The sequence below is a fragment of the Eptesicus fuscus genome, chromosome 1 (genome assembly GCF_027574615.1).
Source record: "Eptesicus fuscus isolate TK198812 chromosome 1, DD_ASM_mEF_20220401, whole genome shotgun sequence".
Taxonomy (NCBI): Eukaryota; Metazoa; Chordata; class Mammalia; order Chiroptera; family Vespertilionidae; genus Eptesicus; species Eptesicus fuscus.
In genome coordinates, this window is record NC_072473.1 from 113634093 (window position 1) to 113706181 (window position 72089).

Here is a 72089-nt window from a genome sequence, read left to right on the forward strand (position 1 = left end):
CGGCCTCACCCAGACCCAGGATCCAGCTTCACCCGGACCTAGGGGCACGTAGCCTCACCTGGACCCAGGGGGGCAACCTCACCCGGACCCAGGACCCAGCCTCACTCGGATCCAGGGGTGCACGGCCTCATCTGGACCCGGGATCCAGCTTCATCTGGACCCAGGGGCGCGCGGCCTCGCCCAGACCCAGCGGCGCGTGGCCTCTCCCAGACCCAGGGGCGTCATTTTTATTCTTTACCCCTGTGTTCCTTCTTAGCTTCTTATTTCTTCTTTTTTATAGCAGACCCTTTAGCATTTCTTCCATTGCTGGCTTGGTGGTAATAAACTCCCTTAGTCCCTTTTTTGTCTGTGAAGCTCCTGATTTCACCCTCAATTTTGATCGATAGCCTTGCTGGGTACAGTATTCTTGGATTCAGACCCTTCCTCTGCATGACTTTGTATATTTCATTCCATTCCCTTCTTGCCTGATGTGTTTCTGTTGAGAAATCAGTCGCTAGTCTGATGGGGGATCCTTTGTAGGTAACTTTCTGTCTGGCAGCTTTTAAGATTTTTACTTTGTTGTTGGTGTTTGCCAATTTAACTATAATGTGCACTGGCTTCAGTCTTTTGGGATTCATTTTGTTTCGGACTCTGTGAGCTTCTTGGACTTGTGTGAGTTTTTTCTTCCCTATATCAGGGAAGTTTTCTGTCATTATTTCTTCAAACAGGTTTTCTATTTTTTGCTCAGTTTCCTCTCCTTCTGGCGCCCCTATCATGCGGATATTGTTTCATTTTGTGTTGTCCCAAAGTTCCCTTAAGCTCTCCTCCTGCTTTTTAATTTTTTTTTTCTAGAAGCTGCTCTGATTGGGTATTTTTTCCTACCTTGTCTTCTAGCTCACTGATGTGGCCCTCTGCTTCTTCTAGTCTACTGTTGATGCTTTCTATTGAGTTTTTTATAGCAGTGATGTCATTTTTTGTTTCTTCTTGATTCTTCTTCATTTCCTCTTGGTTCTTACACATATTGTTGAATTTGTCTTTCATTCGTTTCAGCCACCTTATGACCATTTCTCTGCATTCTTTCTCTGACAGGTTGCTTGCTTCCATTTCGTTTACTTCCTTTTCTGGTGATGCCTCCTTTTCTTTCATATGTGGGCTGATTCTTTGTCTCCTCATGGTCTTTCTTCTCCGGATGTCTGGTTATGTAGTTCCCTCTCTCATGTGTTGTTTTAAAGGCACAAAATACAACACAACAAGGCACAATGCACAAGGCACTGAACACAAATGCATTCATGATACTAAGAACCCCAAATAAAGGTGACCACCAGAGAAAAGAGAATTAGGGGATAAGAAAGAAAGAAGAAGAGAAAAATAAAAGAAGAAAAGGGGTGCAAAAATGAAATTGGGAAAAGGAAAGAAAAAGAGAGAAAAGATAGAGAATATAAAAAGAAGAGGGGAAAAAACTGTTTATATAGGGGGAAAACTCCAATAGAACAGCCACTATTCCCAAAAAATGCAAGCAACAAATACCTAGAAGTGAATGCAAACTACAAACAACAACTAATATCAAGCGAGGCGAGGGAAAATAGAAGCAAAAACAAACAAACAAAAAAAGGTAAAGTGAAACAATCTCACTAACAAGCATAAAAAAACAAATATAATCAACAATTAAGCAAACATCAACAAAAGGACAGAGAGAAAAAAAAGTTTGGATAATGAAGAAGGAGAAGAGAGAGGTGTGTATGGACTTAGAGCAGGGGATTGGAAATTAGATATATAAGTAGGGTGAAATTTTAACAGGATGTAAAAAGAAGGAATAGGGAAAATCTAAAGCAGGAATAGGGTAAGAGAAACAGGACAACAAAAGGGGAAAAGTGAGGAAGAGAGTGATGGCATAAAGGTACATTTGAGATAGAGTAAAATGATGCTAAAGGAAAGATGAAAATACAATGTAGAACACTAACCCCCAAATAAAATAAAGAGAAAATAAAATGACACTTAAAAAAAAAGGTAAAATAGTAGTAATAATACTGATTAAAATAAAAATGTTATAATAAAAAAGGTAAAATCAAGTGAGGAAAAAAGAAAAAAAATTAGTTTCTTAAGTAAAAGATGAAAAAAATAAAAATAAATATGTGCAGTAGTGAAGGTCATTCACTTCCTCTACTGTTCTGTGTGGCATGCTTGTTTCCTAGTCAGGATAGTATTGAAGTTCCCTGGGTTCCACTGCTCCACAGTGTTGTAAGCTACAGTCCTGATTTTCAAGCAGGCAGTACTTCTTTGTTTCTTTCTTTTTATTGTTTATTTTTTATTTTATTTTATTTTTAAATATATATTTTTTATTGATTTTTTTTCAGAGAGGAAGGGAGAGAGAGAGAGAGAGTTAAAAAACATCAATGAGGGAGAAACATCAATCAGCTGTCTCCTGCACACCACCTACTGGGGATGTGCCCGCATCCAAGGTACATGCCCTTGACCAGAATCGAACCTGGGACCCTTGAGTCCGAAGGCCGACGCCCTATCCACTGAGCCAAACCAACCAGGGCTCTTTTTATTTTTTAAATTTCTTTATTGATTAAGGTTTTACATATGTGTCCTTATTCCCCCATTACCCCCCAACCCCTCCATTCATGCCCTTACCCCCCTGTTGTCTGTGTCCATTGATTAGGCTTATATGCATGTATATAAGTCCTTTGGTTGATCTCTCCACCTTAACTTCAACATCCCCTACCTTCCCTGAGGTTTGATGTTCAGATTGATGTTTCTCTGTCTCTGGATCTGTTTTTGTTCATCAATTTACATTGTTCATTATATTCTATAAATAAGTGAGATCATGTGATATTTATCTTTCTCTATGTGGCTTATTTCACTTAGCATAATGCTCTCCAGCTTCATCCATTTTGTTGCAAATGGTAAGAACTCCTTCTTTTTTTACCGCAGCATAGTATTCCATTGTGTAGATGTACCACAGTGTTTTAATCCACTCATCTGCTGATGGGCACTTAGGCTGTTTCCAAATCTTAGCTATGGTGAATTGTGCTGCTATGAACATAGGGGTGCATATATCCTTTCTAATTCATGTTTCTAGTTTCTTGGGATATATTCCTAGAAGTGGGATTACTGGGTCAAATGGGAGTTCCATTTTCAGTTTTTTGAGGAAACTCCATACTATTCTCCGCAGTGGCTGCACCAGTCTGCATTCCCACCAGCAGTGCACGAGGGTTCCTTTTTCTCTGCATCCTCTCCAGCACTTGTCGTTTGTTGATTTGTTGACGATAGCCATTCTGACAGGTGTGAGATGGTACCGCATTGTTGTTTTGATTTGCATCTTCTTCCTCTTGAATTTTCTGGAATAGTCTGAGGAGGATAGGTTTTAGTTCTTCCTTGAATGTTTGCTAAAACTCCCCTGAGAAGCCGTCTGGCCCTGGGCTTTTGTTTGCTGGAAGCTTTTTGATGACTGCTTCAATTTCTTCCATAGTTAAAAGCCTATTGAGATTTTTAGAATCGTCTTGAGTGAGTTTTGGAAGATTGTATTTTTCTATGAATGTGTCCATTTCCTCCAGATAGTCTCTTGCTCCTCGGAAAGGGGCGGGCTACTCACACAGCTGCTGCTCCTAGGATGTGGGCAGGCGGCTCACACAGCTGCTGCTCCTTGGATAGGGGCAGGTGGTTCGTGCGGCTGCTGTTCCTTGGAAGGGGATGGTCTACTCACACAGCTGCTGCTCCTCGAATGGGGGCAGGCTGCTTGCACAGCTGCTCCTCCTTGCAAGGGGGCTGGCTACTCCTGTGGCTGCTCATGCGGCTGCTACTCCTTGGATGGGGGCAGGTTGCTTGCACAGTTGCTGCTCTTCGGACAGGTGCAGTGTGCGGGCTGCGCGCAGCTGCTGCTCCTGGGATGGGGGCCAGCTGCTTCGGGCTGCCGCTCCTCAGTCACAGGTGGGCTGCTCGAGCGGCTGCTGCTCCTCAGATGGGGTGAGCTGCTCGCGTGGTTGCTGCTCCTCAGACGGGGGAACTGGCCGCTCACACAGCTGCTGCTCCTTGGACAGGAATGGGCTGCTCATGTGTCTGCTGTTCACGTGGTTGCAGTGCCTGGGCAGCTGAGTCTCCTTCGCCAATTCAGGCTGCATTCCACTCGTTTCAGCCACTCTGTTTACTCCGGGACAAGGCTCAGGACGTGTCAATCTATTCCACCACCATTTTGTCTCTCCCAACAAAATATTTTTAATATTCAACTGTCCCCAAAGAACAACCATAATGCCACATGTGCTTTTTGTCTGTGTTCCATATCAAAATGTTCTTGCCTCTAGTAGCTGAAAGAGTTTTTTTCTGTTTGCATTTCTAGCACCTCTGCTAAACCCGCTAAACTGGGTGTTGTCAGCGACACAAAATTCTGGCTTTCCAGGAGACCATAGGGCAGTGGTTCTCAACCTTTCTAATGCCTCCACCCTTTAATACAGTTCCTCATGTTGTGGTGACCCCCCAACCATAAAATTATTTCCGTTGTTACTTCATAACTGTAATTTTGCTACTGTTAATGAATCGTAATGTAAATATCTGTGTTTTCCAATGGTCTTAGGCTCTACAGCAGCGGTTCTCAACCTATGGGTCGCTGAGAACTGCTACCATCGGAAAACACAGATATTTACATTACGATTCATTAACAGTAGCAAAATTACAGTTATGAAGTAACAACGGAAATAATTTTATGGTTGGGGGTCACCACAACATGAGGAACTATATTAAAGGGTCGCGGCATTAGAAAGGTTGAGAACCACTGCCATAGGGGATGTGCCGGGAAAGAGGGGCCACTTGCAATTCTGGGGAAGTCAAGGACCCCCAGGCCTGCGCTAAGGTCATTCCACTTCTATGTTTCTTATACTCCTTTATTTGTGTTTACACAAGAGTCAACTTGTGATTCAACCCCTGCGTGGCAGTGTTACTGGATTGACTTCCGGGTCTATAGGTCCTCTCTAGCTAGTGTTTAGATTTTGTTTTCCCTGTGGCACTTAATACCGGTTTGGGGGTATGGGCTGCCCCAGAGCTGGTTCTCTGGTCGTTATTCCCCGCTTTGATCCCCAGGTTCCACAAAAACAACTTTTCCCTGTAGTCTCTTAGAATGTCCCCAGTTGGGTGATCCTATGTATTGGGCTTAGTAATCAAAAGCAAGGATTTAAAGAGGGGAAAAAAAAGAGAGAGAGAAAGAAAAAAGAGCCAGAGTAAGTGCGCAAACTCCAGTGCTGCGCACAAGTCTGTGCAGTCTTCCCCCCCTCCACCGCCCCCGCCCACTACCCCTTGGATCTAAGCAGCCAGCACACTGTTAAAATTTTTAGGCTGCCCTTTTGCTCCCAGTTCAACTATGGGTTGCTTTTTAGAGTTCCCTTCTGTTAGCAGCCCTGCGGATCCCCTTCCACATTCGTGGATCACACTAGCCCCAACAGCCATGGATTTTTTTTTTGCGGGGGGGGGGAGGGGGTGGCGCAGACTTCCCCAGATCCTCTAGCTCTCTCCTGCCTGGATCACAGACCTCACCTTATCCTAGGTGAAATCTGACCTTTCCGTGAGAGGGTGCAGAGCTCCTCTGAATCTGCATATTTGCGCTGCTTGGGGACCGGTATTCCTGGGTTCACAGCTGTTCGCTGGGTGTTGTTGTTGTAGATTCCCGGGATTTTTAGGCTTTCAATAACATCCACTCTCCCCTTCAAGATGGTGTGGTCTCTGGGACAGAGCTGGTTGCTCGGGGAGGGATTTCAGCAGCAGTGGAGGCTGCCTGGTCAGGGGAACCCCGTCTGGCAATCCCCTACAGTCCCTTGGAGTATAGCTGTCCCTCAACTCACAAATAAACACTCCCCATGCGACCACACAATCTCCTTTCGTTCTCTCACTCCACACTATCTTGCAGTCTGCCTTCCCGTTGGCAGCCATCTTCCTTCACCCCCTCTCTGAGTATTCTTGCCTAAACTCACTCCTGCTTCTCAGAACTAGTGAACTAGCAATGGTGTCACCACCCAGATATTACTCAAATTAATCCTCTGTGGTCTATTTTTCTCCAATTGGATCTTGTTTGTCTCCTCAATGGCTCAGAGCTCCCCAAGGCCAGGGACCTGCTGCAATTGCTGTTTGCTCAACTTCTTCAGAGTATACCCACCTTGGAAAAATGCCATGGGGCAGGTCAAAGGGGACCCTTTGTCATCAGGTTTACTGTCAACTCAGATATGTAGCATGCTGACTTTTGACAGCCTGTAGAGTTCTTTTTAAGTGTTAGCCTCCTGGGGCATGTACAATCAGATCCAGTTCACCACGATTTAATTTGCACTCAACTTCTCAAGGACACAGCTCTTGGGTAAAGTGAGGTATATCTGGATTTCTTTTATTGAATTAAAATCTATAGTAATAAGAGAGAAATATGGTAATTGACTGTCACTCCACAATGGCCACAGCCAATCAGGAGGGAATATGCAAATTAGCAGGACAAAGATGGCGGCAGCCACGGAGCCAGCTAGAGCGGGCAGGAGGATTGGGTCGCCCCAGCAATGGAGGAAGCAAAGCTTCCTGCCCACCTGGGATGGCCAATGAAGGAGGGGCCTGTGGGCAGCAGCCACGGAGCCGGCCTGAGTGCACTGGAGGCTTGGGTTGCCTGGGCCGACCGCCGAGGGAAGGGCCTGCAAATGGCCCTCAGCTCCTCACCCAGGCTGGCCACGCCACCATTGGGGTGAGGGTCCTTGCTGGGGGGGCGTGGCCAGCCTGAAAACGGCCCTCAGCCCCTTACGCAGACGGGCCATGTCCCCATGGGGTGTGGGTCCCTGATGGGGGGTGTGGCCAGCCTGAAAACAGCCCTCAGCCCCTCACCCAGGCTGGCCATGACCCCCAGCGGGGACCCTCACTCCATGGGGGTGTGGCTGGCCTGCAAACTGCCCCAGCCCCTCGCCCAGGCTGGCACCGTCCCCAGTGGGGACCCCCACCCCAATGGGGGTGTGGCTGGCATGCAAACCACCAAAGGCCCCTAGCCCAGGCTGCCCCACTCCTCAAGGGAACCCCCACTCTGATCTGGGGCACCCTTCAGGGCAAACCAGCTGGCCCCCACCCATGTACCAGGCCTCTATTTATACTAATCCTATCTAATAATCCTATCTAATAATCCTATCTAATAATAGACAAATATGCAAATTGACCATACCTCCAACACACCCACAAGCCACACCCACCATCCAATCAGAGAGAGTATGCAAATTAACCCAAACCAAGATGGCTACAGCCACAGAGAGCAAGGTTTCCTAGGTAACAGAGGTAGCCAAGGTTTCCACCTGCCTTTGCCAGGCCTAAGCCTCCACTCAAGCTACAAAGTTTCAATTACAGAAGGTAAACAAATTCAAACAAATGGCAGCAGAATGGAGCTTGAGAGAGCAGGCCAGGGTTGCCGCCAGCAACAGGGGAAGCAAAGCTTTCCACACACCCTGGCCGGGCCCACCCACTTAAGGCAACAAAGTTTCAATTATAACCCCAACACAAATGGCTGCCAGCCTCGGAGGGAGCCCCAGGCTCGGCTCCACTCCAGGCTACAAAGTTTCAATTGTAGAAGGAAAATAAATTCCAGATACCAGGGCCTCTGCATGGATTGCCAGGGGGCGTGGCCAGCCTGCAAACCATCACAGGCCCCTCGCTCAGGCCGCCCCACACCCCCAAGGGAACCCCCACCTGATCTGGGACGCCCTTCAGGGCAAACCAGCTGGCCCCCACCCCTGTACCAGGCCTCTATCCTATCTAATAAAAGAGTACTATGCAGATTGATCATCACTGCAACACACAATATAGCTACCCCCATGTGGACACAAGATGGCCACCAGAAGATGGCCAGCAGGAGAGGGCAGTTGGGAGGCACCCGGCCTGCAAGGGAGGGCAGTTGAGAGGGACCAGGCCTGCAAGGGAGGGCAGTTGGAGGTGATCAGCCCTGCAGGAGAGGGCAGTTAGGGGTGACCAGGCTGGCAGAGGAGGGAAGTTGGGGGCAAACAGGCTGGCAGCAGAGTGGTTAGGGGGTGATCAGGCTGGCAGGCAGAAGTGGTTAGGGGCAATCAGGAAGGCAGGCAGGTGAGCGGTTGGGAGCCAGCAGTCCTGGATTGTGAGAGGGATGTCCGACTGCCCATTTAGGCCCGATCCTACTGAGATCCTGGGATCGGGCCTAAACGGGCAGTCGGACATCCCTCGAGGGGTCCCAGATTGGAGAGGGTACAGGCTGGGCTGAGGGACAACTCCCCTCCATGCACGAATTTCGTGCACCGGGCCTCTAATAAAAGAGTAAAATGCTAATTGACCATACCTTCGCTACACCCACAGCCAATCAAAGTGAGTATGCAAATTAACCCAACAAAGATGGTGGTTAATTTGCATATGCTGAGGGAGGGAGGAGTGAAGACTGAAGACAGCATAGAAGGAAGAGGGAGGGAAAGGGAAAGCAAGGGGGCTGCCAGAGGGAAAGCGCGGGCGGGGTGGGCCAGGTGGCTGCGGCAGCTGCTTGCAGGAATCTTCCTGCAATGGGCCCCTAGTAAAAGGATAATATGCTAATTAGACTGGGAGACCTTCCAAGAGACCTTCCGGATGTTCTTCTGGACAAAGCCATGGTAGCGGGGCCAAGGTAGAGGCGGTTAGGGGCCAAGAGTGGAGGGCAGTTGTGGGTGATCAGGCCAGGATGGGACGGCAGTTGTGGGTGTTCAGGCTGGTGGGGGTGATCAGGCCGGTGGGAGAAAGCAGTTGGGGGTGAGCAGGCCGGCAGGGAGAGCCAGTTGGGGCGAGCAGGCCATCAGTGGGGGTCAGCTGGGGGCAATCAGGCCGGCGAGGAGGAAGTTGGGGGTGAGAAGGCCGGCAGGGGGAAGTTGGGGGCGTGCAGGCTGGTGGGGAGGGCAGGTGGAGGTGAGCAGGCCAGCACGGGGGGTAGTTGGGGGTGATCAGGCTGGCAGGGGGGCAGTTGGGGGCAAGCAGGCAGAGTGGTTAGGGGCAATCGGGCAGGCAGGAAGGTGAGCAGTTAGGAGCCAGTGGTCCCAGATTGCGAGAGGGATCGGGCCTAAACTGGCAGTTGGACATCCCCCAAGGGGTCCCAGATTGGAGAGGGTGCAGGCCAGTCTGAGGGAAACCCTCCTTCATGCACAAATTTTGTGCACTGGGCCACTAGTGAATAAATATTTTCTTTTCTAAGACTTCTACTTGAGGAAGCCTGAGACCTCTGAACTGAGGAGGGAGAGTTGGTGCAGGTTTTCCTCAGCAGGATGTAAACTGTGTGAGGCTGGGACTCCTAAGCCGTCAGGAAGGAGCCCATGTCAGATCCTCCCCTAGACATGGGAAAACAATACTATCTTGCTAGTGGGTTCTGAACCTTCTTGGCTGCAGGGGGCATATATATCTATTAGGCTATTTGTCCTGACCCACAGGATTGTTGCCTTCTCTCAGTGTGGGTCCTCTGAGAAGCAGACATCAATATGGGGTTAAATGTGCAAGTGATTTATTGGGGGAAAAACGTGAAAGATACAGGCATGGAAGCAGGAGTAGGCAGGAAGAGCCTTCCCACCACAGTGCAGGACTGACACCTGAAAAAGGAGATGTCAAAGGAAGGAGCCCTGGGAAGGAAGAGTCTCAGACAGCAGCACAGTTCTGAGAAAGTCCTGGCCAGATTGAAGGGAAATACCTGAGCAATGTTTGCCTATTGGAGGAATCCCATGTCACAGGAGTGGCTGGGACTGGTGTCTCTGGCAGACTCAGTCATTGGCTGGAAGAAGCCTGGGGGCAACATGGTCTTGATGTGAATACCACTGAGGGTCCAAAAGTGTAGCAGCTGCGGCTGTCAGTGAACTCAGCTCCCTGCAGCTGGTTCTCTCTAAGAATGCTATGAGCAGTGCATCTTTGTGCCCACAGCTCCATCCCTGCAGCCTCCTAGGATCCCCACCCTGCCACCCTGCTTGGGATCAGTCCTCACTGGTTTGTTCCCAAGGCAATTGTTTCTCCCCTTCCAGCAGAACTCCAGGCTAGACAATTTGTCTGGGCCTCTTCAGGCTTCACAGTACGATCCAGGCTCCTAGAACCTGTCTTGCTGGAGTGTCCACTTGGAGTAGGCAGGTTGTGGGGGTTGCTGGGGTGGGGATGTTGGGTTTGGTTTACCAATTGGTCAGATGGTCAGTGCATATGGTAGAGACATTAACAATAGCCCTCAAAGGAAAGCTGCTGCTGCTTCTCCCTCCCGTCTGCACCCTCTGCTCTGAGGCAAACCTGGAAACCATCTTCTCCTTCCCTTTACCTTCAAAGAAACTACTCACTAGTCTGGCTCCTTGTAGCTGTATGAATGAATAGCTCCCTGTGAGTTCTCAGTCACCCTGTGCTGCTTGTGGTGGGGAAAAGGGTAAAGGGATGGAACAGTGAGTAGTGGGCAGCTGACCAGGGCCAATGGAGCCATCTCCAACCAGGATCCTGATAGAAAACATTTCCTCTGGAAGGGTGGCCACAATGCTGGCCTGGCTGGTGGCTCCTCCTGGCCAAGTACCAGGTGTGCTTTGTTATTGTGCCTCCAAGACCTAGTCTAAAGCCTGGGACACAGTGGATGCCCAATTCCTGTTTGTTGAACAAGTGCCTTTGTGTTTCTCCTCCTGGTGACCCCCTTTGCATGCCACTAACATGTGGCTTCATGAGAACAGGAAATTTGTTTTGTTCATTGAGATAGCCTAGCTCACAGCCTAGGACATGATAAGAACTCAACAAAGAGTTTCCATTGGGTGCAAGAGCCCTATTTCCAGGAGCATAAAAAGGAGGAAAGGGTAGGCTCTGCCCATGAGAGCTCCCAGACTGATGGGGATCCACAGCTCCTTAGGCAACAGGTGGGGAGCCAGGATTTACTTGGAAATAGCTAGACAATAAGGACCCATTTTTAAAGCTATGAGCAAGAACTTAGCTGGCTACAGCTGACTGGAGAAGACTTGGCATTGAGGGGGACATTGGAATGATTGAGGTGACAAGATCTGGACGGAGCCAGCTGTTACACACTTTCTAAGCTTATTTATGGAGAACACATGTTCTGACATACTCTGGACACATGGGCTGATCAAGGGCCTGGGTGGAGGAAAGTGAGGCTGGCCTGGAAAATCTGATAGGACATTTCCTAGTCTCATGCTGAAACTGCTCATGGTGAGAAATAGCCCAGATGGGGGCCAGTCTCTCTGCTGGAGAGCTGGGCCAAGATCTCAGGCAGTGGGTCTTACCAGCAGGCTTATCTTTGGCTCTCTTGTTGGAGGTTGGCATCAAGGAAAATGAAAGACTTCTTGGACCTATGAGAGAGCAGTAGTGCACTCTCTGCACCTACTTCAGCCTGGGCACACCTCACAGGCTCATTCTCACCATGGCATCACACGTCTTCAGGGCCTTGAGTCTTGCTCTAACAAGAGAGATCATCATATCCATTTATGTGTTGCTTTTGAACTCCTAGCTGTTGTCACTGCCAGCTTGAACCTGCAAGTGCCCAAAGGGCAGGTTCTAAGGCTTTATCATCCTTTAGGGGAGATTATTCTGTGCAACTTCAAATTTGGAGAGGGCTCATAATTGAGAGAAAAGGAACCAATAAACCAATGTCTGTCCCACGAGATGTCTTTTGATGGTTTTTCCTACATAGGAGCTTTTCACACTCTATATGAAGCTGGAAGACTAGGGGTGGAGGCTCAGGTTGAGGCTAAGGTTAGGGTTTAATTAAGGTTCAGTGCATGGTTAGGGTTAGAATGAAAGAAAGTGGTCTGCACTCAGATGGAATCCACAGTCTTGGCCCCTACTGGGCCACATCAACCAAAGTTAACCTGCCCAGACATTTAAATATTGTCTGCTACACACAAATGATACACCGAGACTTGTTTTATATATCTTTGAGGAAAATCTTAAAGTTCAAAAGTTCTAGCTAAAGGTATGATGGTCTGCATTAATGACAGGAGTTATGGAAGGAGCAAGAAATTCAACCCACGATTGGTCATTAATGTGGCAGTGTCAGTTCTTTCAGCAACTGAGGCTTCATAGAGAGCAGTGTTTGGAGAGAACAGTTATTTTCAAGCTAAGGAGAGACTGGGTGGGTCTGAAGGCCCATAGTGCGTAGGCTCTGAGGAGAAGCAATGTGGAAGAACACTGTGGTGAGGTCTTTAGCAAGTCTTTGGTTTCCTCCTCCTCTTCTTGGCTGACACTATATGTTAAGAACTGTGCTTATTGCTTCAGAAGCATTATCTTATTTTGTCCTCAGGACACTCTATGAGGAAAGTCAAATATCATCCCATTTTGCAGATGAGGAAACAGACTGTAGAAAGTTAGCTAACTAATCTACAACTTCAGAACAGGATTAGGAATGGGAGTTAGGCCTGACTCCAGAGACTTTATCACTGCCATCTTCTGTTGACTCGAGATTTTCCTGGAGTCTAGGCTTGCTAGGAAGCTCCCCAGGGCACAGGTGGCACAGGAGATCTTGGTACTTCTGATGCAAAATTATCCCAAGCATGACCCATCCATAATGCCCTTCTTGTCCAGTGTCCCTAAAATCTGATCCCCTTGGAACTCCTTAGTCCTGCTGGACCTCCTTGGAATTCCTCCAGGCCCACATGGACAGGAGCCTGCTCCCTGGTACTTACGCTGTCTGTAAAGACTCACCCCCAAATAACTGGGGTAGGACCACATACCCCAAGCCCTTGCCACATCCTGCCCCTCTGTGTCCTTTAGCCCTGCTGCTCTCCACAGCCCTCCTGCCCTCTGATAACTGTGGGATAATCTGGCACATGAGGTTAGCTGGACCCTGTCCAGGCTGAATTTCACTTGGTTATTTCCTCACCATATTTATAACCTCCTAGGCCCTCTAGAGACTTAATCTCAGTCCTGTCTGATGCTGAACAGTCCGGTTTTAGCTCATCTGTGGATTTCATTAGTTTGTTGTTTACTGGAATCTTACAAAGTTTCAAATGAAGCTGTTCCTGGAGACTGAGCCTGGGGTTGGACCAAGTTTGGTGTTAATGAAGCTGAGCATGTAGGCCCAGCCTGCATCAGTCTCAGACTGAGGCTGACCCCAGACTCCATTTCACATTGAACCTGAACCTTATCCATGGGCTGACTCTGGGGCCTGAACTATGGGACAAGAGTTGTCATGGACATCATATTGATAAACAAGCCAAGGCACTTACAAATACACTGGCTTAAAAGCTTGTCCTAGGGCCTGGCTGGTGTTGCTCAGTGGTTGAGCATCAACCTATGAAAGTCATCGTTTGATTCCCGGCCAGGGCACATGTCCAGGTTGCAGACTTGATCCTCAGTAGGGGGCATGCAGGAGGCAGTCAATCAATGATTCTCTCTCATCATTGATGTTTCTATCTCTCCATTCCTCTTTGAAATCAATTTTTAAAAAATCCTCTCCCAAGGATATTTTTTCATTAATTTTTAGAGAGAGTGGAAGAGAGAGGGAAAGACAGAAATATCTATGTGAGAGAAACACATCGATTGGTTGCCTCCTGCATGTGCCCTGACCAGGGCCTGGGTCGGGGAGGATCCTGCAACTGAGGTACGTGCCCTTGACTGGAATCAAACCTGGAACCCTTTGGTCTGCAGGCTGACACTCTATCTACTGAGGCAAACCAGCTAGGGCTAAAGTCAATTTTTAAAAAAGTTGTCAATGAAACCAAGAGCTGGTTGTTTGAAAAGGTAAAGAAGATCGATGAACCTCTAGCCAGGCTCACCAAGAAGCAAAGAGAGAGGACTCAAATAAACAAAATCAGAAATGAAAGAGGCAAAATAACAACATACCCCACAGAAATACAAAGGATTGTTAAAAAATACTATGAACAACTCTATTTCAACAAACTAGACAACCTAGAGGAAATGGACATATTCCTAGAAAAATACAACCTTACAAAACTCAATCAGGAAGAATCTAAAAATCTCAACAGGCCGATAACTATGGACGAAATTGAAGCAGTCATCAAAAAGCTTCCAGCAAACAAAAGCCCGGGTCAGACAGCTTCACAGGGGAATTTTACCAAACATTCAAGGAAGAACTAAAACCTATCCTCCTCAGACTATTCCAAAAAATTCAAGACGAAGGAACACTTCCAAGCTCATTCTATGAAGCCAGCATTGCCCTAATACCAAAACCAGATAAAGACAACACAAAGAAAGAGAATTACAGGCCAATATCTTTCATGAACATAGATGCCAAAATCCTCAACAAAATTCTAGCAAATCGGATCCAGCATTACATCAGAAAGATCATATATCATGGCCAAATAGGATTTATCCTGGGGATGCAAGAATGGTACAATATCTGCATATCAATAAACGTGATACATCACATAAACAAATTGAGAGATAAAAATTACATAGTCATATCAATTGATGCAGAAAAAACATTTGACAAAATCCAGCACCCTTTCTTGATAAAAACCCTCAGCAAAGTGGGAATAGAGGGATCATATCTCAACATAATAAAAGCCATATATGACAAACCTACAGCCAACAAAATACTCAATGGGAAAAACCTAAAACCATGTCACCTAAGAACAGGAACAAGACAGGGATGTCCAGTTTCACCACTCCTGTTTGACATAGTTCTGGAAGTGCTAGCTATAGCAATTAGACAAGAAGAAGAAATAAAAGGCATCAAAATTGGAAAAGAAGTAAAACTGTCATTATTTGCAGATGACATGATACTGTACATAGAAAACCCTAAAGACTCCATAAAAATTTTTTTAGACTTAATAAATGAATGCGGCACTGTAGCAGTATACAAAATTAATGCTCAGAAATCTATATCATTTTTATATGCCAATAGTGAATTTACAGAAAGAGAGATTAAAAAAAAACAATCCCGAGAATTGAAGATGGCTGCCGACAGGAAGGCAGGCTGCAAGATAGTGTGTGAGTGAGAGAACGAAAGGAGAGTGTGTGGACGTACAGGCAGTGTCTATTTTTGAGTAAGGGACAGCTATATTCCAAGGGACTGTTGAGGACTGCTGGACCGGGCTCCCCTGACCGGGCAGCCTCCACTGCTGCCGAAATCTCTCCTGGAGTGACCACCTCTGCCATAGAGACCGTGCCATCTTGAAGGGGAGAGTGGCTGTGATCAGAAGCCTAGCCTTACCTTCAACCAGGAAGAATCGGATACCTCCCAGGACCCTACAACCACAACACCCAGGGACCAGCTGCGAATCCACAAACACCGAGTCTCAAGTAGCATAAATACGTGGACTCGGAAAGGTCAGATTTCACCCAGAGAAAGGTGAGGTCTGCAACCAGGCTGGATGGAGAAACACACACAGCAGGGTCTAGAGGTACAGAGGAAGTCCGCACTCCACAAAATCCATGGCTGTTGGGGGCCAGCATAGTCCACGAATGTGGAAGGGGGTCCACAGGGCTGCTGACAGAAAGAAACTCTAGAAATCAACCCATAGCTGGGCTGGGCACAAAAAGGCAGCCTAAAGTTTTACCAGTAAACCAGCTGCGCTGTGCCAGGGGAAAAAGACGTGCACAGAGACTTGTGCAGAGTCGTGCATAGTGGCAGTGCCTGGGCGAAAAAGTTGAGAGTTTGCATGCTTACTCTGGCTCTTTTTTCTCTTTAAATCCTTGCTTTTGATTACTAAGCCCAGTACATAGGCTCACCCAATTAAAAACACTCTCAGAGACTGCAGGGGAAAGTTGTTTTTGTGGAACCTGGGGATCAGAGTGAGAAGAAACGATCAGAAAACCAGCTCTGGGGCAGTCCATTCCCCCAAACCAGTATTAAGTGCAGCAGGGAAAACAAAATCTAAATACTGGGTAGAGAGGACTTATAGCCCCAGATGTCAATACAGAAACACTGCCACCAGGGGTTGAATCACAAATTGACTCTTGTGTAAATACAACTAAAGGCAGGCTGAGAAACAAAGAAATACCGCCTGATTGAAAACAGGATTGTGGTTTACGACACAGAGGAGCGGTGGAACGCAGGGAACTTCAATACTGTCCTGACTACCTGACAGAAAACAGGCGTGCCAAACAGAACAGTAGAGGAAGTGAATGACCCACACTACTGCACATTTTTATTTTTTATCTTTTACTTAAGAAACTAAAATTTTATTATTTTTTTTCTCACTTGATTTTACCTTTTTAATTATTATATTTTTACTAGAGGCCCGGTGCACGAAACTCGTGCATGGAGGGTGGTTGTCCCTCAGCCCAGCCTGTATCCTCTCCAATCTGGGACCCCTCAAGGGATGTCCAACTGCCCGTTTAGGCCCGATCCCAGGATCTCAGTAGGATCGGGCCTAAACGGGCAGTCAGACATCCCTCTCACAATCCAGGACTGCTGGCTCCCCACTGCTTGCCTGCCTGCCTTCCTGATTGCCCCTAACCGCTTCTGCCTGCCAGCCTGATCACCCCCTAACCACTCTGCTGCCAGCTGTTTGCCCCCAACTTCCCTCCTCTGCCGGCCTGGTCACCCCTAACTGCCCTCTCCTGCAGGGCTGATCACCTCCAACTGCCCTCCCTTGCAGGCCGGGTGCCTCCCAACTGCCCTCTCCTGCTGGCCATCTTGTGGTGGCCATCTTGTGTCCACATGGGGGCAGGATCTTTGACCACATGGGGGCAGCTATATTGTGTGTTGCAGTGATGATCAATCTGCATAGTACTCTTTTATTAGATAGGATAGAGGCCTGGTACAGGGGTGGGGGCCAGCTGGTTTGCCCTGAAGGGTGTCCCTGATCAGGGTGGGGTACCCTTGGGGCATGGGGTGGCCTGAGCGAGGGGCCTGTGGTCGTTTTCAGGCGGGCCACGCCCCCTGGCAACCCATGCAGAGGCCCTGGTATCTGGAATTTATTTTCCTTCTACAATTGAAACTTTGTAGCCTGGAGCAAAGCCAAGCCTGGGGCTCCCTCGAGGCCCACAGCCATTTGTGTTGGGGTTATAATTGAAACTTTGTAGCCTTAAGTGAGTGAGCCTGGCCAGGGTGTGCAGAAAGCTTTGCTTCCCCTGTTGCCGGCGGCAACCCTGGCCTGCTCTCTCAAGCTCCATTCTGCTGCCATTTGTTTGAATTTGTTTACCTTCTGTAATTGAAACTTTGTAGCTTGAGTGGAGGCTTAGGCCTGGCAAAGGCAGGTGGAAACCTTGGCTACCTCTGTTACCTAGGAAACCTTGCTCTCTGTGGCTGTAGCCATCTTGGTTTGGGTTAATTTGCATAATTTGGATGGTGGGCGTGGCTTGTGGGTATGTCAGAGGTATGGTCAATTTGCATATTTGTCTATTATAAGATAGGATTTTTAATCAGTATTATTACTAATATTATTTTACATTTTTAAAGTTTCATTTTATTTTCTCTTTATTTTATTTTGGGATTCATGTTCTACATTCTATTTTCATTTTTCCTTTAGCATCATTTTATTCTATTTCAGCTTTACCTTTATGCCAACACTCTCTTTTGTTGTCCTGTTTCTCTTACCCTATTCCTGCTTTAGATTTTCCCTATTCCTTCTTTTTACCCCATTAAAAATTCATCCTACTTATATATCTAATTTCCGATCCCCTGCTCCAAGTCCATGCACACTTCTCAGAGGCAGAAACACTTCCTAACTCATTCTGTGAGGCCAGCATTACCATGGTATCAAAGCTTGAAAAAGACACTATAAGAAAACTAAAAACAATATCCCTTATGAACACCGATGCAAAAATCCTGAATAAAATACTAGCAAGTTGAATTCACCATATATATATATGGTGAAGCCAATCATATATATTATATTATACGGGGGGTGGGGGAATGTTCCCTCAGCCCAGCCTGCACCCTCTGCACCCTCTCCAATTGGGGACCCTTGGGGGATGTCCGACTGTCCCTGTGGGATCGGGCCTAAACCAGTGGTCAGACATCCCTCTTGCAATCTGGATGGCTGGCTCCTAACCACTCACCTGCCTGCCGGTCTGATCGCCCCTCACTGCCTCTGCCTGCCTGCCTGATTACCCTTAACTGCCCTCCCTTGCCAGCCTGATCTCGCCCCCAACTGCTCTCCCCTGGCGTCCTGATCTCACCCCCAACTGCCTCTGCCTGCCTGATCACCCCTAACTGACCTCCCTTACTGGCCTGATCTCACCCCTAACTGCCTTCCCCTGCTGGCCTGATCTCACCTCCAACTGCCCTCCCCTCTGGCCTGGTTGCCCCCAACTGCCCTCTCCTGCTGGCTTGATCTCACCTCCAACTGCTCTCCCCTGCCAGCCTGATTGCCCCTAACTGCCTCTGCCTGCCTGATCACCCCTAACTGCCCTCCCCTGCCGGCCTGATCACCCCTAACTGCCTCTGCCTCCATGGATTTGTCCGGAAGGAAGTTGGACATCCGGAAGATGGCTGGTTGACCCGGTCTAATTAGCATGTTACCATTTTATTAGTATAGATAGATTATATAGGATAGGAATGCTTAAATGATGGGGGGAGCCTTTTTCATCAGGAGGAGATGCTCTTGGCAGACAAAAATACATAATCCCTATATCTGGACTGATAGCCAGCCATATGCACTCTTCTGCCAAACCGGTCATTAAGAAATTGAACCGCTTTCTTACACCTTACACCAAACAGCTGTTGCCCTTAAAACCCCTCCTCAGCCCCCACCTTAGGTTCCACCTTCGCAGTTCACCCAGATTAGGTTTTGATTGGTCAGTTTCTATACCAGTCAGGGTCAAAAGCTCTGCCTCCTAGGCAGTCATTGGCTCCTCACAGTTTACCCAGATTTGGTTCTGATTGGTCTGTTTCTATGCCAGTCAGCATCTCCAGGCCTATCAATGGGCCTGATCAGAGAGGCGGGGCTGATCAGCAGCCCCCATGGAAGCCTGGAGAGAAAGAGAGGTGTGCTGCTGGCCAGGCCAGGAGTGAAAGAGAGAGGCAAGTGCTGATCAACAGCTGCCACGAAGGCTATGGATCAGACCCTGACTCTCTCTCCCTGGGCCTCTCTCCAGGCCTGATCCGCAGCCCCCTTGGAAACAGCCTAAGTTCCCATCAGCAGATGAGTGTATTAAAAATCATGGTGCATCTACACAATGGAATGCTATGCTGCTGTAAAAAGGAAGGAACTCTTATATTTTCAACAGCATGGATGGACCTGGAGATCATTATGCTAAGCAAAATAAGTCAGTCAGAGAAAGATAAATATCATATGTTCTCACTCATTTGTGGAATATAATGAACAACATAAACGGATGAACAAAAACAGAGCCAGAGCCAGAGAAGCATCAATCAGACTGTCACACCTCAGAGGGAAGGCAGGGGAGGGTGGGGGGAAGGGGGAGAGAACAACCAAAAGACTTGTATGCATGCATATAAGCATAACCAATGGACACAGACACTAGGGGGGTGAGAGCACGAGTGGAGGGGGGGTCTGGGGGGTAATGGGGGGATAAGGACATATATGTAATACCTTAATCAATAAAGAAAAATAAAGTTTGTCTCAGGTTTCTGCCCCTTCCCTCACCTTCCTGCCATCCTCATTACAGGCTTTAATGCAGATCTGGGCCTTCCTGCATTGGAAACATAGGGTAGTAATGGTGTGAGAATGGGTGTGGTCTGGCCACCCCTCTCCATCCTTACACTGGCCTGTGGCTGTGGCCCTGGCCACAGCATCATGCTGTGTCACAGTTGTCTTTACTGCCAGGCCTCCATGGGGTTCTCTTCTCTGCTCCACCTCCTCATCCTAGCTGAACTGACCCCAAGTGGTCCTTAGAGGAATACAGATGACTGGTTTGTGATGTTTATGGCTCCTCTAGTTGGAAAGGGTCACATTTGCCTCATTTCCAAGACAGCACAAAAAAGTGGGACCAAAACATATGACTATGTTGTGCTATGTGCCCAGCTACAGTAGTGGAAATGACTGGCTGACACTGAATTGCCACAAACTCTCCCCTGGGTCCTCCGTGCTAATTTACAAGCACACTGGCTGGTCAAGAGCTGGATCCACTCTATTGCCCTCATTAGCCCGATTAAAGGGATCCTGTGTTCTGGGATGTTACATTTATTTCCCAGCCTCTGCAAATGTGTAGATTATGCTTTCTATTCTGTTTATGAATTTTCTATTATTTTCTCTGCCTCCTCCCTCTACCCATAGCAGGGCCTGAGTATAAGGGAGACAGACAATGGAAGATGAGGGCCACTCCATCAAGGGCTGTTCAGCCTTGTCCCTCTACTCATCTGTGGTGCCAGGATGCTGCATTGCACATTTTGGGGTGGGGTGGCACCTATGTACAACATGATGGGTGCTGTGACTGCATATTTGTGTCCCCCTAAATACATATGTTAAAACTATAGTCCCAAAAGTCATGATATTAGGAGGTGGGGCCTTTGGGAAGTGAGTAGGTCATGAGGGTGGAGCCCTCATGGTGGGATTAGTGCCCTTGTAAGAAGAAGCTGGAGTTTGCTTCTTGTCCATCTCCCTCTAGTCTCCAACATGTAAGGATACAATGAGAAGGCCTGAACTGCAAGCACCTTGATCTTGGGCTTCTGTGAAATATCAGTGTTTATTGTTTAAGCCCATGGTCGGCAAACTGCAGCTCACGAGCCACATGCGGCTCTTTGGCCCCTTGAGTGTGGCTCTTCCACAAAATACCACGGCCTGGGCGAGTCTATTTTGAAGAAGTGGCATTAGAAGAAGTTTAAGTTTAAAAAATTTGGCTCTCAAAAGAAATTTCAATCATTGTACTGTTGATATTTGGCTCTGTTGACTAATGAGTTTGCCGATCACTGTTTTAAGCTGACTTATCTGTAGTATTTCTGTTAGAGAAGCCTGAACTAAGACAATAGGCCACCCCAACCCAGTGGCCTTTGCAGCTGCCAGACTGACTATGCCTGGTTCTGATTTTTAAATGAGCCCCTCTGGAGTTTGGGTTCTCAACCAGAACCTGAGAAGGGGGTGGCAGCAGAGCATTGGTCTCCATTTCAAGATTCTTCTCTAATGTGCCATTTGGTTAAATGTCTCTCAGAAGCTCTTGGTCTGTCCCACGGTCAGCAAAGCCCACAAGTGGGTAATGCTTCCAAGCTCACTCTTGACCAAGGGTGACTGTGAAACAAATTGAAGTCTGACAGAGTCAAAGATCTCACTCTCAGTTTGACTTGATTCTGTGTGATTTGACAAACATTTACTAAAGGAGCCACTGCTCTGGGCTAAGCCTGGTGGCACTACCAGGTACAAAGATAAGTCTTCGTTCCTGTCCTCAGGGACCTTGCAGTTGAGTTAGAGAGATGGGTAGGAGGGGCAGAGACCATTTCAGTCCAGCATAATAAGAACACTGACTAAGTTAGACCTCTTCACAAAGAGGTAATTCCTGGCCAGGCATTTAAAGGCTCAATCGTTTTTCCAGGTGGACAAAATGAGGAGGGTGACTCTGGGTTATAGAACATGAGCAAAGGTATAAAAGCAAGAGTAGCCATGTGAGTTTGGGGACCTGCAGCTGTTTCAGCATACTTGTTTTACTTTTGCCTCCCAGTGCCTGGCACCTAGCTGGTGCTTAGGAGATGTTGGGTGAATGATTGCTCCTCCTTGATCCTGGGGTATTGTATGCATCTGTGGGAGTTCTGGTCCCATGACCCCTGCTAGACTGCAAGCTGGTTGAAGGTGGGTCTGTGAGAGAAATGAACACAGGGGGACACAGAAGGTTGGGCAATGAGCTGGTCTAGAATGCAGGTTTCCTCACCCCCTAGCCAGTGCTCTTTTCACTGCGCCTACTTTTTTCTCAGTTCATACCCATCTCTCCCTTCCCTGAGCCCCTTTCAGCATTTTGAGTCAGAGCCATGCCTTCTCACACTATTCCTTACCTCTCTTGGGTTGTACATGAGCTCTTTCCAGTGTGCTCCGCTTGTCTCTCCAACTGGACTGTCAGCGCCTTCAAGACAGAGACTGGGACCTTTTCTCTTCTGTGCTCTATACAGTGAGTGATAAGTGTGCAAAAAGGGGAAAGAAGCCAGAGTTGAAGAAATGCAGAAAAGGTCATATTTCCCTCCCCCCCACTCTCTTTCTCTCCCTCCACAAGAGCTCTTTGGTCTCATTTTTCAAGGGCTGGTTTACTCAAACTTAGGGATTGAAAACCTCTCTATGTACACACCTCTGGCCCTGTCCACACCATGTGCAGGGAAATCCAACATGACCTCTCTTGGGGAGTGTGCTGCCAAGAAAGAGGAGGAAAATGGGCACAAACATAGCAGAAAGGTGGATCTCTTATTTTGTGAAGTAAATGTGTTCCTGAAATGTGTGTGGGAGTGGAATCCTGTATTTAATACATTGGGGAAAAACATCACTAATTGAGGAAATCCTATGATGAAAAATTTTAAGCTAATGATATTGAATTTTTAAATTTCATTTTTCCATAGTATCTTTTGTTTATTAGAGTCTAGATCTATTCAATTACCAATTATCTAAGAAAAATCCACCCATCCCAGCAAATACCAACACAGAGGAAAGTAAACACACTAATTTACAAAAAGGAATACATGTATTTTACATGCAATAACTTATTTTTCCAAGGGAGGAATCACACCCTAACAGACCCATTGTGTTATACTAGGACTAGAAGCTGTGTACAAATAAAAGTAGTTTTCTTCACTGTTGTAGTCCAACAGATGGTTCTAGAAATGTAGTTTAGATTTCTATTTAAATCTCATTGGGGCCTACTACCTGGTTTCTCCTGTGGAATCCACAGAGTATATATAGTACATCAGATATACTATATTTAGATCTTACTATTGCCATTTTGTAAGTGACCTTGGTCAAGCGACTTTTCATGCTCTCAGTATATGGCTACAAAAATAGGGACAATCATAGCAACTACCTCATAGGGTTGTGATGCAGATGATATGGGATACTGAATCTCAAGAGTGTGGATCAATTGAACTAGGTGAAGTTGGGACTGTGAGAGAGGGGAGTATTCCCTCTTTAAGGTGACCCTAATGCATAGTTCCATTACCCTAGGGGGTGACTTCTCCCCATCATGCATCTAACAGTATAAACAATTTTACCCATGTGAAGGCAGGTAAGGGGAGGTAGGGCACATGTAGGTTTTGACAGGCCATTGACAGATTCTCCCATGATACTACTCTGGGCAAGGTGTCCTCCAGGGCTGGATGACAGTCTTAATCATAACTGTAAGTGAGAGCTTGCTTGGGTAGCTCATGAGCTCAAAATAGAATGGTAGAGACACCACTGACATGCAAACCTGGAAGACTTCTGTAGCAGGTGATGATGATCTCCCTCCCTCCCCCATCTCAGCCTCCTCCTCGAGGTCACCTGCGGCTGCAGGAGAGGTCTCTTTCCAGCAGGCCCATGCTTCTCATCTCCAGTGCCTGCATCTTCTCTGCCAGAGAGAGGGCTTTCTCCAGCACTGGGGAGCTAGCCAGCCACACACAGAAACCCGATCCCAGGGCAGCTTTCAATGATGGGGAATGGAAATCAGTGGAGAAATGCCCTAGCTCCCCACCCCCACCTCAGCCAAGCAATCCAGAAGGACATTTCTGAGGAGTGTCCCCACAGTGTCTCAGCCAGTCCCCTTCAGGATGGAGCCCTTGCTGCCCCCTGGCCACCTGCTGTTTAACGCCCTCTTCTTTGTTTTTTCTCCCCTTTCTCCCTTTTGCTACTTCCACACGTGTGCCTCACTTGAGCACCTCCAATAAACTACCTAAACCCGAGTCCATGTCTCTGGGTCTGCTTTTGAGGGGACTCAAACTAAAACACGTTTTCTATCTTCTATAGTTTGCACAAGAGCCAGGTGAATGGGAAACAGGACCGTGAGAAAGACTCATTACAAAAGAAATGGAATAAGCCTACCGGACATCTGTTTTCAAAGCACTGTCTTTCACCTACATCATTGTTATTCAAAGCCCAGAGGAGCAGCTAGGGCATCACCTGAGAGCTTGTGAGAAATGCAGACCCAACCCAAGCTGACTAACTCAAATCTGCATTTTAACAAGATCTCCAAGTGGATGTGTGCACGGTACTGTTTGAGAAGTCCTGCCCTACATTATCTTCCTGGGCTTGTAGTGGGTTTAATAGTGTCCCCCTCACCCCGCCACCCCCCACCCCCGTAATTCATGTCCCTCCAGTACTTCAGCATGTGGCCTTATTTATTTATTGGTTTCAGAGAGAAAAGGAGAAGGAAAGAGAGACACATCAATGATGAGAGAGAATCGCCTCTTGCACACTCCACACTGGAGATCGAGCCCACAACCTGGGCATATGCCCTGACCAGGATTTGAACCCTGACTTCCTGGTTCATAGGTTGATGCTCAACCACTGAACTACACTGACTGGGCCAGAATGCGGCTTTACTTAGACATAGGGTCTTTGCAGGTATAATTAGTTAAGAGGAGGTCACATTGAGCAGTGTGGGCCCTACATTCAATGACTGGTGTCCTTACAAGAAGAGGACTCACAGAGACACACAGAGAGAAGAAGACCATGTGGAAAAGATTGGAGTTATGCTGCCATAAGCCAAGGAACACCAGGAGCCACCTGGAGCTGGAAGAGGCAAGGAAGGATCCTCCACACAACCTTCAGAGGAAGTGTGGCCCTGCAGATACTTTGGTTTTGAACTTCTAGCCTCCAGACTGTGAGAGAATACATTTCTGTTGTTTTAAGCCACCAAGTTTATGGTACTTTGATATGATGGCCCTAGGAAACTAATATACGGTATTATTATTCCCAATTTCTCAGCCACAATAGTGGCAAAGCCAGGACTTGATCTGGGCACAGTTTGTGTTGCTGATTCAACACCCCTCAATAGGTGCCAGGCCCAGGAGATCTCTGGCAGCATTTCCAGGGCCCTGTTATTAGTGCTACCCTGCTTCTCGATGTTATCCAGGTCATGGAGGCAGGTGCAGGGACACATTGCTCAGGTGAGCAGATGACACAAGGCTGGGAGGGTTGGTTAATATACTGAATTGAGACTCAGCAAGATATAGATAGATTAGAACAAGGACCCCATAACATTAGATGATGGAACTACACAGGGATGAGGGGAAAGCTCCACACTTAGGTTTCAAAGAGCAACCACACAGAAGCAGGGCAGGGGAAGCTAGCTTGACAGATGTTCTGATGGCAACAAAACTTGGGGCTGGTGGGTGAGTAGGTTGAGTGACGTCAAGTTCAACTGGAGCTGAGAACATGAAACAGCGACAAAGGAAAATAGCCTTCAGCCGCATCAATAGAAATGGCATGCCCCCAATAAGCAGTGACAGCATACTTAGTTTATACATTGAGCTGCTTTTGCCACCCAGGAGGACTAGGTCAAGGGGAACCATTTTTATTTTTATATTTTATTTTTTTAATCTTCACCTAAGGATATGTTTTCATTGATTTTTAAAGAGAGGGGTAGGGGAGGGAGAGAGAGAGAGGGAAAACATTGCTGTAAGAGAGAAACATCAGTCGACTACCTTCCGTACACACCCCGATAGGGAATGGGACCCACAACCTGGGTATGTGCCGCACAGGGACTTGAACACACGACCTTCCAGTATACAGAACGATGCTCCAACCAACTGAAGATTGGTGAAGATTCAAAAATGAAACAATGATAATAGCTGCCATTTACTGTTTCCTGTGTACCAGATACAGGACTAGGTGAGGTGCGTAAGATAGACACTGTCCCTTTTCTTAGGGATCTTACAGCCTACTGGGCAAAGACAGGCAGTATACCCCAAGGCAGAGAAATCCATGTATTTATTAGAATAACTACAAGTGCTGCAAAGGAGCGCAGGGCGCTATGAAAGGACTTACACACAGAACTTGACCCAGACAGGGGCGCAGAGAAGGTTACCTTGAGGAAGCAGCATTTTCATCTTTGAGCCAAAGATGCAGGGTGACTAAGTGTTGCCAAGGGAACAATGGCATCTTTTAAACAAAGGGCAGTAGGTTCAAAGGCCCTGGGGTGCATTTGAAGAGGAGGGAGAAGAGTTGTATTAAAGGATGTGACTTGGTTAGATGAGGGTCTTGGAGACATTGTTTTGGCTATGTTGTGAGGGGCAAGAATGGGTGCTGGGAGACCGGTCAGGAGGGGTCCATGGTCATAGCCTCTTGTGTCAATTTGCTATTGCCGCTGTAACAAAGTACTGTAGTGCCCCCCGCCGCCCCGCTTATCTGTGGAGCATATATTCCAAGACCCCCAGTGGATGCCTAAAACCACGGCTAGTATTAAACTCTATATATACTATGCTTTTTCATGTACATACATACATACAGACACACCTTTTCACTTACAGGAAGTACATTACAGCTTCTCTTTGTTATAGCCAAGTCACCAGCATCACTACTTTTGTGTTTGGGGGCCATTATTAAGTAAAATAAAGATTACTTGAACACAAACACTGCGATATCACTACAGTTGATCTGATAACCCTGATGGCTACTGACTAACGGGTCGGGGAGTGTATACAGTGTGGATTCTGGACAAAGGGATGATTCACATCCTGGGCAGAATAGAGCCAGACTGCGTGATAGTCATCTCACTACTCAGGAAGGCACACAATTTAAAACTTATTTTTTCTTTCTGGAAATTTTTATTTAATATTTTCAGACCTTGGTTGACAGTGGGTAACTGAAACAGTGGAATATGAAACCACAGATAAGCCATAAACTTAGTGGCTTAAAACAACACAAATGTATCCTTTTATAATTGTGGAGGTCAGAAGTCCAAAATGGGTCTCACTGGGCTAAAACCAAGATGTCAGCAGGGCTGTGTTCCTTCTGGAGGCCTATTTTGGCTTCTAGAGGTACCCACATTCCTTGGCTCATGACACCTTCCCATCTTCAAAGCCAGCAATGGCCTATCAAGTCTTTCTCGTGCCCCATCATGCTGACTCTGACTCTCCTGCCTCCCTCTTTCACTTATAAGGACCCTCCTGATTATATTGAGTCCATGCTCATTATCTGGGATAATGCCTAAATCTCCCTGTTTTAAGTCAGATTAGTAACCAAAAAGTCCCCCTTGCCACATAACATGATACATTCACAGGTTATAGGTATTAAGATGTGAGCATCTTTGGGGGGCATTGTTCTGCCACCCATACACCCCGATTTAAATACATTACCACATTTACTCCTCCCCCAAGAGATTGGTATTATTAGTCCCTTTTTTTCACTTTTTTAAAAATTTAGGTATTATATGTGTACATATCTTACCATTGTCCCCCCCATCCCACGCCCATACATGCCCTCACCCCCCAGAGTTTTGTGTCCATTGGTTATGCTTATATGCATGCATACAAGTCCTTTGATTGATCTCTTATCTCCCCCACCTCTCCCTATCTTTCCCCCTGTAACTTGACAGTCTGTTTGATGCTTTATTGTCTCTGTATCTATCTTTTTGTTCATCAGTTTATAATGTTCTTTATTATCCATAAATGAGTGAGATCATGTGGTATTTTTCTTTCATTGACTGGCTTATTTCACTTAGCATAATGCTCTCCAGTTCCATCCAGGTTGCTGCAAATGATAAAAAAAATATTTTTATTGATTTCAGAGAGGAAGAGAGATATATAAAAACATCAATGATGAGAATCATTGATCTGCTTCCTCCTGCATGCCCCACACTTTCGGATTGAGCCCGAAACCCAGGCATGTACCCTGACTGGGAATCAAACCATGACCTCCTGGTGCATAGGTCGATGCTCAATCACTGAGCCATGCCAGCTGGGCTATTAGTTCCTTTTTACAGATATGACACAGAGGCTGGGAAGTGGCAGAGTCCAGAATCAGCTTCCTGGCTACCTGACTGTGGATCCTGTGATCCCAGCCCTGCCCCATACTGCTTCTCCATGTGCTATGAAGACAATGTGGAGGGCACAGGCAAGCTGATTTCTAATGTGTTTCTGGCTATTCCTGTCATACAGGGCCAAGTTCTGGGTGACTCCAGAAGACAGAATCAGGTCAATAATCATGAGGAAGTACATTACAATTTTTAGTGACTCAGTGTTACATCTGGAAGGGATCTGAGAGGTCGGCTAGTCAGTTTTCTTCTAAGGAAACCAAGATCCAGAGAAAGGAAATAATTGAACCAAGGCCACACAGCTAATTAGTAGCCTAATAAAGAACTTTCTATTACAGTTCTCCCAATAATGGTATAGGTTGCAGCATTATGTGAGGGACTCCTTATCACTTGAGGGGTTTGATCATCTGATGGGGATCCCAGCACAGGCATTGCTGGCTATTGTGAAGGTTGTTAATAGCAATTTTTTTTTATTAACCATAAAATGCAAAAGTTTGTGAGTGGTTTACTTGTGTTAATAAGTTAGAACAGTTTTTTTAAATGTTGGTCATTTTAATTTTAAAATCGTTATTATTGAAAGTATTACATATGTCCCCTTTTTTCTCCCACTGACACCTTATAGCTTGGCCTGCCCCATACCCTAGGCCTCCAGCACCCTATTGTCTGTGTCCATGGGTTATGCATATATGCATACAAGTTCTTTTGGTTGATTTCTTCCCACCCACCCCCATCCACCCACCCCTGCCTTCCCTCTGAGATGTGACAGTCTGTTCCATGCTTCTATGTCTCTGGATCTATTTTGTTCAACAGTTTATTTTGTTCATTAGATTCTACATGAATGATGTCATGTGATACTTGTCTTTCTCCGCCTGGCTTATTTCACTTAACATAATACTCTCCAGGTCCCTCCATGCTATTAGAGCAGTTCTTTCTATAATAGTATTACTCTCACTCATTAGTTCTCTGGTGTGTGGTTTTTTATAAAAATTGGGTTTATTGTGACTTTACAAACATGGAGATGGTTCTCTCTTACTGATAGGCACATACATCTAGAACTTGGAGGATGCCACCTCTGCTCTCTAGGATTTCAGTTTATAATAAAGGTTGATGCTATAATGATAAAAAGAATGGCTTTATTAAGGCATAATTTACATACATTAAAAATCACCCTTTTATGTGTATAGTTCAAAGAATTTTAACAAATGTGTACAGTCATGTAATCACCACCACATTCAAGATAGGAAACATTTCCATCACCTCAAAAAATTCAAAAAGTTCTCTGCGCCTCCCCTTTCTTAAGTGTTTATTTTCAAATAACTATAGACTCACAAGAAGCTGCAAAAACAGTACAGAGAGGTCCCATGTGCCCTTCATGCAGCTGTCCCTAGAGCTAACATCTTACATAACTATAGCACAATATCAAAGCCAGTGAAATAACATGAGTGCAATACCATTAGCTGGACTGTATCCCTTCTGATTTCATGAAATTTTCCATGCACTCATTTGCGTGTATATCCTTGTGTGTACAGTCCTATGTGATTTTATCACATGTATGGTTTTTCATAACCACCACCATAAAGGAACTCCCTGGAGTTACTCTTTCAGGGTCACACCCATCCTCTCACCCCTCCCATCCCTGATCTCTGGCAGCCACTAATCTGTTTGTGTCCCTTTCCATAGGCATTATTGTTAAATGGTATCTTAAATCAGAAAATACATTTTTTTAATACATTCACATTGGGAAAATCCAAACTATCCAGGTATTTTGGAAAAATTATTTAAGACTCCTTTCTCATTTCAGCCCCTTTTCTGAAGACAATCTGTGTTAGGGTTTTCGGTAACCTAAGCTTCTGTCTATGCGGTTGCATACTGTAATGGCTAATTTTTAAAAAAATATATATTTTTATTGATTTCAGAGAGGAAGGGAGAAGGAGAGAGAGATAGAAACATTAATGATGAGAGACAATAATTGATCCACTCCTCCTGCACACCCTACACTGGAGATCGATCCCACAACCAGGGCATATGCCCTGACTGGGAATGGAACAATGTCCTATTGGTTCATAGTTTGATGCTCAACCACTGAGCTATGCCAGCTTGGCATGGCTAATTTTATAGATCAACTTGACTGGGACATAGGGCGCCCAGATTCAACATTATTTTTGGATGTGTCAGTGAGAGTGTTTCATTGGCATTTGAATAGGTGGACTCAATAAAGTAGATTGCCCTCCCCAATCTGGGTGGGCATCATCCAATCTGCTGAAGACCTATTTAGAACAAAAAGCAAAGGAAGAGACAGTTTGCTCCCTCCCTGCCTGCTTGCTTGAGCTAGACATCAGTCTTCTTCTGCCCTCAGATTGGGACTTAAACCATCTGCATCCCTAGTTCTCTGGCCTTCAGACTCAGACTAGAATTACATCACTGACTCTCTTGCATCTCCAGCTTGCAAATGGCAGATAATGGGAATGCCTAACCTCCATAATTGCAAGAACCATATAAATGTACATATCTATATATCTCCACTTCTATTTCTATATCTACATATTCTATTGGCTCTATTTCTCTGGAAAAGTCTAACATGCATACAGTACATACCTTACATGCATATGTAGCTACCTATAGAAAAAGATTGTTTTGTGTGTGTATGTGTTTAACATATATTGTATCATACATATTGTTCCACAGCTTGGTTCTTTTCATTTAACTATATACCTTGAATAACTCTCTATATCCACATATTCATGCCTCCTGCATTAAAAAAATCTCTGCATAGCATTTTGTATTATGGCTGCCCCATAACTTAAATAAATTAATCCCCTTCTGGTGGACATTTAGGTTGCTTTTGTTTTTTTTTTCTATTACAAGCAATGCTGCAATGACCAGATTTTGTGCACACACACAAGCACAAGCACTTCGAGAGAGGTGATATGCTTTCTAGAGTGGGAGAAAAGGGATGAATAAAGTTCAGGCTGACAGAGAATTGCCCCAAACACTGGAGTGGTAGTGGGTCCCCCATGTGAGTGTCATCTTGGGCTATTCATTCTGGAGGATGATAGCCACTGGGCTTGAAGATTTTGGCAGTGCCTTTTAGCCCCAGAATTCTGAGATCCTCTGACCCAGGCAAGGTCACATAATGGGACCAGAATTGTCTCTCCGGTCTACTAACTCCCAGGCCCAAACTCTCCTTAGCCAGCTCTTAGATTCCATGACATGAAGACCTAGGGGGCTCCTATTATTTGGGGGAAACCATGTATTGTTTTGATGAAGGCTCTTTTGACTTAATGTGCTCCAACCCCAGAGACACCACATGCCATACTCCTGCACAATAGATATGATAGAGCCAAGAAATCATCAAGCTCTTCTTCAGCAGCAGGGGTGGTGATGAATCCATTTTCTTCTAAGAAAACTAGGCCCAGAGCGGGGAACTAATTTACCCAAGGCCACACAGATAAATTAGTAGCCTAACAAAGAACTTTCTAACTGGAGGGTGTAGGGAGTGCCTTTCAGACCATTTGTGTTCCCTGGGAGCATGAATAGGCTGGGAATGTTGTAGCAAGTCACAGTGGACTTATTAGCTCTGTGTTAAACCCTTTGATCAGCCTTAGCTCCTGACCAGGGTGGGTCTTTAAAAAAACTTGGGAATGGTTATATTGCAATGCTCTGTCTGCCTGACTCGTACCATATATGTCAAGGGGAAAACTGTTGGCCAGTGCTGGCTCCATAACTACTTATTACCAAATCACCACTCCTTGGAGTCTCCATGCTGGTGAGAAAGGCAGTGGTAATTGAGGGAAGAAACAAGTACAAGAATTATTAGCATTTTATTTTTATTTTATTTTTTTTAAAATATATTTTATTGATTTTTTACAGAGAGGAAGGGAGAGGGATAGAAAGCTAGAAACATCAATGAGAGAGAAACATCGACCAGCTGCCTCCTGCACATCCCCCACTGGGGATGTGCCCGCAACCAAGGTACATGCCCTTGACCGGAATCGAACCTGGGACCTTTCAGTCCGCAGACCGACGCTCTATCCACTGAGCCAAACCGGTTTCGGCAGAATTATTAGCATTTTAAAAGCATTTTCTGCTCTCAGAGGGTTGTTCCCATCTCCTTATTGGCTCATCACACAGGTAAGAAGGGTAAGCTCTAAGTTTCATATTGTAGAGGTAGGGAAACTGAGGCCCACTGAAAGAGAGAGTAGTTTGCCTCAGGTCACGCATGCCTCAAATTGGCCAGAGAGCTGGTGCAGGCACACTTGTTTCCCAATTCCCAGCCAAAGGCTCTTGCCAATACATTTTACTGCCACCCCTCATCTGATTGCCAGGGCCTTGTGCTCAGAGCCCAGTCTCTTGTGTCCAACTCAGAAGAGACATTGCACTATGATCACTGCTCTGTCCTGCCCTTTATGGCCAGAAGCCATGAGGACCTCTGTGAAACTGGAAGAATGAGGAAGACAGTTCAGCCAACAGAATCCAGATGTGGATTGGGGCCCATGTGTGGAAACCCACAGACTGCCCTGACCAAGTGTGGAGCAAGTCTTCAGCCTGTTTAAACATGCAAGTGTCTGTATGTGTTGATGAGGGGGAAACTGCTGTGTGTGGTACTCATGGGAGTTTGTAGGGAATTTTAAGGAAAGCACTGGAGGAGAAAGGAAGGTACCCTGGGCAGGAGTCTGGTGGTAGGCAAACTGAAAAAGCAAGACAGCAGAAGTCTTGACTGAAGGGCCTAGAGCAGCCCTGTTGGCCAAAGCAGAAATTTCACATGAAGGAAAAGTTGGAAGTAAGATTGGGGTAGGAGATAGTTTTCCTCCAAGATGGCTACAAAACGATCTCCTACCCCACATATGCTTCTGCCAATGTGACTTCAAGATGCAGGGGCTATCTATGTTCCTCCCCCTCCCCTGAATCTTGGAAGGCTTGTGGCTATAGCAGAAGTAAAGCTAGGTGACTTTGGAAGCTAGGTCATAAAAGGAAATATGGCTTCCACTTTGCTTGCTGGAACACTCTTAAAAATTTTTTTTTCAATTACAGTTTACATTCCATATAATTTTGCATGAGTTTTATGTGTAGAGAATAGTGGTTAGACAATCATATACTTTACAAAGTGTTCCCCTGGAAATATCATAGGGAGCACTCACTCTTGAAGCCTTGCCCCCCACTATGCTGTGAGGAACTAACTCACATGGAGATATCACATGGAGAAAGAGATGCCTGGCTTGTTCCCAGCTGCTCCAGCCCCATCTTCACTCCCCCACAGTTCCAGCTCCGGGTACTCTCCGACTGCAGCCTTAGGAGGGACCCTGAGCCTGGGCTGCCCAACTGAGCCCTTCTCCAATTCCTGACCCACAGGAACCATGAGATGTAATAAAATGATTGCTGTTGTCATAAACCACTGAGGTTTAAGGTGATTTGTACACAGCAACAGACATATGAGGGTAGTGTTGTACAAAGTGCTCTGATTTGGGATTCAGGAGACCTGGGTTCCTGGGTCTACTCTTGCCAGTTACTTGCTATGTGGCCTTGGGCAGGAATCTTTTCCTCTCTGAGCCTCAATTTCTTTATTTGTATAAACAAGATGTTAGGATACAATGATTTAGAAAGCCCTTTCTAATTCTAAAAATTCTCTTGTGGTGATAAGCCTCTGAGAAGCTGGAGCTTTAATCATTGAGCAGAAGACAATGTGCTGAGAGGGGGTTCTAGAGATAAGAATGCGTGGATGAAGATGGAGCTGGGGAATCACTGAGGTGAGGAGAAACCCCCAAAGGAGATATCCAACAAGAGGAGGGAGTGGGGGTTGGGTAAGTCAGAGGCAGGCAGTCTACTGGCCAGGAGCAGAGGAAAAGCTTCAAGGGTACCAAAGAAGTTCTTCTGTTTGGAGAAAGGACCCCTCCAAGCCTTTCTATGCCACACCCATCCATCCCTGTCTGCCTGAAGGACCATTTGTTTTTGAATCTCTGCTCTATCTCCCTGGTGGGAGAAATCCACAGGCTCACCACTTTGCTCAACTGGAACTTAGATTCACTTGGTGCCCTTTGCTCGGATGTCAGGGTCTTGAGCAGTATCCACCAAAGGTAGCCAAGCACAGGGGGAAAGCCAGGCCAAATGCTTTTGGTGACTTCCTTTGGACCCGTTATGTTTCTACCAGGGATACCTGACCTGGGCCCTGTTATAGAGTCTTTAGCTGTGGAGAATTTGGGTTATATGATGCTCCCACTGCAATGGAACCTCCTCTCTGCCATTTCTGTGAAGTAGAGATAGCCCTAGCTCTTGGCTTGGGATGGTCACTTAGGAAAACAATGGGCAGGTTGGTGCCAGTGGAGATGGGGTAGGTTTGCTTCTTAGCAACAAAGGGAGCATTTGAATGGAAAAGAAGCCCCGGGGCCTTCTAGGATGTGTCAGTTGGTTATTTCTCTCTGCTCTTAGACAGACTACAGGCACTATTTTGCCTATATCCTGTGGCTAACACCTCCTCCAGTGTGAAAAGGGGCTACATTTCTGCATCCCTTGAGTGGAGGAGCTGGCATTTTCCACATTAACCCTGGCAAAGGCTCACAAGCTATTCATAGAGTTGCAGAAACTGGAAGGCTGCAGCTGGGGAGGAGTACGAAGGTAGGAAGGAGAGTGTTGGCAGAGTAGAACCATTGGAAATGGGCTCCACTGTCCAGCCAGGGCTGAACACTATCTTCTCTAGAGGGAGATCAAGGACAGAGCTAAAGCCTATTTGCAGCCTCCTCCCTTCCACATCCTCACATTTACTGAGCCCTTAGGATGAGCCAGGCACTGTTCTCAGCCTTCTCCATGGATTACCTCACTTAATCCTTCACAACAGCCCTATGAGGTAGGTCTATTATTATCTCTATTTTAGAGATTAAATAATAATACTTTAAAAAACTCTGAGGTACATAGAAGTTAACTAAGCTAGTAAGTTGCTCAGCCAGGATTATGAACCCAGACAGTTTGGCTCAAGAGGGCCACACCTATTTACTAGGCATTACTGCCTGTCACACAACAGCCTGGTCACATTGTCCCAACCTCTGGGGCTGCCCTCTGAAGGGTCCCTTCAAGGCTTGCCCTCTTGGGGCCTACCTCATGCTTCAAATATGATAACAGCCACTAATTTACTGAGTACTTAGAATGCACTTTACATGGCTTATCTATCTATATAAAAGGCTAATATGCTAAGTGTCAGACTGTCCAACCAGTTGCTATGATGTGCACTGACCGCCAGGGGGCAGACACTCAATGCAGGAGCTGCCATGAAGTGCACTGGCCATTTACAGAGTAACAGCAGTGCGGACCTTGCGCTGACAAAGCAACATTCAGCTTCCCCCAAGTGGGACACAGACCACGCTACCATCCTAGAGCGACAGGCTACCAAATCGCAGCTGATGCTACCATGGTGCAACATGTAGCCCACATCCCAGCCCATCCCAGAAATGGTGGCTATGGGCGCTGGGTAATGACATCACATAGTAATGCCTGGCTTCTTCTCCCTAGCAACTAGCCTCCTTGGAGTTTCTTCAGCCCAGGAACACGACTTGCTTTATAGCCAGGTGCAAATATTTTACACTTTAACCAAATGTTTGTGAAGCATTTTCCCGTGCCTCATCTCATTTGATCCTCACAGAAGTCCTGGAGTAGGTAGATAGGAGACTCGGTGGAATCCTACTTTCTTTTCATTAGCCAGAAAATGGAGATTTAGAAAGTTTAGAAACTTGACCCAACTGAAAAGAAGTAAGAAATGGTTGACCTTGAAAATGACTTCAGGTTTTTTCACTGCACAGAAAATAGTCAAACACCGCTGCAGTTAAATATTTTATCCTCTGTTCTCCCTGCATGATCTACAATAATAATCTGCTTTGTGTTGATATTTACTGCTGTGTTGCTGACAATACCTGAAAGAGAAGTTGGGGTGCTTCACTGGGCTGGAAAAAGTTTAGCTATATCAGAAAGCAGATATAATTAAGCAAGTTTATTCTCTCTATATAAAGGGCTAAGTTGACTCATGCATGCGCTATACATATAAAGCTCTGGCTGGCGCCAATCGCACCCCTGTGTTTCAATCTGTCATTGTCGATTGTGAATTTGGTTGACACTTCTATTATAGAGAAGGGCGAATAGTGATACTAAAATATTTCTTCTAATTAATTTCCTTTCAATGTGCACGAATCCGTGCACCGGGCCACAAGTTTATTATAATATTCACGACGACCCTATGGAATAGGCATTGTTGCTGTCTTCATTCTATAGATGAGGAAACTGAAACTCCAGAAGGTTTAATAACTACTTCAACATCAAGCTAGTAAGTAGCAGAGCCAAGATTTAAATTAGAACCCAAGTCTGTCTGATTTCAAAGCTCTAAGAACACATTTTACTTATTAATTAATTCATTCAACCAACCAAAATTTTTTAGACTATATGCCATATGCCAGACACTGTGCTTGGCACAAGTGGGTATAATGGTGGCAATATTTCTGATTCTATCCCTCCTCCAGCTTAGATTCTATCTCTCCTCCAGCTTAGCCTGCTCTGTAGAACTGCAGACTCATGAATCTAACTACCTGGTTGACATGACTATCTCAAACAGATATGTTCAAAACAGACTCTTCCTCCAAAGTTGCTTGCCCAAAGACTTCCTCAGGACTCTAAATGGCATCACCATTCATGCAGCTGCTCAAGACAAAAAGTTAGAGGCCATCTCAGTTCTTTCTTTCCTTCTCTCTGTACATCTAATCTATCAGCTTGTCTGGTTGGTTTTATCTCCAAACATATCCTAAGTCTTTTCACTTTTCTTCATCCCCTCTTTCCCCACCAATCCATTCTCCTTCACAATAGCCCTATGATATATGATGTCAGCATGTTCTTAAATCATCAGTCAAATAATTGCCTTTCCCTGGTTCCAACACTCCAGTGGATTCCTATGTGCTCATAACCCACAGGGCTCTGCCCCTGAACTGGCTCCTGTGCTGCCACGGGTCTCCTTCCCTTTCCCTGCATCCTAACCCATGCTCCTGCCCTATGTTCCTCTAATATGCTAAGCTCCTTTCTACCTTAGCTTTTACTCACATATCTCCCTCTGCCTGGAATGTTCTCCCCCACATCTCAATTTATTTATTTATTTTAAAATATATTTTTATTGATTTCCGAGAAGAAGGGAGAGGGAGAGAGAGATAGAAACATCAATGATGAGAGAGAGTTGTTTATTGGCTGCCTCTTGCATGCCCCCTACTGGGGATCGAGTCTGCAACCTGGGCATGTGCCCTTGACCATAATCGAACCCTTCAGTCTGCTCTATCTACTGAGCCAAACCAGCTAGGTCCCCCACATCTCAATTTAAATGTTACCTCCACAGAGAGGCCTCCAATACCCAGCTTCTATAACGTAGCCACTCTTCTCTCTGCATTTCTTTTTTTTTTTTTTAATTTCCTACATACCTGTTTCCCCCATCCACGAGAATAAAAGTTCCATGAGAGCAAGGAGCTGACTTCTCTTATTCATCAATTTATTCTCAGCATCTAAAACAGTAGCTGGCACATAGGTGTTCAATAAGTAAAGAGGCAGAAGTTAGTGGATACAGCAAGGAGGGGATACACAGGGTAGTGTACGATCCTTGGGTAATGACAAAGGAACAGAAGGCACTAAGAAACATGCTGGCCCTCCTCTGAGTATGAGACTAGGGAGGAGGAGGTGTGGGGTCCCCAAGTTTCCACTCACTAGCCAAGTCACTTCACTTTTCTGAGCTGTAGTTACCTCATTTAAAAATGGGAATAATGGTACTGTCACCTAACAGTGTTGTTGGGGTACTCTGCTCAAACCCTCTATGGCTTCCCATCTCCCTCTGCATAAAAGACAAGGTTACTACAGTGGCCTCCATGGTCCTGCACCTTCTGGTACCCCTCCTCCCACTTGCCCTCTGCCCTCATCTCTTACTACTCTTCCTCTCACTCCTCTCTGTTAGCCTTGCCAGCCTTCTCCGTGTTCAGGCCTCAGGGTCTTCACCCAGATATTCTCTTTGCCCAGAATATTCTTCCCCCAAATACCTTCAAAGGCTCACCCCTCACTTCCTTTGGGTCTAGTCTCAAATGTCCATCTCCTCAGTGAGACCTTCCATGGTCACCCCATTTGACACTGCACCCACCTTTCTGAGTACCCCTCTTCTCCCCCTTCTCTGTTTTGTTTTTCTCCATAACACTTCCCATAGGCTGGCAGACTCTATCATTTACTTATTTACTTTGTGTACCTGTGTCCTCCCCACTAGAGTGTAAGTTTCATAAGAGCAGGGAATTTAGCTGTCTTATTCACTGCCATCCCCACAGTCACTAAAACAGTGCCTGGCACTTAGTAGACAGTAAATATTTACTGAATGAATAAATGCACACATGAATGGAGTGCTGACATGGTGCCTGGTATATAAAAAGTGTTTGGTAAATGATAGTTGTTATTACTAATAACTATCTCTTTGTGTATCCATTCCCATGTCTGGAGCATAGCACAGAGCCCTGCACTCACTAGATGCTCAGTTAACATTTGTTGAAAGAGAAACCCTATGTGAGGTGCAAAGTCCCCTACCGGCCACAAGAGAAAACCAAAGGACATAGCTCTGAGTGCAGAGGAGGGGAGGCAGCACCACAGGCTGTTTCTAAAAAATAAATCTCCAGCCCTATACCCGCCATCCCCCCCAAAAGAGACCTCTAATGAGGGGTCTTAACCAAGGGTGATTCACACAAAGTAGCACCAGGAAGGCTACGTGGATCCTTAACTAGCACCCCTGGTCTTCTAAGGGGCCTGTGGCTAAAATTCTGAGGGTTCATGAACTAGGGTTCAGAAAATTGCTTCTTTATTTCTTCTCTCTTTTAACTGTATTTTAGCATTTCCTTCAATCATGAATGCAGGCAACAATCCATCATAATATTAGAGGATCTGTGACTTGGCCACCAACAGAAACCACGCACATTTTTTTTTTATCACATTAGAATGAAACAGAACTCTTAAAATATCAATATGCCCATCATTATTTTGAAATTATGATAGTTGTACTAGTAAGACTCACCACTATATATTTTTTAAAAGAAACTGTTTATTTCCGATCAACCTTATTTCCATTCTGGTAAGAGTTTGTGGAAGAACAGCTTAGGGCCACTCAGTGGTTGTTTTTACCCATTCAGTGGGGGCTGCAGAACAGTCTTCAGTGGCAGGCTGAGCGCTTGTCTTCAGTAGGAAACTGCTGAATGGGCACAGAGGGCACCTGAACGCCTTCAGACCAGCCTGTGACCTCAGGCTGAGCAGCAGTGAACTTGGGGGGAGTGGGAGCAGTCCATTCACCCTGAAATTCCTCCTTGCTCACAGCCATTTCAGCAGCAGCCTGCGCTTCCTTTCCAATCTCTCCAGGATCTCTGTAGAGGTATATTTCAGGCATGACCTCCCACGGGTGTTGATAGGAGATGGTGCCATGCGTGCGCAGTACGTCTTGGGTCAGCATCCACCACATCAGACCTACTGAGTGAGCCCCCTTGTTGTTGCAAGGGATGGCAATGTCCACATAGCGCAGAGGAGTCTGTGTTACACAGAGCAATGGTGGGCAGGTTAACGTAAGATGCCTCTGTGAGAGGCTGGTGGTCAGCCCTGGGATCAGTAACCACCAGGAGTCTCAGCTCCCGGAAGGCTGCCTGGATCTGGTTGGTGAAGGTTCCAGGAGTGAAGCGGCAATAGGAGTGGCTCCAGTGGCAGCAGCAGACTTTTGCACGCTGGCCAGCATTCCTAGACGATATGACACTGACATCAGCGGTGTTTTCAGTGGCAACAATGGCATGAACTGCCAGCAGGAGCTTATCCCAGGTGCTTTTCAGATTTATGATGCAGATGCCACCACTTTTCCTTTTCCAGATGTACTGTGCCATTTGGAAGTCAAGGTTGGTGCCACCTAAGTGGGTTCAGTATGGAATCAATGTCCCTGGCTACAGCCTAAGTCCCTCTTCACAGCTGCTTAGACCAGTGGCTCTCAATCCTGGCTGCCCATTATAATCACCTGAAAAACTTAATTAAAAAAAAAAGTCTGGCCACATCCCAGAAGAATTAAATTAGACTATCTGGGGTGGAGCCTGGCTTAATTCGTTTTTTCCCCAGCTTTATTGAGGTATGATTGACAAATAAAAATTGTATATATTTCATTGTACAACATAATGTTTTATTTTTTAAAGGTTTTTTTTATTGATTGCAGAGAGAAAGGGAGAGGGAGAGAGAGACAGAAACATCAATGATGAGAGAGAATTCATCAATCAGCTGCCTCCTGCATGCCCCACACTGGGGATCAAGCATACAAACATAATGTTTTTTAAAGGTGTGCATTTATCATACGTATACATTGTGAAATGATTACACGAAGGAGTTAACGTGTCCATCACTTCACATAGTTACCTTTTATTTTTTTGTGGTGAGAACACTTAAGATTTACTCTTTTAGTGAAGTTCAAGTGTTTGAAGCTCCACAGGTGATTTTAACTTGCTGCTGCAGTTAAGAGCATTGCTCTACGGCTTGCTTCTCTAGGTATGGTCCAGGGCAGCAGCTACATCTCCTGGGAGCTTGTGAGGAATGCAGACTCTCAGGCCTCACCCAGTTCTAAATCAGAATCTGCATTTTAATAAGGACCCCAGGTAATTTGTCCAAGTGATAGTGTTTGAAAAGTACTGCCAAGGAGCCAGGCAGGAGAGTGTGGACGTGGGGCTGCTCCTAGTTTTCAGGGTAGTGTGTGGCCGCTTGGGTGGGAACATCTCTCCACTTCTCCATGAGTCCCAGGCTGGCTCAGCTTTTTGCCAGGCTGGTGGTTTGACATCCTAGTGTAGATATGGTAAATAAGGCCTTAGCCTGGACAAAAACCCCATCCTGAATAGCGACAGCAGAGCAAAGGTCTCCATTTCATTGGGAAAGCTGGGGCTAGCAGAATGTTTGCTAGGAGCCCTTTCTGACCGAGTGGGAACAATAGAATAAAGAACCAGCCCTCATGGCTCCTCATGTCCAACTAACTGCGGGGCTGGGTCTAGCAATGATTGCTAGCATTGCAAGCACTGATGATTGCTCCGGGAACGGGACCGCTCTCAAAGCCACAGTTCCCTGCAGCTCTCGCGACCAGCTCCCCAAGCACCTCAACCCCTCCCCCACAAGTGATCAAATGTATTCCAATTCTATTATTGGTTTGGTTTCTAAATGTCCGCCCTATTTTGGCTCAGAGCCCTGATCTTAAAGGCTTTGCCGAGTGGGTGGAGCAAGGACCTCCCTCCTCGCAAGGGAGTGCTGCTTTGCAGGGAGCTCCCAGTTTGGGGAGACAAAGGCCCCTGGCTGCGGCTGCGGTGTAGAGGGCGGATTCCAAAGCGCAGAGTGGCAGTTGCAGGCCCCAGGGCAACAGAGGATGGAGCCTGTTGGCTTCCAGGGCTGGGCAGACACTGCCGCCTGGTCGCCTGTCAGTCCGCGTTTCCCGCCAGGAAGCATCTTCTTACTGGAAAGACCGCGGTCTGCTGCAGCGGGTGGCAGAGTCTGAAACCAATTTGCACAAGTCCTAGGCGACAGAAAACTTTATGTTCGTTTTTTTGGAGGCGTCCTGTCAGAACGAGAGTTTTTAAAAACCCACCTGTCAGGTCCCAGTTCATAAACGAGCACCTCCAAGCCCACTGGAGGAAGATGAGGGTGGAGGACTCATTCTTACAGTCCCGGTTTAAACATCACTGGAGGCTCTGGGTCGCAGCGCCTAGGACGCGGCCACAACGGTGCTGCCAGCTGTTTGCTGTGTAACTGAGAGCGGAGTCCTTTGAGGACACTGGGGCCATTGGGTAAACACTCTCCCTAGTCTCCCCCGCAGCTGGGTGTGGACAGCGGCCTTCTTTGACCAGGGAAGCGAGGGCACCCAGCTGTTGCCCAGCCAAAGAGCTAAGGTGCCTCCTTTTTAAGGGCCCCAAGCATTGGGTCCTTTCCTGAAAACATACAGAATATAAAATATTGTGCCTGGATGCTCAGCACTGGCCCTTGGGTCTGTACCCACCCTTCTCCATCTTGGCAGTAGTTCCCTTGGCATGGGCATGATCTCCACTGAGCTCATTCCTATCCTCTGCTTTCTTACTCCTGTTAGTTTTTTTTTCTTAATTCTTCTCTTATTGCCTTCTGCTTTCTGACTGCAGCTTCTCTCCCCATTTATTCCGTCTCCCTGTCTCCTGTTTCTTTCTCATTCATTCAAAAATGCATTCATCAGCCCTAGCTGGTTTGGGTCAGTGCATAGAGCTTCTGCTTTCGGACTGAAGAGTCCCTGGTTCCATTCCAGTCAAGGGCAGGTATTTTGGTTGCAGGCTCCTCCTCCCCTCCTCCACCAGGGGCCCTGGTCGGTGGGGGCTTCTGCAGGAGGTAACCAATCGATGTGTTTCTCTCACATCGATATTTCTCTCTGTCTTTCCCTCTCTCTTCCACTCTGTCTAAAAATCAATGGAAAAATATCCTCGGGTGAGGCTTTTTTTTTAAAAAAAGCATTCATCATGTATTAAGTGCTGTAGTAGCCTGCTCAGGCTGTCATAACAAAATACCATGGACTGAGTATTAAACAACAGAAATTTATTTCTCACAGTCCTGGAAGCTAGAGGTCTGAGATCAGGGTGTCAATGTGGTCAGGTTCTGGTGAGAGTCTCTTCCTGGCTTGCACTCAGCCCCTTTCTCTCTGTGTCTTCACATGGCAGAGAGAAAGAGAGAGATACTTCTTCCTCTTCTTATAAGGCCACAGTCTTATGGGAATAAGGCCCTCCCCTATGACCCCATTTAATCTTAATTACCTCCTAAAGACCCTATCTCCAGATATAGCAACATTTCGGGTTAAGGCTTCAACATATGCATTTGGGGGGAGGGACACATTTCAGTCCATAGCAAGCACCTACAGGGATTGCTAGATCCCTAGCAGCTATAGTAGTAGGGGCGATAGACAGCAGTGAAAAGAGATGTGAACAGTATTGTTAAAGTGTGACCAAAACGCAGTAGAAGAATGAAGGGTCAGGAATGAATAGTTGACTCAAGAAATCAAGGAGGGCTTGACAGAAGAGGTGACTTGTAAGCTGGCTCTTGAAGCATGAGTAGTTTGCCAGGCAAAGAAGTGGAGGAACTATATTTCAGGCAAAGAGAATAGCATTTGCAAAAGTACAGACTTGTGAAAGGCCGGTCTGCATGATAATCAGTGAAAACTTCTGTGACACTGGAGGTGAGGATATATAGGAAGAGTGGAAGGAGATGCTAGAGATGCATGTTGGAGCCATCTTATGAAGTGTTCAAACAAGAGAAGAGGATGGCCCAAGATAGGGCAGGGGCTGTAGGAATGGAAAGTATAGACAGAATGCAGGAGACACTGGTGAGAACAAATTGGCTGATTGAACAGTAGGGTGATGAGGAAGCAGGAGTGAAGGGTGACTCCTGGATTTCTAGCTTTGGGGACTGGCACTGAGATACAGAAGGAGAAGTAGGTCCGAGGTGAGGGTGAGAGTATAAATAGTGAGTGTGACTTATCTCTAGGACATCCTGAAGAGGTAGGCTGTGTGCTGGGGGTGAAGCAGGGATGGAATAAAGTCTATGTAGGTCCACAAGCATGAGAAAACCATTTGATGCTGAGGAAAGAACCATACCAAACGATTAGAGGGAATAGTGCTCTGAACTAACACAGGGCTGGGGATAGTACCAATTTCCAACCAGCTAAAATCGGGGCATTGGGTAGAATACACAGAAAGGTCTTGCTTTGGTATTGGGGAACATTATCTCTAGACTTAGCACTGTTCTGGTCTCATCTAACAAAGCTTAATAGCAAAACCCAAAGGGATATAGCAATTTCCAAGAAACTTAACTGAATCCCAGAACAAAGTTCAAGAATATTTATAGCAGGGTTTCTCAACCTCAGAACAACTACATTTGGAGCTGGGTAATTCTTTGTTGTGGGAGCTGTCCAGTACATTGTAAGATGTTTACCCTCATACCTGGCCTCTACTCAGTGGCTGACAATAGCATTCTTCAATTATAACAATCAAGAGTGTTTCTGGACAAACAAAATAGCCTCTGGTTGAGAATCACTGATTATAGAAAAACAGGCATATTAAATAACCCAACAAGGTAGGATTCACAGCCTGGCATCCAATAAAAAGTTACCTGGCATGGACAGAGCTGGAAACTATGGCCCATAAGGAGGAGATAAATCAATTAATTGAAATCAAACCAGAACTAACAAAGATGTTAGAATTAGCAAATAAGAATATTAAAGTTGTTATTATAACTGCACTCCATATGTTCAAAAATTTAAGTACAGACACAGAAGATATTTTTTAAATACCTCAATCAAACTTACATAGGTGAAAACTATAACATGTGAGGTAAAAAATACATTGGATGAGATTAATGGCTGATTAGACAATGCAGAAGAAAAGACTCATGAACTTGAATAATAATAATAGAAACAATTCAATATAAAACACACCTAGAAAAGAAAATGAAAACAAACAAAAGCAGCCTCAGTGAGCTGTAGGAAAAATTCAAGTGGCTTAATAGAAATATAATTGGAGTTTCTGAAGGAGAAAAAGAGACAGGAGGGAGGAGAAAAAATGATTGAAGAAATACGGCCAAACATTTTCCAAATTTGATGAAAATTATAAACCCAGAGATCCAAGGAACTTGGCAAAATCCAAATACTCCAAGTGCAGGCAACATGAAGAAAACGACACAAAGACATATCATAATCAGATGGCTCAAAATCAGTGATAAAGAGAATATCTTAACAGCAGCCAGAGGAGAAAGACATTTTATGTACAAAAAAAAAAGCTAAGATTTCTAATTGTAAATAATGCAAGTGAGAAGACTTTGGAACAAAATTTTTAAAGAACTGACAAAAAGACTTTCAACCAGGGATTCTATATCAGGCAAAATTTTCTTTCAAAAAGGAAGGCCAAAAAAAGACATTCCAGTCATACAAAAGCTGAAATAATTCATCACCAGCAGACACATACTACAAGAAATGGAAGGAAGATGATAAGAGATTAAAATATGGATCTTCACAAAGGAAGGAAGAGCACCAGAAATAGTAACTACATGTGTAAATATATAAGATTTAAAAATTATTTAAATATATTTGATAGTACACTGTTTAAGCAACAATAATAATGTAGTGTGGGGTTTATTATATATGGAAAATGTATGACAACAATAACACAACGGTTAGAAGGGGAGGAAAGGGCCTATACAATTGTAAATTCTTTATAGTGTGTGTGGTGTGGTATATATCACTTGAAGATCAACTTAGGTAAGTTAAAGATGTTTAAAACTGAAAGTAATCAGTAAAGTAACAAATAAGTGAGATAAAACAGAATCGTAAAAAATAATAAATTAGTCCCAAAGAAGACAGAAATAAAGGAACTAGAATAGATGAACCAAATAGAAAACAAATAACCAAATGATAGAATTAAACCTAGCTATACCAACAATCAAATGAAATGTGAATGGTTTAAATACATGAATAAAAGGCAGAGGTTATCAGATAGGATATAAAATCAAGGACCAATTACTTGCTTCCCACAAGTAAAGCATTTTAACTATAAAGTTAAAAACAGATTTAAAAAGTACAATTATGGGAAAAGGTATACCATACTAACACTAATTGAAAGAAATGTGGAATGACTATATTAACATGAGATAAGCTGATTATAAAGCAAAAAATATTACCAAAGTTAAAGAAGGTAATTTCATAGTGATAGAGAGTCAATTCATCAAGAAGACAACAATCCTAAGTATTTATGCACCTAGTAATAGAGCTTCAAAATATGTGAAGAAAAAGCTGACAGAACTATAAGTAGAAACAGAAAAGTCCACAATTATAGTTGGATATTTCAACACTCATTTCTCAATAATTGATAGAATAGTAGACATAAATTCAGCAATGGGATAGAAGATATGAATAACACTATCAACCAACTCGATCTAGATGACATTTATAAACACTCCACCCCACAACAGCAGAATACATATTCTTTTTAAAGGCATACAGCACATTTACCAAGACAGATAGGCCATATTCTAGGCCATAAAACAAGTTTCAAAAAATTTAAAAGAATCCAAGTTACCCCCAGCAGAATGGCTCAGTTGGTTGGAGCATGGTCTCATGCACCAAAAGGTTGCAGGTTCAATTCCTGGTCAGGACACATACTTAGGTTGTGGGTTCCATCCCTGATCAGGCAACCAATCAATGTTTCTCTCTTACATCAATGTTTTTTCTCCTTTCTCTAAAATCAAGAAGCATATCCTTGGGTGAGGATTAAAAATAAAAAAATAATCGAATTTATACAATAAATTGGATTGTAAAAAATATTGTAATAAATCTGATTACAATAAATTTAAATTAGAAACCAATAACAGATTTATGGAAATTTTTCAAATATCTCAAAACTAAATCACATACCTTAAAATAATCCATGGGGCAAAAAAGAAATTAAAAGGAACGTTAGAAAGTATTTGAAATGAGTACAAATAAAAACACAACATGTCAGAATTTTTGGAACGCACTATAATGCCTATATTGGAAATGAAAAAAGGTCTCAATGATTTTCTGCTTCCATCATAAAACTAGAGAAAGATAAACAAATTAAACCAAAGTAAGTAGAAGAAAGAAAATAATAAAGATCAGAGCACATGAGAAGTCATTAGTCATTAGGGAAATGCAAACCAAAATCATAATGAGATACTACTTCACACCCACTAGGATGGTTATAATAAAAACAAAAATGGAAAATAAATGGTTGGGGGAAATGTACAGAAGTTAGAATTCTCATACATTGCTGGTAGGAATGTAAAATGGTATAGCTGCTCTGGAAAACTCTTGGGCAATTCCTTGAAATGTTAATTTACCCTATGATCCAACAGTTCCACTCTATACCTAAGAGAACTGAAAACATATTCCCAGAAAAACTTATACACAAACATTCATAGCATCATTATTCATAATAGTCCAAAAGTGGTAACAACTAAAATGTCAATCAGCTGGTGAATAGATAAAGAACTGTGGTATATTCATACACTGGAATATTATTCAGCCACAAAAAGAAACAAAGTCCCAAAACAAGCTACAACATGGATGAACCTTGAAAACATTATGCTAAGTGAAAGAAGCTATTCACAAAAGGTCACATATTATATGATTCAAGTTATATGAAATGTATTAGGAGGCAAATTCATGTAGCTATAAAGTAGATTAATGGTTGCTAGGGGGGTGAATTGGAACTGACTGCTTATAGACATGGAGTTTGTTTTGGGGTGATGAAAATGTTCAGGAATTAGATAGTGGTGATGATGGTTGCACAAATGTTCAGTAATTAGATAGTGGTGATGATGGTTGCACTGAGTTGTATACTTTTTAAAAATATATATTTTTATTGATTTCAGAAAGGAAGGGAGAGAGATAGAAACATCAATGATGAGAGAGAATCATTGATCAGCTGCCTCCTGCACACCCCTACTGGGGATTGAGCCCATAACCCAGGCATGTGCCCTTGACCGGAATCGAACCCAGGTCTCTTCAGTCTGCAGGCTGATGCTCTATCCAATGGGCCAACCTGGCTAGGGTTTGAGCTGTATACTTTAAAATGGTGTATTTCATGTTGTGAGTTATATCTCAATTTTAAAAGTAGGCAAAGAAGTTGAATAGATATTTCTCCAAAGAAGATGTATAAAACCATTAAAAGATGCTCAATATTTGTGATAATTAGGGAAATACAAATAAAAACCACAATGAGATACCATTTCACATCACTAGGATGGCTAAAATAAAAAAACCATGAATAATAAAATGGTGAGATGAAGAAAAATAGAACCTCACACTTAACTGGTGGGGCTGAACAGCTGCTTAAATATTTTAAGGTATATAAATGTCAAGTCGCCTATGTTATACACCCTAAACTAATATAATATTGTATGCTAACTATACTTTAATTTTAAAAAGATTAAACATAGAGTTATCATATGACCCAGGTAAATACTCAGGCATATACCCAAGATAATTGAAGACATACATATATACAAAATTTGTACATGAGTGTCCATAGCAGCATTTTTCACAATAGCCAAAATTAGACATATGACATTATTAGTACATACAACAACATGAATGGTTCTCAAAATAAATATTCTGAGTGAAAGAAACCAGCAAAAATGCATATTGGGTTATTCCATTTATATAAAATTGTAGAAAATGAAAACTATATAGAACTATATAGTAACTGAAAACAAATCAGTGGTTGCCTGGGGAGAATAGGGAGGGGGTGAAGCGAAGAATTACAAAGGGCCAGATGAAAATTTTAGGGAGTGATAGAAACTAGATGGCAGTGATGGTTTCATGGAGGTATGCATATATCATAACATAGAAAATTGTAACAATATTTTACATGGCATGCAAATTGTCAATTATAACTCAATAATGATATAAACCAAAAGAGGAGTAAGTCTTTGAACAGATGAGCTGCAAAGTCCTTTCCAGCTCCAGTTCATGGCACCTATCAGAGGTAACTATTCTGAAATCTTGTACCAAAATAGTGTTTTGTACTAGGATGCCCAAATCATTGAGACAATACAGGGGTTTTGCTTGGATTACTCAGATTCATGCCTTTTTCTTCACCTTTCTGGGACCATATAGACATAGCTCAAAGCCCAGTGAGACGATGGAGCAGGGAAGGACATCATCAAGCCAATGGGAAGATATCCAGGTCAGTGGAGGAAACTGGGGAAATGACAGCCTAATGAGCTCTGCTCTTTCCGATTTCTTTAAGTCTATGATTCAGAGGATTGGCTTGCCATGGACATTCCAGACCAGTGAGGCATCTCAGGGCCATGAATGCAGAGACATCCCAGGGGAGAAAACAATGGAAGACAAGATGGAAATGAGAAATGGCCTTTTTAGGTCTCTTGACCCAAGACAAGGAGTTAAGAGGATATGGAGGAAGAGGTGGAAGTGTCTTTTCCCTGCAGGAAAGGAGATTATGACTTGATGGGGTTTGAGGAAATCAATGTAAGAAACTAAAGACCTGGAATGTCAAGCCCCCAGGGATGCCTTTTAGATGGACGTGCTAGAGGGGCAGGAAGAAGGAGGTGATACCCTCCCCACCTGTTAGCAGTGAAAGCCAAGAAGGTAAGGAAGGGAAAGAAAAAAAAAAGCCAAGAGGCATTCTTTAAAAAGTCATTTGTCAGCTGTGCAGTGCCTCAAGCAAGTGCCATGGCTGACAGATCACCTGATGGGAAGCACCAGTGGAGATGGGCCCAGTCCAGGAGTCTGTCACCCTAACCTCAGCCAGCACCTGGAGCATATGCTTTAAAGGAAGACAATTAAAACCTTAAATGCCAAGAGTGACTTCAGGCAATATTTATACCTGGTATTTTCTTTTGATCCCAGAGGGTGATAAGTTATGAGCTTCAAGTTTAAAGCAGGGGAATTGAGTGTTCTTGTAATTTTATCCTACACGACAGAGCCACAGAAACTCTTCTTATTCAGAGGAATGTAGACCTCAAATATCCTTTCTCACTTCCACCCTCATTTCTCCTGCTGCCCCTATGCCCTATGTAGTGCACCTCCCTGTCCCCCTAAAGGCTGGTTACATTAATCAATATCATAATAATTCCTTAAATTAGTAAGGAATCTCATGGTTTATAGTCCCTTCCTCTCCATTATCTCATCTTTATTCTTATTCAACCCTGTGAATTAGGCATTGTTTCTCTCATTTTGTTAGGAGAGGAACGTGAGGGATTAGAATATATATGTATAGATTAATTAATTATATAATATATTTATTCAAATAATGATTGAACACCTATTATGTGTCAGACACTGGTTAGATGCTAAAGACATAGTAATGAAACCAGATAATCACAGCCCTTGCCTTTGTGGAGCTCTGTCTAGTTGGGGGCTAGGTGGATGGGTGGAAACATTAATTCCACACAAACCTAATTGCAAACTTTAAAAGATGCTATTACAGGAGAATGGGGGCCAGGGAAAGTATCTCTTGGTGAACAGTTATTAGAACTTATAGCTGAGCTGATGGTTGATGGACATTAGTCAGGAGAAGATGGGGTGGGGAGGATAGCTCTTCAAAAGGAGGGAAAAGTATTAGGAAGGCATTATGACAATAAGGGACATGGCTTTGCAAGATAAAAAGAGGGGATGAGGCAAAACAGGAGTTTGGCAAGGTGGATGGGAGCTAGATCATGCAGGGCCTTGCAGACCATGGCCAATAGTTAAGTCTTGATCCCCAGAGCCATGGGGAGCCACAGAAGGCTTTCAAGCATAGTAGACTGGCATGACCAAACCGGTTGTTATGGAGAATGATGGAGTTTGAATGAGGATGAGACAGCAGAAACATAGAGACTGCATAGATTTGAGAGATATTTGGAAGTAAAATTGACAGAAAATTCATGCTCTTTCTATTTCAGCATGGCAGGGATGTGAATGGAGGTAGTGGGGTATAGTGGGTTGAATGGTGGCCCACCAAAAAAAGATATGTCCATGTCTTCACCCCTGGAATCTGTGAATGTAAACTTATTTGAAAAAAGGTTTTACAGATGTAACTAAGTTAAGAATCTCAAGATGAGATCATCTTGGATTATTTGAGTAGGCCTAAGTCAAGTGACACGTGTCCTTAGAAGAGGCAGAGGGAGATCACACAGACAAAAGAGGAGAAGGCCACGTGAAGATGATGCGGCCCCAAGCTAAGGAATGCATGGAGCTATCAGAAGCTGAAAGGGGCAAGGAAGAATTGCACCTTCTTGATTTCAGACTTCTGCCCTCCAAAACTGAGAGAGAGTAAATTTCTGTTGTTTTAAGCCACTAAGTTTGTGATAATTTGTTACAGCAGCCACAGGAAACTAATACATGGGATCCTGCTGTATAAAGGCTACTTTTCTTTTTCTTTCTTTTTTTCAAAAGTGTTACCTTTTTCCAAGTTAGTATATCATTGAACTCACTCTTTATGTGTTCAGGAAATGTATGAATGATGAAGTGAGAAGCCAAGAAGATCTCAGTCTGTGGCCAGGGTTAGGACCCATGTGGTGATTGATGCCAATCTCTGATCACTTTTGGGGTACAAACTTGGATTTGGGATGGAGCAAAGCTGCCCCAGATTATCCCTCTGATTTTAACTTCATTATCTTAAAGTTCTAAACCCATAACCAAACTGGTCATAGACTCAATACCTAGTTTTCAACAGTCTGCTCTGGCTCAGCACACAAAGGTGCCAGATTTGAGATTGTATAATTTCCCACCTGATGTAAGCCCAGATAAATTTAGACAGCAAAGCAAGAGGAAGAATGGTGCAATAGCCCACTGGCCCTTGGAGATAAACCTGTTCATTTGGGTGTGGCTATCCTAGCTCACAGGGCCTTGCTGCTTGAGGAAGGAATTTGCATGCCTCCCCTGGGGAACCAGAGTATTTATAGACTCTAGAGGAGAGGAAGGATGGAGGCTCCTGGAAGACGTCATAGAGGATGTGCAGAGGAAATAGAACTGTTCTCAAAGACCAACAAGAGAAATGGGGACCTGCATGGCTCTGGGAGAGACCAAAGGAACAGAAGCAATCTGGCAGGATGTCAGGAAAAGGGGGCAACTCTGCGGGCTTGGGATGGTGGTGGGGCAGAGAAGCAGTTCTTCACCTTCTTGGAGGATTCCTCTTAGGACTTATCTCACTAGTGAACAGTGAACTCTTTAAAGACATTTGAAATATCGCTGATTATCTGAATTCCATTGTCATATTTTTCATGGACATTACTAGTGTGTCAAATGAGGTGTATCTACTAGTATGAGGGAACCTCTGATAAGAGAATCTGAGAATGCATGTAGTTTGGAAAAAGTTGGAAGAAACATATAAATGGAATAAGCATTTCTGGGACATTTGGAGCCCATTTGGGAGTGGCTGAAAGGTACCCTGTGGAAGGATTTAGTGTGCAATGGGACTGATATAGTATTAAATGCCAAGGATGCGGATAAAGGTAGTTTGGTTATGCTTCAAAATTGCTACTTCTCTAATTTTTGCAAAAGCAATACCTTATAATGGTTAGTATCTGTGTGCTTGGGTAAAGGGCAAGTGTGTAAAACAAGAACTCCATCTGTGGCTAGGGTTAGATCCAATTTGTAGTTTGTGACCAGGATTAGGGTACATTGGACACCAAGGCGAGGAGAGAAGTATACAGCTAAATGACGAAACCCTAGCAAAGTCTAATAAATCCCAACAGCCAGTTTTTGTCATCCAAATGGCTATGAGCATCTCTTGATTTATAGACTAAGTTCCAGTCTAGGTTCTGCATAACTAACATCATGTTCTCTAATTAAAATGGTGCACACCCAAAATGGGAAAGTTGATTGCTGAATATAACTTAAGCATGTATTCTATGGCAAGCATTGTGCTGGCAGCTCTGGTCTTAAGCATGTATTCTATGGCAAGCATTGTGCTGGCAGCTCTGGTCTGAGGCTAGTACTACCTGGATACCAAAACCAGACAAGGATGCTGCATGAAAAGAAACTTATAGGACAATATCCCTGATGAACATAGATGTAAAAATATTCAAGAAAATATTAGTAAACCAAATTCAACAATACATTAAGAGGATCATACACTATCATCAAGTGGGATTTACTCCAGGAATGCAAGGGTGGTTCAATATCTGCAAGTCAATCAACGTGATATACCACATTAATAAAATGAAGAATAAAAACCGTATGAACATAGAGGACAGGGGTAGACTAGATGGGGTCAATGGAGAAAAAGGAGGACATATGTAATACTTTCAACATTAAAACAAAATACAAGTAGAAAAAACCCATATGATCATCTAAATATATGCAGAAAATTCATTTGACAAAATTCAATATTGATTTATGATTAAAAACTCACAACAATGATTCCAGGTCAGGGCACATGCCCAGATTTCAGGCTCAATCCCCAGTGTGGGGTGTGCAGGAGACAGCTGATCAATGATTCTCTCTCATCATTGGTGTTTCTATCTCTCTCTTTCTCCCTCTCCTTTCCTCTCTGAAATCAATAAAAAATATATATTTTTTAAAAAGACAAGAAATAACAAGTGTTGGCAAGGATGTGGAGAAGAGGGAACCCCTGTGCACTGTTGATGGGAATGTAAATTGGTGCAGTGACTATAAAAAACAGTATAGAGGTTCCTCAAAGAAATTAAGAATAGGACTACAATATGATCCAGCAATTCCACTTCGAAGTATTTATCAAAAGAAAACAAAAATATTATCTTAAAGAGATATATGCACCTCTATGCTCACTGTAGCATTTATAATATCCAAGATATGGAAACAACCTAAGTATCCATTGACAGTTGAATAGGTAAAGAAATTGTGATATATGTATTATCTACACTAATAAAAGAGAAAGATGCAATTTGACCATACATCTGCAATGCCCACCAGCCAATCAGAAGTGAACATGCAAATTAGCCCAATAAAATGGTGGGTTAATTTGCATACACAGGCACAGAGCAAAGACTGAAGATTGAAGGCTCCGCTGCGGCCAGAGCCAAGCCTGAAGGCTGAAGGCTGAAGGTTTGGCTCCACTGCGGTCTGGGTCCAGGGTACCGGAGGAAAACCAGTGCCGGCAGCCAGGGGAAGGAAGGCCTATTGCACAAATATTCATGCAACGGGCCTCTAGTCCTATATAATAAAAGGTTAATATGCAAATTGACTGAACGGTGGAACGACCAGTGGCTATAATGTGCACTGACCACCAGGGGACAGACGCTCAATGCAGGAGCTGCCCCTTGGTGGCCAGTGTGCTCCCACAAGGGGAGCACCACTCAGCCAGAAGCTGGGCTCACAGCTGGTGAGTGCAGCTGCAGTGGCAGGAGCCTCTCCTGCCTCCACAGCAGTGCTAAGAATGTCCGACTGATGGCTTAGGCCCACTCTCTGTGAATGGAGGTAGTGGCCTAAGCCAGCAGTCAGACAACCCCCAAGGGCTCCCAGACTGTGAGAGGGTGCAGGCCGGGCTGAGGGACCCCTCCCCGCCCGCCCGAGTGCACGAATTTCATGCACCGGGCCTCTAGTTCAGTCATAAAAAACGATGAAATCTTGCCATTTGTGACAACGTGGATGGACCTTGAGGGCACTATGCTAAGTGAAATAAGCCATATAGAGAAAGAAATACCATATGATCTTCGTGTATGTGGAATATAAAAATAAAATATTAAAACAAGCTCATAGATACAGAGAACAGAGAGGTAGTTGCCAGAGGTGTGTGCTGGAGGTGGGAGAAATGGGTAAAGAGGGTCAAAAAGTAAAAAGAAAAAAATAAATACTGTGCATTACTGAGCAATAACAGCAATAACAACCACAACAAAAGAAATCTAGCCCAAATAAAAAAATTATTAAGATGATAAAAATTTAATTAAATAAAAGAAAGCTCAACTCTAGTCAGCTGAATTACAAAGACAAATAGTAGTGAGACAGTGAAAATTCATGTTCTCTACTGGTGCTTAACCAAGCAAAGATCATTTGTCATGGAGTTAGTTACTGAGGCATCAACTAAGCAGCTGGCCTCTTTTGCTGTTTTTCAAGTTCCTGTTAAGTAGCTACAGAGAGTAGCAGCTTTGAGACTCTTCTTCAATACTTTTTGCTGTTACTGAACTTCTTTGCTCATTAATTTAGCTTACGTCATAGGGAACAAATTGGATGAACGATATTGGGGAAACTCTATTTATGAAGTGCTCTAGAAGGGTTGTATTGTGGAATAAAAGGCCTGTGCCCAACTAAAGCCATTTAGAGTGCCTTCCCAGCCTACTGGGTCACTGCTCAGCTGGTAAGATATCTATGCTGGGAAGGCACAGAGGGAAAAACAGGAGATAGGAGTTACTTAGACCTAGATCCCAGTCCTGAGTTTGCCACCAGCTTTCTGTACAACCTTAGGCAAGTAATTTTTTTTCTTTCTGGGCCTCAGTTTCTCCATATGCATAATGAGGGGTTGGGGCTCTTTCTATTATGAGATTTCTCTGATTACTGGCCAGGCTCATTGTTCTCCAGATATCCTCTTTCCACTTCACTTTTTACATTACTCCAGTAAAAACAAGCACTACAATTGGGGGTGGAGGGAGTTCACAATTTTGTTATTTCTAACTGTTAGTATTGACTCATCTAAGAACATGTTGGCCAAGTTGAAATGATTTTGCCCAAATAAAAGTATCCTATTATTTGACATTTGATATGCAGCATAAACCCACAGTATGACTATATGGTTCCTTTCTGTATTCAATGAACATTAATTGGGCATTTTCTTTGAGCACCAATACTGCTGGTGAGAACACATAGTCTTACTATTTCATAGTATTGGTAAGACATATACACAAATACTTATGAGAATATGTGACATTTATATAATGCTTACCTAGTAGGAAAATCAAGCACTGTACTAAGTACTTTATAGGTATTGATTTATTTAATCCTTCCAATAACCCTGGGAGCTAGGTAATAACCCCCTTTTTACGTGAGAAACCCAAGCTCAGAAAGGCCACATAATTTGCCTGAAGTTACCTATTTAGTGACAGAGCTGCCTTAGTCCAGAACCAATGTGCTTAACCTCCATGCCTCACTGCTTCCTAATTTGATTCAAGACAGTATAAGTTAGGTATTAGAAGTGCAAATCAAATGATATATGGACCCAGGTAAGTGAGAATTTCCTTCTGGAAGCCCAGTGAAGAAAAAGTGTGGGCCTTGAAGTTAGGCAGGCCTGGGAAAATTACTTAACCTCTATTAGCCTCAGTTGCCTCATCTGTAAAATGGGGCTGATAAGGAATAGAACTACTTCATAGGTGTGGGGATTAAATGAGTTAATACATGTAAAGTATTCATAACAGTACTTGACACATGGCATATGCTCAATAAATTTTAGCTATATCATCATCATCATCATCATCATCATCATCATCATCATCATCATCTGTGGGGATATGCAGAGAGGAATGGGCTGCAACAGGATTGCACTCTGAGGCTTCAGTGGCTGGACCTGCATGTTGAAAGTTGGATTATAAGTTGCCAGAGGGAATCCCTTTTGAGTTGACTTTGAAGCACAGTGAGCTCTATGTAGAGCAGTGAAATGAGTCAATAAAGTGTCTCCTTGCTCAAAAGAGTGGAACCTGATATTACCTTGGGGCAGGACATTGTCTCCCAAAGGCCCTGCTAAAATGCAAACTATACCTGGGAGGCAAAACCTCAAATAACTATTATTAACCCCCTGGCTCAAGTGCATTCATCAGATTAGCTCCAGCAGAGATTGGCACTTTTAGGAAATTAGACAGGGAAAGTGTAGCTCTAACCACTTAGCAAATAGTTCCTACACACCCTCACAAAGCTATCATTGCATATCAATGTTTCTATTAATGTAGTTATGGGGGGCACTCATTTGGAGGGTATATGGGCTTAATCAGGGATTAGAGTATCATGGTTCCTAAAAATAACCTTACAAGGGTTTATTCCCATTAGCACAGTGATTTCAGGTACATTATCTCATTTAATCCCATAGCAGCACTGAAGGGGGAAAGGTGGAGATGATCATTCCCATGAGACCTGTAAGTTTAGGTGATGACAGTATGACTCTATAGCAGATAAGAGTGGAGACTAGAGACCCAGGTGGTTTTCCTCCTGTTTGGAAGACTCATTCCAGGTAAATAACACCGGGAAGATGATCTCAGCTACCAATGCCCACTGTTCACAGCCTGGGCCTTTTGAATGAAGATGCTCTGCTTCACATCTGTAAAATGGGGCTGGTAAGGAATAGAACTACTTCATAGGTGCCTTTTTCCCACTGGAATGTAGCTAATGAGCCACAGGCTATTAACATGAACCCTATTTTACTCCCTTCCCACTACCTTGATTTAGGCAAAAGGGATGTTTTTGAAATTACTATTTATATATTCCAAAGTATGTACTGAGCACCATATCCCAGGGAATATAGTGATACAGCTGTGAACAATGTGAAGAGCCCTCTCTTGTGGAGCTGACAATTATGGTGGAGACTGATTGTAAACAAATTGTGCATGTGCTGGATTGTTTTAACATTTCAAACATATTTTAAATGTACCATGGACTCTCATATATTTTTAAAATATATATTTTATTGTTGACAGTATTACAGATGTCCCCCATTTTCCCTACTCCTTTGCCCCCCTCCACCCAGCCTCTACCCCACCCCAGGCCTTCACCACTCTATTGTCTGTGTCTATGGGCTATGCATATATGCACACAAGTTCCTTATTTAATCTCTGATGGCACACATACACATTGTCCAATGTATTTTTTTGTGTAAAGCTGGACTTAACACTTCAAGCAAACTGCCTGGCCTGCTGAAATGTAGAAACACCTTTCAATTTAGTCTTTTAACATGTGTTGAGTGCCACCTATGTGCTGAGTCCGATATTGGGGACTTTGGAGAGATGCAGAAGAATGAAAAGACAGGGTCCCATCTTAGAGGGTTCCAAGTCCAGTGAATGAGGCAGCCTCTTCCCTTGGGAGTTCCCAGGCCGTAGGAGCTGACAGTCTAGTCTGGGAAGGCAAACAACTTCAGGACCCACTTACAAAGGGGAATCCCAAGTACAGGCAAAGTGAATCCAGTCTAGACTGTTTGGACTTGGGTAGACTGCCCTTGTCTCGCAATGATAGGAAACAGGAAAAGGGACGCCATAGCAGCTGCTGTGTGTCCCTGCAGTGAGGAGGAACCCAGGGCAGCCCCTCCTGGAGTGTTTGTTATCCTGGCAAGTCTTCTGGGTAAGATGAGATTTGAGGTGCAGCTACAAGAATGAAGAACACAGGGGCTGGGAGGGCTGAGTGGTGGCATTTCAGGTAGAGGGTGCCTCCTGGGGCCATTGGGCAATTAAGCAGTCTTGGGCACAAGCCTGGGCAGTCATAATCAAACCTGGTTGAAGTTTCAGAGGAGATAGGAGGGCCAGTGTGTGGGAATCTTTGCCAAGCCTTTTCTGATGGAAAATGGTAAGGAGAGGGAGAGGGTCAGAGATGTTCCCTGTAAGTTTGGGCAGCCTGGGCCGGGTCCTTCTCAAAGCGTCCAGGATCCTTGACAGCTGTTAAGTAAGCGAGGTGAGAAAGGGTTAAGCGTGCCCCTCTACCGCCCCAAATTCTTCCTGTGTTTGAAATCCTTCAGGTTTCCCAAACTCTCTGGCCCCAGACAGGCGGGCATTGTCTGGGAAGCAGTTGTGGGTTGTCAGAGCGCAGTGCAGCCTTTGTTGTGGGGCCACCTCTAGGTTCCCTCTGGCGCCCAGGCCGGGGCTGCAGAGTGCGTGCCTGGAGGGGGGCGGTGCGGGAGGCTCGCCCCCTCTCCCTCTTCCTGGCCCCCTCCCTCCAGCTCTCCGGATGACCACATGACCAAGTGGGCTCTCCGCCAAGCTCCAGGCTACAAAATGCAGCCCCTAGAGTGAGTAGGGAGCATTCTCACTGGCAGCCTGGACCACGGGCAGCTGGAGCCGCGGCTGAGCAGCCAGCCACTTTGGAAAGAGCTCGCTGCCTTCCCGGAGCCCCTGAGGCCAGCTTGGCGGCGCTGCCCACTCCAAGGAGGGATAGGCTGCAGGAGAGGGCAGAGGCAAGCACGCGCGGCCGGCCAGCCTGTGGCGCGGCCCGGGAGCCCCGCGAGCTCCGCGCCCACCAGCTCACAGGAGCCTAGGCGAGCGCCTTTCTTGGCCTGCGGACGCCCGACTTCTCCACCTCCCCTCCTCCTGGCCAGGCTAGAGGAGCAGCATGAATCTGTGGCTGTGCGTGCAGGCGCTCCTGCTGCTCTGGCTCTCCCTGACCTCGGTGTGTGGAGGTGAGTGCGTGCCTCCGATAACCCGCGCTTCCCTCCTGCTCTCCGGCTGCCTGTGCCGAGTTCTCTGCCTCCCGGAGCCCGGAGCCCGGCGCCCGCCAGACAGCCTCTCACTGGCCGCAGAGTGACAGAGCGCCCAGGGCAGGGATCTGTCGGCTTTGGTCTCAGGCATCACCCCACCGGCACCTTGCCCCTCCTGGTTGCCCCTCACAGTCCTAGAAGCTCAGGGCCTCTGGCTTGCTCCCCATGTCCCGGGCTCCACATCCCACGTGGTGGAGGGTGGCAGGGGCATGTCCTGCTCCCCTTGTGGGTCAATGAAGTGAACTGACCTGAGCCTGGTGAGCTGGGCTCCCTTGTTCAAGGTTTTCTGGACCCTGGAGGTTTGGAACCGCTGGCTGGTCTGGTTCTAGGGGGCAAGATACTGGAGATGATGTGCCAAGATGCAGATGTGACACTTGTTGCATAGGCAGGAGCAGAGCGGTGGGGGAGTGGAGCCCAGCTGTCGCTCCTTCAGCTGCATGTGGTCAGAGGCAGCCAAGCTGGTCCTCTCCACACTTACTCCAATGTCCTGTCTGGTCTCTTCTGCTCCTGCGCAGGAGGTCCACAGACTCTGTTCTTTGATATCCTGGCTCAGCTTCCCCTTTGCCCCAGGTACAGGCATGCTTCACCTTAGTGCCCTGTCTCCAGGCACCAAACCAGGAAACAGTGCCTAACTTGATGCCTCCATGCAGCTCAGGGAGGGGGAGTCCTTTTGCCCCCACCTGCACCACATCCCCCACCTGGCACACTTGGCACTGGCACTCCCTTGCCCTCCCTGAGCCCTAGCAGTCCCAACCCTTGCTGCCTGTCCTCTGTGTATCAGTGTGTCCTGAGGCTGCCAGCTCCCACCTCCAGCTGCCACAGTCTTGTGATCTGGCTGACACTGCTGCTGCCTGCCTGGCACCACAGAAAGAAAGGCCAAGACCAGGTGGATTAATGCCCATGCTAGGACTGGAGTCACAGGAGGTGGGAGCAGAGGGGAGCAGAGGGCAGGGCAGCAAGTTTCCTTAGAGGAAGAGCACAGGGCCCTACTTGGTTCCAGACTCTCCAGAGCAGGAGAATGGCCTGCAGCCCAGGAACCTCTGAGGGGCCCAGTGCGGCTATAATTCTCTCTCTTTGTAGGTCCCCTCCTTTCTCTGCTCTTGTCTTATGACACTGCCCTGGCCCTGGAGCACTGCCTGGCTCCTCAGAAAGGCGCGTTGGTTGAGTCTGGCATCGCCTGCCTTCAGCTAGCTGTCCAGTGGTCTTCCTCTCAGGGCCTGAGCTCTGAGTCAGCCACCTCCTTGTTAAGAAGGGAGCAGACTTTTATCCTTAGAAACTCCTGTCAGGCAATCAGTGGCAGGAAGAGAGCAAAAGATATGAATAAAAGACACCACCTGGGCCTCGTCTATGAGCCTACTATCCAGTGCAGTTGACAAGACAAGACACCCACCAGACACCACTACTGCTAAATAGTCCAAGGTGATGCCTTCGGGGAAGAAAGAGCGGCTGCAGAGATGGTGTTCCAGAGGAAGCTGGGTTTGCCTGATCTGCATAGCTGGTGCTTCCCCAGAAGCTATGGGGAGACCTTTGGCCAACTGGCCACCACTAGAGCCCTTTTGGGGTCCAGCTGTTAGGGCAGTACTGGTAAAGGGGAGAGCTGGTTTCAGAGGGAGGGGACACTATGTTTGGCCCAAACCCTGCCACTTCTTGATTTAATTCACCCTTCTTCATTAGGCTATCTATCTTCTACCTATCCTGATTTGGGTCGATTCGTTGCCTTCACCTTTTGCTTAAGCCTAGCACAGCAAACTCCCAAAGCTTTCATTGCCTTCTCCACCCCATGACCTCTCCTGGAGCCGAGGACGGGCACCTCCGTACAGGTGGCAACCAGCCAAGGGTCTAGATACCCATGTCTTATTCCTCCTGCTTTCTGTCCTGGGTCAGAAACAGGAACCCGAGAACCACATTTCCCGTGGCCAAGACTTGCCTGCTTTCCCCACCCAGAGTCCCCAGTCAAAGTCCCAGGCCTGAAAACCTGAAAACCATACTTTCTCCACAACACACTCTGTCCTGAGTTGGAATGCCCCCCCACCCCTCCACCCAGTACACACATACTCCTCCACTGCCTCCTGACCTGGGATACACTTTGCTCTTTTGAGTCTGAGAGCTGCTGGGCCAGGGCCAAGTGTTCCTTGTTCTCTGTCTGAGTACTTTTCTTTCTCTCCTTCTCCTTCTCCTCCCCCTCTCCAGGCCCAGCTCAACTGCCTGCAGTCACAGTGATAGTATGAGAACAGCCTACTGTACCCCTCCCGCTTAGGGCGGGGCAATCACAGCTCCATCCCTAGTTCCTATGTGCTAAGCATCCATGTAACCTGAGTCAGGCCTCTCAGTGGCACAGGACTAACGCAAGTGGAAGGCCAGGCTGCCAGAGCGTAATATGTCCAAGGGTGGCAAAGCTGGCATGAGAAGATCACTCAGGGCACTGGGATGGGGAGGGGCTGGGCAAACGAAGGAGGCTTCATCCTGGAAACACATGCAGGACCCTGAGTAGTGGAGGGGCATAGCCAACAGGGTCCCCACAAGAGCACCCATGTGGGCTTTTAAAGCTGTCACAAGATAGGCTAGATGACAAGAGGAAAAACAGGTGCATCATTCCTGGTGCGGCTGGTGTTCCTGAAAAGTCACAGGTAACTCCTTGTGCACTGGCAGGCCTGGACTTCAGGCAGCCTGAAAATCAAACCCTGTTCATTGTTGACTGTGGTTCTCAGAGCAGAGATGCTGGGGCTTCATTGCTGGTGGCACTTTGGAGAGCGATGGCTGAGTCCTTCTAGCCTGGAGATTCTTTGGAGGATCGCTCCAGCCTCCCATTAAGTAGTAAATGGGTTGGAAGAGACCAAGTGCACTGAGAAAGGCCTCCATTTATAAAGGGTAATTCTTTTGTATAACCAGGACCTCTGCAATGATGAGAATTAACAGCCTTTAAAAGTCCCTTTGGACAGGACAAAGCCTGGGTTTCAGGTGTCTGCTTATCTTAGTGTGAGCCAGACTCAGAATCAAAAGTAGGAAACAGGTGGGTGATGGGATCAGGGTGCTGGAGGAGCTGCAGACTTCCGGTTACAAGGACAGTGAGCCGCCCCACCCGATAGGATGCAAGATGCTAGGGGCTTCTGAGTGGCTGATCTCCAGGGCCTGGTTGAATTCTCAATCAGCTCAGGGAGTTCTCTGCAGGCTTAGAGTCTAGACTTCTCCCTGGCCAGAGTCTGAGGCACCATCCTTGTTTCCCATCCTGTTTCTCTCCTCCCTCCCCGCTTAGGACCCATCACCCCTACCCTCCCACCAACATTCACAGTCCTGGGTGTTGAGCATTTGGAAATGATGCACCAGGCACTGTGCCTCTCTTCTCCATGCCTACTGTACCCTTTGGCCATAGCCTGTGCCATTGCCCCATGCCCACTCCACCCCCAGTAGTTGGCAGGGATGCAAGAACCAAGGTCTTGCTTACATTGTCAAAGCTCCTAGGATCCTTCCCTGTGCCTGGCCACATTCTCAGCACAGTCCTTCATGCCCTGAGTATTTTTCTGGCACTGCATCCTCATCAGCATTATTCTTATTGGCCTCAGTGGGCAAGGAGAGCCTGGAGGGGACCCGGAAGCACAGGGAAGAAGCTGAAGCAGCTCGGGAAGGGGGCTTAGTGAAGGTCCTTCCCTCCTCCCTGCCCACCCTGGCCCAGACCCTTTGCCAGTGTAACTGAGAGGGTAGATAGCTCTATGAAAGTTGGAAGTGACCACCTGGCCCCTGTCCATGCCTACTGCCCTAAAGTGGAAGTTTAATTTATATTTTAATTCTCATTAGGTGATGGGTTTAGGGGAGGAGTCGACATATTAACCCATCCCAACCAGAAGCATAGAAGTGTGGCTGGTAAACAGCAAGGTTGTAATGGGACTATCACTTTTCTCCGGACTATCACTTTTCACCTACTTTCAACCCAAGAGGAGGATCAACAATTGGAAATTGTATGCAAGTGGAGGAGGAATCACAAGAGCCAAGGAACCAAGGAAGGATGCTGGAGGCAGGGAGGAGGGAAAGGAGGAATGGCCAGGGGCAGCCAACGAGGTGTGTGTGTTGGGGGGTTATATGGAAATTGAACTAGTGGTGGGGATTCTTAGATGGGTGGAACTGGGCACCAGGGAGAGGGATGTAGCTGAAGGTAAATCCAATGATGTTGGGGAAGAGAGGCTGGGATTTCTGATCACTGCTTCGGAAGCCATATTTCTGCAGGCCAGCCCCATACTAGGCATTGCATGAGCACCCTGCCAGACTGCCTCTTGCCTAGCACCATCTCATCTACCTGCTCTGCCTATTTCCAGTCTTCCTTGGTTGGACTGCAGCCTCCATGAGAGCTGGCCCATGTGCCTTCTGCCTCATGGAAACCAGGAACACCCAGCACCACTTGAAGTCTACTGCCAGGGCTTGGTCTGGCATCAGAAGGCTTCTACTCTAAGCCAAATGTGAACAGATGCAGAGCAGGGTCCAAGAGAGCAGAAGAGAAGCCAACTGGGATTGAAATGGCAGGAATTTGCATCAGGTAGAGGATGGGCATGTGATATGAAAGGAGATAGGGGAGGTGCCGACTGCAGCAGCCCAGCCCTCTCCTCATGCACAGACTTGCTGCTTCAGGTGGCCATTCACTCATTTGTTCATGCATTCATGCATTCATTCATTCGTTCATTCATTTATTCATGTAATATTTATTGGTCTCTAAATCTGGTCACAGGCTGAGTAGAACCCAGCATAAGGCACACATAAGAGTCAGAGGACTTCCCCTCCACCAGCCATTCCCACAGGAGATGTGAGCCCAGGAGATGCCTAAACATTGGTGAGGTATGAGATCTCCAGTACTCAAAAGTGGGCCATCTCAGCCCTAGGTGGTTTGGCTCAGCGGAAAGAGTGTCAGCCTGGGGACTAAAGGGTCTCAGGTTCGATTCTGGTCAAGGGCATGCACCTAGGTTTCAGGCTTGATCCCCAGCCCTGGTTGGGGTGTGTGCAAAGGCAAACGATCGATGTGTCTCTCTCACATCAATGTTTCTCTCTCTGTCTCTCTCTCCCTTCCACTCTCTAAAAGCCAATGGAAAAATATCCTCACGTGAGGATTAAAAAAAAAAAAAAGTGGGCCATCGCGTAACAAAGGACCTAGGAGTACAATGACATGATGTTCCAGATTTGGCTTTACAGTACTTCAGCAAAGAAAAAAAAGAAAAAAAGAAAAGGGATAACAACAGCATATGTGACTCCCTCTTGAATCTGGGTGATGGGTACGTGGTGGTGGAGGCATTTATTTCACTGATGTGTTGTGTGCTTGAAATGTTTCTAGTGTATCAGTTGCAAGGGGGCTTTATTGCCTGCTGTGCCCCAGCCAAGTACAGGCACAGTATCCCAAACTGCACCTCTAATTATGTTCTAAACAAATAGCAAGTTTGTGCCTGCCAAAAACATGACAGGACTGTCAAAAGGACATAAACTGAGTTCCATAACTTTCAAGATGTGAGGTAGGTTCCATTTCCCCCAGGACAGTGTAAAAATTGCAAATTGTTCATCAATATAGAAGACAAAAACAAAGAAAAGCTTTGAGGAATGCCGCCTCATGGAAAGATTGTCCCTTGCCACAGGCCTGTGGTCTGTGGTCCCCTGCTTATTTGAACCAGCCTTCCTGTTAACAGGCTTTCTCTTTCTTGCAGGGCCCCTGCCACAGCCTTCTGCCAAGAAGGGGCTGGAGGAAGGCAATATCCACCACCTGGTGCAGCCCAAAGGGTCCAGGAATGGACCAGGGCCCTGGCAGGGAGGTCGGAGAAAATTCCGCCGCCAGCGGCCACGCCTCTCTCATAAGGGCCCCATGCCTTTCTGAAGCAGGTACTTGAGCCTCTGGTCAGTGGGTGGTGTGGGAGGGCTGGGGGAGGATCAGCCTGGAAGCTGGGTGACCCTGTGCTCATCACTGGTCAGACACCTGCCCCAAGAAGTCCTGGCATCACATACAACGGGACTTACAGGGCACCCATCTCACCCCCTCATTTTGAAGGAGACCCAGACCCAGAGAGGGGCTTGGCACTTGGGAGCCAATCTCCTGGCTTCCCAGGAGTTGGGTGTTGGCTCCCCTCCACCCTGGGGTTGGGCAGGCTGACCTAGTTGGAGAGTTCTAGAAGTCCTAGGGAATCTTGATGAGCTGTGGATCCTGACCAGAGAGCGGGAGGAGGGAGGGGACAGAGAGCATTGGGGGCAGCAGGCAGAGAATTAGAAGAGTTGCCCAGGGAAGGAGAGAAAAATCAAAGGTGACAGCAGAGAGAGCAGGGCCTAAGTCTGTCCCTGGCATGTTGTCTCTTTCCCTGTAGCAGGACAGGGTGGCACCAACTCAGAGGCTTTGGGATTTAGGTTTAGGGTTGTGAGCGGAGGGCGGGGGGGGGGGGAGGAGTTGCAGAATGAAGGCTGTCTCCTCCTTTCCCCAGGTGATCGCTTTGACAGAAACATGTCAATGATTTCTCTCTGATCATTTTTGTCTCTTTAGGACTGAAGGGGCCCTCAAGTACTTACCCACCGCCCCCCAGGCACTTCTCTCTACTCCATAGATTGGTCTGCTTCTCTGGAGCCCTTATATCCATTTGCCTCTCATCTTGCACACGTCCTAGCTGCTGATGGTCCCAGCTCTTCTCACCCACCAGCATCCCTGAATGACGTGGCCCTTCTCTGGACTGACTTTGGAGACCCAGCACTGGAAGGCCGTCCTTTTTCTGGATCTCGTCCTGCTCTAGTATCCACCTCTCCCACCTAATACCCCAACTTCCAAGCAGCCCTCCCTTCCTCAGGTTTGCCCTGGGGGCTGCATGGAAACACTCCCTTCTTCAATGGGCTCCAGCAGATCCCAGGTTTTCATGCCAGTTGGACCTTTAGCAGGCCTCCAGAGGGAAGTAAAGAGATGAGCAATGAGAGAATTTAGTTAGAGGCCAGGGGCTTTGGCATGTGGACAGGGTGCCTTGAGGGCATTGGAGTGTGTGTGTGGGTGGTTGGTGCTCTGGTGAAGGGGAGGGGTGTAGCATTGAAGAAGAGGAAGAATAGCTTTGTGGTCACTTTCTCATCCCCATGTTGGGCCTGGTTAAAGATGAGGCAAGGGAGAGGGGCACACAGCACTCTGTCACTTCTCTCATCTTACTGTGTCTTCTAACACTCCTCCCAACTCACTGCTACCCAACTTCCTCTGCCCCCCACAGCAAGTTCAAGCTCTAGCTCAGGAGGGGTGGGTGATGCGCCTGAGGTGGCTCCATACTCTCCAGGAGCAAAAGCCAAGCAGATGTGTTTTTTTTTTTGCCAAGAATCACAGAATATCAGAGCCAAAAGGAATCTTGCAGATCACTAAGTTCTGCCTCCTTATGCAAACTCCTGCAAAGACAGAGGCCTAGAGAGGGACAGTGACCCACTGAGGGTCACTGCAAAGCCAGAATGAGGACCTAGGTCTCCCAAGTCCCACTTGATGATGTCCTCTTCCCTGTTGATGTCTTCTCAAAACATATTAAGTGCCTTTTCTTGGGGTTGGGGCTGGGGCCAGCTGGGAAGGGAGAGGACAATGGACTGTGAACTGCCCCACGGTGGAAGTGGTGCGGTGGCGGTGGTGTGGAGACAGAGCTGCTCCAGCCTTCCTGGCCTGCCTCTGCTGCTTCATTCCCCAACCTGGGTTGAAAAATTTCCTTAACTGGCCAGCTGACACCATTCCGTCAGCACTCCCAGACCCCCAGTATTTTCTTAGGGGCAGCTCAGGCACTGAGATTAGCAGTCCAACCCCAGCACCGATTTTCAGGAGCTCGGAGTTGGACTTGAGTAATTGGACTCAATAGCCTTCCCTTCATGTTGACTGGACCTTCTTTCCTAGTGGCTTTCCCTTTGTGGGAGAGGGAGGGAGAGAAGAAGGAAGGGAAGGAGGAGGTGAAGGAGAGAAGGAAGGATGGGAGGAAGTATAGGTCTGAGCAGGCTTCCTTCTCAGAGGCCTCCCAGGAGTGAAGAAAAGGGGAGACAAGAGCCTGACGGCCATCTATGTATGTTTGGGGGCAGGGGAATTCAGGGCCCCCAAGTCCCACAATGACCCTTATATTGCCTACCTGCCTCTCACCCTTACCTCTGCTGCTGCTATTGCTACTGCTGCTGCTGCTTTAAGGCCCACCCTGGGAGCCCGCCTGGGCACTTGTCTCTCCCCACACCCCTCAGACTCAGAGGAGGGGCTGGCCAGTGTCCAGAAAGCCTCTTCTGCCACTGATCCCCCCACCAGGAGCTGGGCCTTCTTCCCCCTCTTCCTCTCTGTATCTCCTGCCTCATCAGCTGCCTAGCCCCACGGGGAAGGGAGGAAGGGGGGCATGGGAGATGGCACAAGGCAGTGGAGGCAGTCGGGGGCTGGGGGTCTGTCTTATTTAAAGTGGTTGTGTATGATTCTTATACTAATTTATACAAAGATATTAAGGCCCTTTTCATTAAGAAATTGTCCCCTTCCCATAGTTGTGTTCACTGTTTGTAAAGATTGTTCTATGTAAATATGTCTTTATAATAAAGAGTTAAAGATGACAATTTGCCCTTACTCGTGGAGGTCATGTTCAGGAGAGCCCTTCCTGTCCCCTGAGGTCCATAGTTGTCCCCAGGCCCACTTGTTGCACATGCAAGGCAGTATGCTTGCATCCCAAATTGGTTCCAGGTCAAATGGCCACAAACCAATTTGCCACAAACTCACAAAAAGAATCTCTATGCTTAACGGCCGGTTCACATAAAATTCAGTCCACTTTGAACTGTTTTGGCATCTGTTGGGTGTCCTAATTTTTTTTGCAGTGTCATCAAAAAGGATTTTTAGAAAGCAATGTATTTAAGAACATTCTGGTTAAAGGTGGGATTTCTACTAAAAATTTGTTTTGTATCCTTGGTGGGTGTCTTCTACTTTTTGAACACTTTCGGGACTTTTTAGCCAGTTTGCCTCTCTTGAAAAATGTTATGTTTCCTTCAATAAATACATTTGGTAATGACTTTGTATGTATCACTTTATGTTTCACAAAGTAAAGGTGCTTGATGAATGAGATAGCCTGAAAAAGAAAATGCAAGCAGTCCGATACAATTCTGCCCCATCTGTCTCACTTCTTCATGCTTGTTACCAAAATATCAATACCTTGAAGAACACAAAGGAACATTGGGTACATGGTAATTCAGTTAATCAACTCCTTAGGTGCAAACAGGCATGTGGATGCAGAGTAAAACCCAGCAAGGAAGAGCCGCGAGTGATTAAAAAAAAAAAGTGCACTTGATACATCTTGTGGGAAATGCTATAGATTTGACAAGTATTTAGTAGTACAAATACACAATTTTAAGAGAAGGTTTTCAGCAAATGTGCTAAAATGTCATAACACTGCTCAATAGGAGATAAAATGGAAAAAGCCATCCACAAGCATACAAAACGATCTCATCATTGACAAAATGCTGCGGATTGTGACAGAGAGATTTAAAAATATGACATTATGGTGGAAGTGCCTCTTAAGAAAATTGGTACAAAGTGACTTCTTTCAAAATTACTACTTTGACTTTTAGGCAAACTGGTTGTCAGAGTCATTGGTTTTAGGCAAGGAGGTTTTGGGTGGGCTGGCTTTAGGCTGATTCATTTGTTATCTCCCAATCACCCCCAGAGCTCTAGTTTAACATGAAACCAAGGAGAAGGGGGAGGTGACAGGGCAGGACAACTTACTACTAACCCATATGTGTGTAGCCCTTTAACAGTTTAGTGCTTAAAAAAACAAACATCAACTCAGGTGTGACCATGGAAACAGAGATTGAAGTGATGCACTCTAAAGATGGAGAAGGGTTTGCAAGTCAAGGCCACTAGAAGCTAAAAAGGGCAAGGAAATTATTTTCCCTTCAGAGCCTCCAGAGGGAACCAGCCCTGCTGACACCCTGACTTTAACCCAGTGAAACTGAAAACAACAATAACACACAAAAAACATCAACTCATTTTATCATCCTAACAATTGGGCAACAAAGACCACGATACCCATTTTACAAATGAGAAAATAGGCTCAGAAAGGTGAAGTGACTTGCCCAAAGGCTCCCAGCTAGTAAGTGGATCTAAAATCTGGACCTCGAATTCTAGAATGCACTCTTCCTATGGTACTATAGGAGGTACCCTAATTAGAAAGCAGAGTTAAATACAAAGCATGTTTGGTATTCTCAGGAGGTGCAATAGAAATGGATGGCTGGTGGGATGAGAGAAAGGCTAATGGAGGCTGACCAACTAACACTGGCTCCAGAAGGCCCAATTGAATCTGGTTAAGTTGGCAGGAGGATGCTGGGCAGTGGAGATGGGGACATGAATGGGGAGAAGCCACGAGTGTCCTCAGGCAAATGTAATCAACTGGATGCTAGTGGATGACTGGAAGTCTGAACATCTTGGTGCAGCGGGTGATGGGGAGAGAACTGGTGTCATATCAAAAGAAGGCAGGACATATGGGTCACCACCCTTTGGCAATATCTTGACTTGACCAAATAACTACGATAGAATGAATAGGGGTTTATTTTAGAAAATGCAGAGGAGCCCGGCTGCTGGGGTTCAGTGGTTGAGCATTAACCTACGAACCAGGAAGTGACAGTTTGATTCCCGGTCAGGGCACATGCCTGGGTTGTGGGCTCGATCCCCAGTGTGGGGTGTGCAGGAGGCAGCAGTCAATGGTTCTCTCTCATCATTGATCTTTCTCTCTCTCTCTCCCTCCCTCTCCCTTCCTCTCTGAAATCAATAAAAATATATTTTTTAAAAAGTAAATGCAGAGAAAAAGAAAAGGAGCTCACTTGACTGTTTCTGGACCATAAGTCCTGGACCTAGAGTTTGAAGGGGCAGAGAACCTAAAAGCAATGGTGCTTCAAATTCATCAGGAAATTAGGCAGCCTCTGAAATTACAGAGATTAGGGAGGCAAACAGACTGAGACCACACACAACTTTTCAGGCCCCAGGTGTGGTGGAAAATGAGCCCTGGTCACTTTGAAGCTTAGCACTTCAGACTCTCCCACAGGTCCTGGTTGACTTGGTATCCCCAAATGGGGCTGGGCTCCTCTGTCACAGAGGAAACTGTGGGACCTGGCCTGAGTGGCTTTTCTGAGATGCTTATATAATTCTATTTTTCAGGCCTAAAGGTTATTTAACTGAAATTTCTTAATCCAGAGTTTCTTTCTGATAGAGTGAGCCTCTGCCAGCTGAATGGTAACGTGAACGGCAACATGCATGGCAGCAAAGGACTTATTGCCTTCTGCTCCCAGCCCTAGAAGGGGCTGCTGACTCAGCCAGCATTTCTTTGGAACCCCCCAAATGAAAGGCCTCTCCAGGGTTCCTTTGAAAAAGTCCGTTTTCTTTTCCTACTGGCCAGTGCTCAGAGAGGGAGCCTGGCAAGGGACTTCCCTTGCTGCTACCTTGGACTTCAGCCAAAGGCCGGAGCTGCATCCAGAACATTTCCTTGTGCCCTAACTGGTATGGCTCAGTGGATAGAGCGTCGGCCTGCGGACTGAAGGGTCCCGGGTTCGATTCCCGGTCAAGGGCATGTACCTTGGTTGCGGGCACATCCCCAGGTGGGGGTGTGCAGGAGGCAGCTGATGGATGTTTCTCTCTCATCGATGTTTCTAGCTCTCTCTCCCTCTCCCTTCCTCTCTGTAAAAAATTAATAAAATATATTAAAAAAAAGAACACAGAACATTTCCTTGAATGTTGAAAATCAGGGGTCAGCAAACTTTTACTGTAAGAGGCCAGATAGTAAGGTTTTTTTGACTTTGTGGATCATTTGGTCTCTGTGCCAACTACTCCAGTCAGCCATTGTCGTGCAAAAGCAGCCATCGACAAAGAGTAAGTGAATGGGTGTGGCTGTGTTCCAACAAAACTTTATTTAGAAAAACAGGTGTTGGAACACAGTTTGCTGAACCCTGTCTCAGATGAAGCCCTTCAACTCAGCCCTTGAACTCTTGCCTAGGGCCCAAAGGGAGACTTCCATTATGCAGCAAGGTCTAAAATTAAGGAAATTTAATAAACTGGTTATGAGTTGGCCTCCAGGCCATGCTAACTGATAATAATTATAATAACAAAGGAAATGACTTTCGGTGGAAGGGGGAAGTCTGGAGTTGCTGTGGGTGGAAATTAGGCTCTTCCATGGCATCGTGAGAGAAAACATCCAACAGAGTCAGATGAAGTTGGCGGGGGGGGGGGGGGGGAGGTTCCTCTTCCCCATTGGATGCTGCTGGTAGTGGACTTCTTACATGTTGAGAAAAGAAATGTTCTGAGATTCACATGGGAGAATGAATGATTTTTATTTGCGTGAAATTAAATCCCTGTGTTTCCAAAGTCCCATTTCCCTTAACCCAGTCATAGAAGTGTAGCTGGGGTTTCAGTAATGCTAGAAGCAAAGCCAGTGACCAGAGTTTCCTTTCCATGTTGGAGACAGGTCTAATGCAGCATCAGGCTAGTTGTAGTCCATTAGTCCATTGTGTGTGTGGACCACATGGGAGAATGCCAGGAAGCCAAGCGTGAGCCATGAGCCAAGTGTGCTAAGAGGAACTAAGAGTGCCCAAGAGCGCAAGAGAGCAAGCTTCTTTGTTCAGGGAATTAAGTATCCCAAATCTCCGAGGGCTTACAGTGGCCTTGCCCATTCTGGCCAACCATCTCTGTCCCCAGGTGTGATTGACAATTACCTTCCCTAGTCATCCCAATTTTACTGGGCATGCATCTATCTTCCCTTTGTCCAGTCCCTTCCCCCAATATTTTGCAGGGAACATGCCTATAATGTATAGCCTTCCCTTTGCTCCTTTCCTGTTGTTAATATAACTACTTAATTACAATAGTATCATTAGCACCACTAATTACTTATCTGTGAGACTTGAAAGTCAGTGTCTTGGTCTCAATGAGCCCTGTTTCCATACTGGATGGGATACTCTGCCTACTTTTCAGTACTGTAGTCAGGACTGAATGTGATGATACAGGTACAGTGTTGGACACAATGCCCAACCTGCAATAGGAGCTCACTAGTGGGAGCTAATATCTCCACGAAGTCTCACGCTAAAACCCTAAGTGGACAGGAGCCATCATCATCTCCAATTTATAGATGAGGAAACAGGCTCAGGGAGGTCAAGGCTCTTGTTCAAATTCACAGAGCCACTAGTTGACGAGTCAAGCTTCAAACCTGGCTCCACCCTCAGCTTAGGCCAGTTGCCATGCTCCCAATATGAGGATGTCTAACACCTCCCTGCCTCCCCCCGCCCAGAGTAAACCTCAGCCACTGTAAACTTCCAGTGTCCTAAACAACCCATAGGGCCTCCACAGGAACAGATCAGGCCCTCAGCCTTCTCTCCTCTCTGTGGCAGCATTAGCTTGGGCAGAACCTAGGGTAGGATTTCGAAGTCAGGCTCCTTTCTAGACTGGCCAGGGGCTCAGAAGCCTGAGTTCCATTCCCAAGTCTGCTTCTGCCCAGGGCTTACTGGGTC

At 45.7% G+C, this 72089-nt stretch overlaps 1 protein-coding gene and 1 pseudogene across 1 annotated transcript; one reads left to right on the forward strand and one right to left on the reverse strand.

Moving 5' to 3' along the window:
* Positions 1-38841: 38841 nt before the first annotated feature.
* On the reverse strand, positions 38842-39635 carry LOC103297234 (40S ribosomal protein SA-like; annotated as a pseudogene).
* An 18851-nt stretch (positions 39636-58486) lies between these two features.
* APLN (apelin) lies at positions 58487-64473 on the forward strand. The gene is made up of 2 exons (XM_008153903.3): positions 58487-58553; positions 64307-64473. Exons 1-2 carry the CDS (start codon positions 58487-58489, stop codon positions 64471-64473), a joined length of 234 nt encoding a protein of 77 aa, XP_008152125.1.
* Positions 64474-72089: the final 7616 nt, after the last annotated feature.

Coding starts and splice junctions, on each gene's coding strand:
- APLN (XM_008153903.3), top strand. CDS start 58,487: ATGAATCTGTGGCTGTGCGTGCAGGCGCTCCTGCTGCTCTGGCTCTCC. Junction 58,554..64,306: donor CCTGACCTCGGTGTGTGGAG/GTGAGTGCGTGC, acceptor TCTTTCTTGCAG/GGCCCCTGCCACAGCCTTCT.